Raw genomic sequence first — 72089 nt, 5'->3', positions numbered from 1 at the left:
GTAATGACTTGATTAACCATAGGAGTAATATGTTGGTGGGCGGTAATAGGGCCCAAATAAGAAACTGGTGCTAAATAGGGGGGCGTCAGGGAAAGCAAAGGAAAGGTCAAGATGGGAGCAAGGGCCGGGGTGTGGCTGCTCCAAAGAAGTTCTTCCTTTTCTGCTTCCAGCAGCTCTGCCAAGGCCAGAGCTTGATCCAATAGAACTATCTCTTCATTGGCGAGTTTCTCCTCTGCGAACAGGCACTCCTAAATTTGGGTGTGGAGTTGACCAATATTATGTACATTATCCCTTTGTACCTGAAGTCGAGCATAAGGTTTCAAATAAACTTTTAGTATCCATTAAAACATTATGAAAAACCTTATCACTTCTTTGCGTCCATAATGACCAAAGATTTGAGCTTCTGATGATGTTCTAGTTATGCGCGACCCTGTATGGAGAATCCTCGAGTAGGATAACCGAGTAACTAAAAGGAAAAGGAGCAAGACCTCTATGAACCAGATCTCAAAGTTCCTTCTGTGCTTTGTGGCACATTTTACACCATCCATTTCCCATGACCAGCCTTCTTGGCCTTGGAAGCAGTCCATACCCCCCTGTAAAGAATAAGCCAAAGAAGACAAGATTGTTTCTCAAGAACGTTGCAGTCCCAGACTTTTGCAAACCTTAGGGCCCAAAATTTCTCACCATCTCTCTTGAACCACATTTTTTTGAGGCAAGTGATTCTCTCTTCTTGGCCCTTGTGGATCAAGGGAACAGGTGTTAGGTTTAGTTGACCCAACCACTTGAATTCCCTTGTAGTACGAGGGAGGTGCCCGCCTGGCTACGAAAGGTTTTCTCTAGCCCATAGCCCCTGATGTTCCTTGATTAATAGCAAGTTGAATCTAGTTACTCTGTACCTGTGCAGGAGAGTCTCATCATCATACCATCTGCCTTGACTATGATCCCACAAATCCCCCCATACTTTGATCCCTCTCTTATTTAGTCTAATGGCTGGTTTAATTTGGACTTCTCTCAGCGGGTTCAAGTTGTAAATAACAAAAAACCAAATCAAATCCTTACTGCTGAAAGTGCTTGTTTTTCTTGAAAATCCCTTCCATTTGATATACGGTCTCAAAACTTTCGAGGCTCTCCACATACCTTTCCATAGTTTAGAGTTCTTTGCTATGCAAGGTTCTCGACCAAAAAGGATGGAACCTGTGGGTAGATCCTTCCAATGTTTGCACTAGTCCAGTTTGACTTTCTCCAAATTCTTTAAAATCAGAGAAGCCCATACTGATTTGGGCTCTTGATAGGATTTTAGGATCCATTGTGCCATAGAGCACACTGAAGATTTTTCAATATCTACCACTCCTAGCCCCCCTTCAGATTTGGGTAGTGTGCAGAAGTTCCATCTTACCTTAGAGCTTTTATTCTAATCAAGGGAGCCTTCCCCCACAAGAAGGTCCAGAAAAACCTGTTAAGTTGGTTGAGATGGTTCTTTGACGAGAACTAGCACACTACAAAATACAAGGTGGAAGGGTAGATGTAGTGATTGAGGACAAATTTCCTCCTAGCTACGGATGGCTGAAGGCCTTACCACCTATTGATTTTGTCTCTTAACCTGTCCATGACCCAATCCCACCTAGCATTGATTGAACAGCTAAAGCCCATGGGAATCTCGAGAAGCTGAAAAACCTCTCCCTCTTTAATGACCTTACATCCCTTGTCAAGGCTGTGGGGGGAGCAGACTTAGTGCCAAAGACTCCTATTTTTTCATGATTGATTTTGGATCCTGAGGTTGTGCAAAAAGTGTTCAAACACTTTAGGATGATTTCAACCAATCTGTCATCGTGAGGTTAGTGTCATCGGCGGCGAACTGTTGGCAAACTATCTGCATCCATTACTAACCTAAGTCCCTCTTATGTTCCCATTGTCTTCTTCTCCTTGATAAGCCACCCTAGTGCATCGGCCATAATGGCAAAGAGGAGTGGGGCTAAGGGGCACCCCTACTTGATGGATCTTTAATGGAAAATGAGGGGGAGATTGTCCCATTTACCTCCACCTTAGCTCTAGCTTGGCAGAGGAGAATATCTATGAAAGATATAAAATCTGGATCTACTCCCATGTCTTGGAGAGACGATAGTACAAAGCCCCATTCCATTCTATCGTAAGCTTTGTCAAAGTCGATTTTAAAAAAATAGATGTCTTGGTTCGTCTCGTTTGCATGTTTTTAGCCTTCCCAAAGGGTGAAAATGGCCTCTAGAATGTGCCTACCTTGAATGAAGCCCTTCTATTCTTTCCTTCTCCAAAACTTTCACCTTTTCCTACCGACCATTCCCTTGTGTGTATTTTGGATTGCGCAGCCTCAATGACCGATTCTATTCTCAACCTATCCTTGAAAGCCTGAATCTTTTCCTAACCATGGGGTGACTTGTCCTCCTCCAAGTGCTTGATTTGTTCCTCAAGGCGGTTGCATCTTTCAAATCTAGCAATACCTGCATGCTTTTTAATGGCTTTAAGAAAAATGCATGTTCATTCTATAGCCCTGATCCATTTTTTTAGTGACACTGGCAGTACCCTCAAAAGCTTTATCCCAAATCTTGATTACCTTTTGCTGCACATAGGGTAAGCGAAAGAAAAATGGGTTAGCTTTGAACCAAGATTTCCTTCTCTTATGCTAACTCTTATCCAAAGAGGCCAAGATTGGTTTAACAAAGAGCTGAGTCCACAATGTCTCTTGAAAAGTAGGCCCTATCTATCCTTGCTTTTCTGTGGACATGACCAATTTGATTGTTAGACCAGGTGAAAGAGGTATCTGTCGAGATATCAACAAGCATTGCAGAGTCCTTAAGAGCATTCCATGAAGACAATTCAATACATCGGACAGTGTTTACTAGTCCATTCCATCTGTCTCTCTGGGACTCTACCATGTTGAAATCACCTACAAGTATAGTGTTGTTTTGAAGGAACTTGTCATCCCATAGAAGACCTTTCCCTTGTGGAGTTAGGGGCATAGACAGAGAAGATCTGAAAATTCAACTGAGGATGGCAAAATCAACTCCGATCCCAAAAGTGTCAAGTGTCAAGAGGACAAGTGATTGCTTGGGTGAGATGAGCTGCTACTCCCAGAATTGTGATGCCTCTCCCTTCTTCATGGTTAGTGCAATACCACTGTCATAAATTTGACTGAGCTATCAATGTAGCTTAGTCCCTAAGACTTTAACCTCACGTAAAGCTAGAAAATCTAGTCTAAAGCCTTTTGATCCTAACCATCTTTTAAGAATAGCAGGTTTGAGATCATTTGTTAGACCTTGGATATTGATACTAAGTGAATATGTCTTGCATCATTGGGTAGTATTTTTATTTTGCTGCTTCTTAAAATTGACTGGGTTGTTCCTTTGGAGATAAAACAAACCCTCTTGACATTGTTCTGTTTTCTCTTTCTATTGAGCTGATTTCCTTCCCTCTAGAATTTCCCTCCTCAAGTTGTGATTTAGCTTTTTCCAACCTGTTTTCTTTTCTACCTTTGACAATTGTCAAAGGAGGACCTTCCTTCTCAATTGTTTCATGTTCAGCCTATTCTAGTTGTGCCTAAAAATTTTCGGTAGCAATAACAAATTCTTCTTCTCTCGAGCTATCATCCATCTTATCTTTAGTGTCAATAGTGACCTCTTTATCCTTACCTTCTACTTCCCCTCCTCTATTCTTATTGGGCTTAGAGGTCTCTTTGCTTTGCTCACCAATACCTTCTCTAGGAGGGACGTCAACAGATTGTTTAGTTGGGGCCTGGGGTTCCTATGGTTCTTGTGGTTCCTGCATAATGGGCTCTGGTCTTTTCTTCTTTCAATTATTTCTAGCAAGGCAATCTTTGATAAAATGGCCTCCCATGCCACAAAGGAAACAAGAGTTGGGTATGTTTTTGGAGAAAAATTTTTGAATAAGTTCTGCACCATCTCCATCAAGGATTCAGATAGCACTAGGGGGGTCAGAGGCTAGGTCCATAAGGACACAAGCTTGGCGGTTATCTCTCAGACTAATAAACCTCTCCATTTCTACTCCAAGGAACTGACCCAAAGGTTGCAAAGGGTCTCAATTTGAGGGAAAAGGCTTTGTCTGCGAGATCTTCTCTTCATGGTTCCCTACTATGACAAGGTCATCCACATAAAGGACCAGTCGCAAAACTGATGTCCGCGTGTTGGACAAGTAAATCAAACTGTCCATAAGCCTTCTTTACTTCGCTTCATCCACCAGTGGTGATGAATCCTCATTTGAGAGCTTCACATCAACCTCCATAGGGGTGCTAACTGTCTTGCTAAATTACCATTCTTCCTTTCAGCTCTTGCTTTCTGCTGAGGAGTATCTGCACAGGTGAATTGTCTTTGAATGTTGTGACTTCTGCAAAAGTTCATCAATGCTGAAGACATGTATTCACCTCCTCTATCCGATCTCATGATTTTAATCTTTCTGCCTATTTGGTTTTCTACCATGGCTTTGAATTCTTGAAATCTAGAAAACACTTCAGATTTCTCTTTCAGAAAGTGGCATCATTATGTCTCAATCCAAGTATGTGCAAAAACTCTTCAACAGATTCAACATGCAGGATTGTAAGCCCATAGCTACTCCCATGGAGCCGGGGCTGAAGCTTACAATGCATGATGCAGGTGAATCAATTGATGTCACACTCTACAGTCAGGCTATTGGATGCCTCATTTATCTCTGCAATACACGACCTGATATTCAGTTTGTAGCTTCTCAGGTGAGCAGATATATGCATAGCCCAAAGACTATGCATTGGCAGGCTGCCACAGTAGCTCAGACGGTCTACTAGGGAAAGTAGACCTCTAGCCAGATTGACATATGCCCAAAAAGGCAAAGCAATTCAAGTTGAAACCACCAACTATGCTCTTATGACTACCATCATGGCTATAGAAGATCCAGTGTACTTTGAAGATGTAGTAGACAAGCCAGAATGGCAAACTGCTATAAATGAAGAAATGAATGCTTTGTATAAGAATAATACTTGGGAATTATGCGACCTTCCACTAGGAAAGAAGGCCATAGCAAACAAATGGGTATACAAAGTGAAGTACAATCCAGATGGAAGTATTCAAAGATATAAAGCCGGACTAGTTGCAAAAGGATTTGCACAGCAATATGGTCAAGAGTATGATGAGACTTATGCTCCAGTAGCAAAGATGGATTCCATACGGTTCTTGATATCACTAGCGACACTCAACAGATGGAATGTGTATTAGCTCAATGTTAAGATGCATTTCTCAATGGTTACCTAGATGAGGAAGTCCTCATGCAACAACTAGCAAGTTATGTTGAACCAAGAACGGAGAATAAGGTTTGCCATCTCAAGAAGAGTCTCTACGGCTTAAAGCAAGCACCTAGAAGTTGGTACAATAGAATCGACAAGTATTTTTTTGATCTGGGATACATGAAATCCAATGCAGATCATACTCTCTACTACAAAGTTAAAGGGGGAAGACATTACTATTGCACTTTTGTATGTAGATGATTTGATTGTGACTAGAAGCAAGAATAGCTTCATCAGAAAACTAAAATAAGACTTATCTGCAGAGTTCGACATGAAAGATCTTGGACTTATGCACTATTGTCTTGGAATTGAGTTCTGGAGAGATTCAGATAGCACATTTATGAGTCAGCTCAAGTATGTTTATAGTCTTTTGAAGAAGTTTCATACGGCAGATTGCAAGATTGCAGCCACTCCCATGGAACAAAGTTTGAAACTTACTAAAGATTAAGAAAAGCCTACAGTCAATGAGAGGCCTGGGGCACCATTTCAATATGTTATATGGTACTACCCTCATCCAAAATCCATGGTATAGGGGGACAAGGTCCATATATAATATGCATGGATTTCCTTTAAAATTTTCAAATATGCAAGGGAAAAATAGGAAAATTTCAATCCCCCCTCCCACAAAATATAAGGTATATACCTTGAAAAAGATGCAAGGTTTTAACATTTATACATATTTTTCATAATATGTGAGGCCCAAGGGGGGGGGTCTTTTGGATGGGGGGGGGTAAAACAAAAAATACTCTAAAATATGAAAACCCATCTCCTTTCAACTTATTGTAACTTTTTCATGTGTTACCCAAATTTCAAGCTGTAAAGACATATTTGAAGCTCTTTTAGTGTAGAACTCAACCATGTTAATTTGAATAATTTCTACTCATGGCATATTGTTAAATTCATCTCATACTCAAGATTTTGATAGGTTTTCTTACTAAAGGGAGTTGGCACCTTAGGTGACAGGTACTGCAGGCAGCTCATCGGATCTCTTATATATCTGACTATCACACAGCCAGATATTTGTTCTGCAGTTTGCTCACTAGCACAGTTTATGGCAAATCCAAAACAATCTCATTGGAATGCAGCCAAAAGAGTCTTGAGATGCATTAGAGGTACAAGACAGTTTGGGATAGTATACAGAGGAAGTCATCCAAGGTTGCATGGATACTGTGATAGTGACTATGCCGGAGATCATGAGACTAGGAGATCGACACAGGGATATGCATTTTTCCTTAGTCAAGGTGCTATATCATGGTTGTCAAACAAATAGCCAATTGTTTCTTTGTCTTTGAATAAAGCAAAATATAGGGCACTCACTACATGGTTCAAAAGACTATTGTCAGAAATAGATTACTTTGATGAGTCAAAGCCAACAACATTATATGGTGATAATCAATCGGCTCAAGCATTGGCCAAGAATCCATTATATCACTCCAGGACAAAGCACATTGATGTCAAAGAGCACTTCATCAGAGAAAGAGTGTTACTTGGTGACATCACACTGTAGCATTGTGATAGCAGAGAGAATGTTGTAGACATCTTTACCAAACCACTCGATAAAGAGCTTTTTGAGAAACACCAACTTGCACTTGGTTTGACATAGAGGAAGGACATTCGCATTAAAGGGGTGTGATGGAATGTAATCTTCAGTCCTTCTTCGATTCCCCAAAATCATCACCTTGAGGGAAAGCCTACTTCATGATGTTGATCTTGAGGGAAGGTATTGAGAGTTCACGCTCAACATCATGTGATCATATGTGCATATCACCATCATGTGATCATATGTGCATGGCACTAACCCAATAGAGTGCTATAAAGGAAAGGGTTAGATGCCCTAACCCTAAATGGCTTTGTATATATTCTACATTTTCAACTAAATCTAGTGTACAATTAGTCATTTGTGGTGTGCTCTCTAACTGTGCCCTCTCTCCTCATCTCCACTCTTCTCCTCTCCCCTCTTCATATTTTGTCTGTAAATGTTGTTGTCAGTCCATACAAAGGCTATATGGCATTAAAGGCTCCACGAACAGGTCTGTACAATGCTAGAACAATAGTAAATGGAAGTATCAAAATTTCATTCAGTCCATACAGGCTTTATGAAATTTCCTTACAACGGCTAATGCACAATAAATGAACTGTACAGCTAAACGTGTAGGGAAAAATTACTGCAGCAGAATGAAAATGAAAAAATGCTCCTCCAATGTAGCAACAGCTCCATAATGAAAGTTTTTCGCGATGAAAATGCCTAGAAAAGCTCTAAATGCTTACACGTGTGAAAATGCCCAGGGAAATGAGCCAACCAGCAGAAGAATGGGCTGCTAAATAGTTCCCAATGGCTCCAATAGGACTCCAGTGGTTGAAAATGGCTAGAGGATGAAACCCTGACCTGCTCTGATACCACTGTAGTCTAGGGCAGGCAAATGGAAGCTCGAAAATGGAGGTGAGAAGAGAAAAATGAGATGTAATAAATTGCTACAAAACTGAGAGTAAAGGCTCAAGAGAGAGCCAACATAACAAAACACTAGGGCTAAATACCCTAACTAAACTAAGTGTCCTAACTGTCGTAAGTGGTACATGTACTAACTATACCAACTGACTGTAACTAGGTCTACAAGGTAAGGAGGTAGTCAATAGAGCAAGCGAGCCCAAAAAAGCAAGCGACAATTAGTTGAAGTGGTTGGATAATCAAGCAAGCAAAGAAAGAATCTAATCTTTCTATAAAATAATTGCTTGAAGTAGAAAGTATTCAAAAGGGTGTCTATGTGTCACATTTCTTGAAATCGAGTAGTCTAAGGTTAAGGACTATTGTAACATGACCCCATTTGGGTTTGGCAATTACCCTGGTGGGTCACTCATAAACATGTAACATAGCACTTTAGTACATTGAGTGGTATTTTTTAGTGGGGGGGCTTACATGTTGTTTATGTGCATGAGGGGATTTATAAAATAGCTACTTAATGTAATTTATATATGTAGATTTATGAAGGCGTGTCATAATTTTCAAATTAAAGATGTAAACATGTACAGGGTTTAACCATTTATATGAGAATATAAAATTACAAGAATAGGGGTAATTTTTAACACAGGCTTGCTTGCAAATGCTTGATGCATTAATGAAGAGTGATTCTTAGAGTGCAATTAAAAGGTAGAGGATGTTAAATTTTATTTTATTTTTGGCCAAAACAGACAATGTCTTCTCGCTCCCTATTATGGAAAACCTTGCTTTAAATTTCGTGTAAGAAATTAGATAGAATTTCACAAAATTCATATTATGATGCACACATTTTTTTAAGATGGTGCAAAAAGGCATGATATTCATCTAAATCCTGCCTTGTCATTTGATTTGATATGTAACATTATGCCATTTATATTTGACAACCAAAAGATGCAGGGATGATAAAAACTCATCTTTTGGGCCAAAACAATCAAATATTGACATCTTGCAAAACTACAGGATGTGAAAATGTCCTCTTTTGGGCCAACGCGCTCCCTGTTTTAGCCCAAAAGATGACATTTTCACATCCCTGTATCTTTTGATTTACAAGTCCAAATGAGGTCATGTTACATATCAAATCAAATGGCAAGGCATACTTTATATGATTATCATGTCTTTGTGAACCACCTAGTAAACTTTAATGCACCAATATATGAATTTGTGGTCAATTTGTTGCATTGGTAAGATTAGTGGGAGGTAAGAGTAATCATTAGGGAAGGATATTTTTGCAGTAACAAAGAAACATGGGTTTTGTTCCAAGAGTCAATAGAGTTAAAAAAGCTAAGCATTTACAGGAATCTAAACTAATTCATGCAAGGAGTCCTTGGAAACACCCCACTTTGTGTGGAAGGTTGCAATGATGATCTCAATTACTCTAGTGGAAAGAGAGAACTTGATTGTAGTAGGGTTTGTCTTTGATACAAACAATGACTTGGAAATTAAACATACAAAGTGTCTTATGGATGATGTGAAATTAGTGTTAGGGGCTTTAAAGTTATATGCATATTTAAGCTTCTAGCATTGAGGAAACATATGGACTTTTGAATAAGCTTTTTTTTTTTTTGCTAGTGAAAATCCAAAGTAGATGCAGCACGGTCTCCTGGGAGGGTGGCGACAAGATGGGCAAGCCGATGATGCTATACGTTTGGCATCCAAGAAAGAGCGCAATGGTACCAAACAGAAACCCGAGCGAGTGCGACGCATGTATGTGTACATATACATTGCATATATATCCCACTGTATCAATGCATTCATTTATCGAGGCAGTGGGAGGAATGAGAGCCCTTGTTGAAGGAACAGCTCGAAACCTTTAGTATGGTCGAAGTTCGTCGATGGTCTTTCGCGGTGCTGGGACACGTCGTTCGAAATCGTGAGCATTCCTCTACATTTTTTAACTGATCGCATCACAGTTGACTTTTTGCATAGCTATGATAGGCGGAGCGTCTGACTGGTCACAGAATCTTAGACTGTCACGTGTCACGCAGAAAATTTATTCACTTTTGTTCTTTAAAAGATCGATAATCTTCGGATTCTCGCTGGGAAGAAGTAGAGGTGGCTATCTTGGGGCGACTCGAAATAAAGGGCCGTCGTGGTTTTCACAACTTGTCAGCGGACATTTTATCATCTACAGATCATCACGTAAAGGGGTCATTCCCTGTAAGGAGTTTGGTCAGGTGTTACACTCTAGCCGGATCGCAAGATTCCCTTTCAATGGCTCGTCTGTTCTTCCCTGATAGTCTCTTTGCAAACAGAACTCTGACGCTCTTTTGTGTTTAGGGTGGCCGCCAACGATGAGACTTTTGTAGATGCGGGTAACCTAAGCAAACTTTGTCACGGGGAACGGCTGGATGAGGCAATACATGCAGCAGACCTTCTGCGACGCCAAGGGAGGCCTGTATCCACCGATATTATCTACTCTCTTCTTCAGCTATGCATCAGAAAGAAGGACCTGACAGCGAGTAGAAGACTGCATTCTCTTGTTATCAGCCATGGATTGACTTCCATTACCTTTTGGGTGGACCATCTTATCCGCTTGTTTGCTTGCTGCGGGAACTTGCTGGAAGCAAATCAAGTATTTTCCAAAGTTTTGAAACCAAGTTTGTACACGTGGAATGCAATTATCTCAGCAAATGCCAAGTTTGGAAACAGTAGGCGGGCTGTAGAATTGTATCACAAAATGCAAGAGGATGGTATTAAGCCCGATAAGTATACCTTCTTGGGCATTTTGAAAGCGTGTAGCAGTGGAGGAGGTCTAGGGCAGGGCAGGTTGATACATGTCCAGATTGTGGCAAGTGGACTCGAATCAGATATCATAGTTGGGAATGCCCTTGTTGATCTGTATTACAAATGTGGAAGCGTAGATGAGGGACTCGAAGTGTTTGTGACATTGCCAAATCGAGATGTGGTGACATGGGGTGCAATGATTGCAGGGTATGTGCAGCATGGAAATGGCGTTTTTGCTCTTGAACTTTATCAGAAGATGCAGCAGGATGGGATCAAGCCAGACGTAGTTTTATTGTCATCCATTTTGAAAGCGTGTGGCAGCATAGGAAACCTCAGGCAAGGAAGGGTGATACATGAGCAAATTATAAAAAGTGGATATGAGACGGATGTGGTGGTTGGAAACACACTCGTTGACATGTATGTCAAGTGCGGGAGCCTAGAGGAGGGCCGCAGAGTGTTCGATGAATTCTCTCATCGGGATCTAGTATCATGGAATGCAATGATTGCAGGATATGCTCAATACGGGAATGGTCTTCATGCTCTTGACCTTTTTGAGAGAATGCATCTAGAGCAAGTAAAATTAGACAAAGTTACCTTTTCGTGTATCTTGAAAGCATGTGGAAGCATGGGAGCCCTAGGGCGTGGTAGATTTATACACCATAAGATAACGGTAATGACACTGGAATCAGATGTGATCCTTGGGATTGCCCTTGTTGACATGTATGCAAGGTGCGGGAGTTTTGAAGAGGCTCACCGAGTGCTCATTCAAGTACCAAATCAAAATGTTGAGTCATGGAATGCACTGATTTCAGGCTATGCACAGCGTGGGAACTTCGGAATGGCAAATGAATGCCTTGAGGTTATGCTGCAGCAAGGCTTGAAGCCAGATTGTAGGACTTATACTAGTATCCTTGTAGCTTGTAGTCATGCAGGCCGAGTGGAGGAAGGACGCCATTATTTTAAGTCTATGATAGAAAATCACGATATTACACCTGATGTTGAACACTTCAGCTGCATGATTGACCTTCTTGGCCGTGCAGGATACTTGCATGAGGCAGAAGAATTACTGCAAACTATGCCAGTCTATCCAAGTATATCTGGATGGAGGTCTCTATTGAATTCCTGCAGGGTACATGGCCACATGGAGCTGGGAAGAGAATGTTATGATCAAGCTGTCCATCTGGACCCTGAGAGTGCTGCTGGGTACATGCTCATGTCAAACATCTATGCTGATGCAAAAAAATGGAAGCGTGCACACAAAATCCAAGAGCTGAGAAAACATGCATGTGCATCAAAGAAGCCGGGGGCGGCCTGGATTGAGCTCGATAGCAATGTGCATGAGTTTATTGTGGGGAAGAAAACCCACTCACAAATTGTGAGGGTCTTTGCCAAATTGAAGAGGTTAAGAAGGCAAGCAAAGAAAGTAGGATATGTGCCACAAGTGGATGCAATGCTCGAGCTAATGACAGACGAGAATAAAAACTGTGTGTGAAAATTGGAGGAGATTGGCGGTACGTTTGGTGCTTCTTACCTAGGATCTGTAGGCACCGACTTCTGCAAGGCTATCGAGGTCACATCTGATATGTGGCAGGAGAAATTGCAAATTAGTCATGCACACAATTTTAATCATCTTGAGGTGGGTCCTTGTTTCTGTACTTGACATGTGTTGCAATTAACCCCTCCATAAATCTAATTACATAATTGGATTTCGTGCACAAGGGTGGATGAAGTGAATCATGATAAGTAGATGCAACAGATAGCCTTTGTCTAGTGAGTTGTTTTGGATATTTATTTCTGTAATCCTCTCCTGCTTCTGTGTCTATGTCCTTTTGGTTCTGTTTGCCAACCTAAAAATGTGAAACAGTCAGTGATCAACCAAAGTATCCCAATGAGTTGGAGGGGGATACCTATCCTCGAGAAGGCCCCATCCATCTAGTGATAGCATGCCACACGTGCCCTTCTAGCTGGTGGATGTGTTATAATTCTCTTGTTGGCTGTTGACCGTTGTTGTCCATGTCTTTTGTTTTATTAGCTTTTCCCTATTTTCGATTGTGGTTCCTCTTTTATCTGGCAGCATCATCTCCACCTTATTTTAGCTTTCTTCTTCTTCATCTCCCTTTATTGTGGCTCTCTGTTTTGCCCTGGTCTCTTGCTCTCTGCCAACTCTGCTTTTACAAGTTATGCCCCCTTTTCATGGGTTTATTCTCCTATTGGAACAGCTATTGAGTGCTTTGAAGAAAACAAGGACCCCTGAATGCTTTCCTCTCTCACTAAATAATATTTTCTTTTTCAAGGTTAATTATTGCACCTAAGGGAATTGTGCTGCCCTCGTGAAAAAAAATCTCTAATTGTCTCCATATGGGGGCACAGCTCAATCTTGGCCGTTGGCATATTTTGGATATGGGTTCTTACTAATGGGGTGCTTTCATCTTCACAGTGGGCCAGGTGATCATTAACATTAACAATATTGGCATAGGTGTTGACGGATTAGTTTTGGTTTCCTTTCCTTGCAATCTTCAGATTTCCGCAATAGAGGAAAGCTTGAAGAACATGCATATGGTTTGATGGTGGCTAGGGGGTCATGTTGTGTCATGAAAAATTGATGCATTTATTTTCTGAACGTGGTGGTTCAGTGTTAGTCAATAGAAAGATATTGATTATCACTAAAATGTACGTCCTCTCCTATTTGGAGTTCAATGGAAGAGGGCTTTCCCCTATCCACACAAATAACTCAAAGTCTCACTCTCACAAGGATGGAAGCTGACTTAATCTTTGTCTCACACAAAGAACACAATATTTCTCACTCCATGGCTCCAGTGTATGGGTAGTAAAAAGAAAAGATACACAAAGGTAGTAAGTGTGGAAGATGTTTGCTCTTGGATAGATTTTCTTTTAGATAATCTTTACATCACAATAGGTGATTCTTTGTTTCAACAAATTATAGGAATCCCCATGGGCACTAATTGTGCGGTCTTTTTAGCAAACTTTTATCTTTTCACTTATGAATTTGAGTTTATGCAATGTCTTATTTCTATCAATACCTGCCCTATCATTTTACATAAGCTTAGCCAAGTTAGGCGTTTTATAGATGATTTATTTGTACCAGATGTTCCTAACTTTCAAGACTTTATGTACAAAGATGCTAGTGCTTTTGGAGAAGGAATCTATCCTCGTGACTCTTGTGAACTGAACTGCACTTCAAGAGGGGATTCTTGTGTTTTCTTAGATCTTAGAATTTCTCAATCTACCATAGGATTAGAGGTTGATATATACGATAAACGTGAACAACCTGAATATAGTGGTTTACACATTATAAAAATGCCTCACATTGACTCAAAACATTTCTGATTTGGCAAAATATGGAGTCATTTCTCCCCAATTCCATAGATTTTTCTGCCTTTGTACAACTAAGGAGTCTTTTATCACTCAATGTAGTAATTTGATCACTTTACTATTACACAAGAGGTATAATCCAAGGAAAATAATGAAAAAAGTACGCACAATCTTAGATATGAAGTCTTTTATCTATGGTGTATCGGCCTTAGGTATGTTTAGAATGATTGAACATAAGCTAAAAACAAAAAGCGAGGAGCTGAATAGCCTGTTTTTCTTTTAGTTTCAAAAGAGAGTTTGTTTGAGTATGCTTGTGCTTTCTAAGTTAGAAATGTATTTTTGACTCTTTGTAGGAAACAATACATAAGTGTAAAGGACCATTTAGCTTTTTATGTTTTAAATAAGAGTGAGAGTGAGAGTGAGAGTGAGAGTGAGAGTGAGAGTGAGAGAGAGAGAGAGAGAGAGAGAGAGAGAGAGAGCGATATTCCAATTTTTTGGAAGATTTTGTTTCTTGACTTGCTTGTTTATTTTTGCTTAGTCACTTGCTTCCTTTCTTCTTTATTTCTTGTTTTCTTTCTCTTTTGTTTATTTGACGTATTTTAGTAAGCACTGGGTTTGCCCAAGAGACTCCGCGGGTCTTTAGAGACCCAGTATAGCTGCTTATGCTTGGGCACTGATGACGACATGAGTGTTGCTTTGCTTGCTAAGTATGTCTTCCTTTTGTTTTTCTTAAAAGTTTTTGTTTAGCTCTTTTTTCTTCTCTTTCATTTTCTCTTTTATTTTCTCTTTTATTTTCTGTGTAGATTTTTTATATTTAAAACAACAAAAAATCTAAATTTGTATGATTGGACTTATTCTAGTCTTACAAAGGTATATATAGTAAATTACCAGTGTAGGAGCACAATTCCCATACTTCTCCCACCACGAGATAGGCTGTATCTGAGTCTCTCGACCAAATCTCCCTGTATGGTTGCAGAAGGCCAAGAGATCATCCTCTATACGGCCTTGCATGTATACATCACCATGGGTCACTGCCGTGATGTATGTCATGAAGCCATCATCAAGCTCTGTGTTCTCATATTGCTCCTCATTTCGCCATAGAGGATGTAATACATGTGCTACTGCATGAATTGGTTTGTGAAACCAATCCCAAGCTTATTCCATATAGCCTTGATCTATGCAATTCTTTAGAGAACAAACCATGGACAAAAAACAAGAGTCAAGAGTCAAGACCAATGTAAAGCATGAAGACTCAAGAGTCAAGACTCGAGTGAAATAAAAATGTACATATAAGGAAAAAGTTAAAACATACGGAGACTTACTGCTCTCCTCTCAAGTATTGTTGCTTATTGAGAGACTCTCCAATCTTGTCCATGTACTCAAATAAAAGACCAAGAGTGCTCCCTGAGAGTGCTCTCAACGGAAGCAAGAATGGAAGAGGGAGAGAGAGAAACAGAGAGCTACACAAGTTTTGGTGGGTGCAGAACCCCCTAATCTTCTTTTTCATTCATTTATATATGTGTTTGAGTATTGTACATAACCGAGGTAAAGGCACAGTGACCTTTAACCCCCACAACCTCCCACTTAAAGGACAATGTGCTTTTAAGGGAGAACAACCAGTGAGCATACTATCGAATGCCCATCAATACACGAAAATACTCAAACCGCTGACTAGGTAGACTCTTCGTCAGCATATCTGCAGGGTTATCATCTGTATGAACCTTGACAAGCTCTATGCGCTTGTCCTCAAGTACCTCCCTGATGAAATGGTACCTAACCTCAATGTGTTTGGTCTTTGCAACATACTCAGCCTCTGTGGTAGACAAAGCAACGCGCTTCTGTGCGCGAGACATCCACGACACTGCACCACCTGCAAAGGTGAACACATAACCAGAAGTGGATCTCCTACTATCCACATGCCCTGCATAGATCTGCAAATATCTCTCTTCTGTCGGAACTCCAAATTCCCAACCGATGAGTGAGAAATGGGAGTCAACACTTATCCACTGCCATGTGGCATAAATCTAAGGTTTCAAAACCTTAGAATGAAAAATGCATAACAGAGAGACGAAATCGAATACACAGAGATCTATAACTCTGAAAATCCTCCACTGAATCATGTAAGAACTGACAGGTAGGGGTTTTTGGGCGTCCGGAACGCAATGGGACAGACGGTTTTGGAAACCGTGGTCTCAATCACTGGGTCCAACACACGGACTGAAAAAAACGTTTTTGGAAACAGAGCTATTTGTAAACTCCACCAGAGTGCGAATGATGAGCAACATAGAAGTTTTAGGACCTCCTGAGTCCATCGGAACTGACAGATCTGCAAATGGTTGCTCAAAACTTGAGTTCCAACACCCGGGCAGAAAAACGCAGAAATTGACTCAGTGAGTCAGAAATCCAATGAAATGATCTCAGATTCAAGAATGAAGGTGTTTCCAAGCTCCTGAAGTGAAGTGGACACCAAAAGCAAGCAATAGTTGCCTCTACAAGTCAATACGGAGTCTCTATCATCGAACGGAACAGGGAAAAGCTCAAAAAACGACTTTTTCTTTTAAAACACTTAACAGGCTCTCAAAACCCCTTCGCAAAGCCAAAGTGACTTTTCCAAAGGTTCCTCCAAGGTCTCTATACACTCAGATGCAAGTAAAGTCACCCACAAAGCTTCCCACAGAGCTTCTCCTTCCTCCCACAGAGTTGCTGAGCTTCCAAGCATTCACACACGCTCAGCTAGATCACCTGGGCTCTGATACCAATTGAGAGTGCTCTCAACGAAAGCAAGAATGGAAGAGAGAGAGAGAGAAACAGAGAGCTACACAAGTTTTGGTGGGTGCAGAACCCCCTATTCTTCTTTTTCATTCATTTATATATGTGTTTGAGTATTGTACATAACCGGGGTAAAGGCACAGTGACCTTTAACCCCCACACTCCCCTCCATGTCTGTAATGCGCAAGAATGTGTAGATCGGATTGAGAGTTTTGATCAAACCCTCAATCTCTACCCACTAGTCCTCTCTCATGATGACAGCACGCATAAAAGCTCTTGCCTTAGGGCCATCTACTCATTTGAGTACACAATGTGTACCAACTCCTTGCGAACTCGCAGGAGTCTCTCAAGCACAAAAAACATATATGCAAATCTGATGGTTGCAGGCTGCAGTAGCTCAAGATTGCTATAGGCCCGAAACATGCTCAAAACTTTTGGCCTCTTCACAAATTTACCTGCTCCGTGTAGTGCAAAAGATGGAATCAACCCATTGTATTTCACCTATGTTCTCGATCAATAAGTCAAGGCAATGTGATGCACAAGGGGTCCACACAACAAGTGGAAACTCATCCTCTAGCATAGAGCCCATAGACTTGCAATTGCTCCCATTGTCTGTTACTACCTGCATAACATTCTCAGGCCCTATTTGCATGATTGCCTCCTGTATATGACCCCAAAAAAATAAACTGGTAACTATGAGACCTGGAAGGGAGGCATCAATGGCTTTCAAATACATAGTGCCTTTGCAGCAAGACACTAAAATATTGTACACATTCCGCTTGCATACATCTGACCATCGGTCACGCAATATAGTGCAGCCATACTTCTTTCGTGTTTCCTTTAAGGGCTCTAGTTGCACTTCTATGCATGCTCTTTCCCGCTTGAGCTCACGTACTCGCAGACATAGTTGAATTCGTATGTGTACAGATGGTTTTTTCGTACATCCTTCCGTACAAGGTTTAAAATAAATAAATATAAATATAAAATAAAATTGTGTGTGTGTTGCGGGGTTTTGTTTTGTGAGGTGTGTTTTTTGGGTGTGGTTTGGTTTTTTTGGTGTGTGTGTGTGGGGGGGGGGGTTGTTTTGTTTGGGAGGGGGGATCGATTTTGTGCTTGGCCAAAACCTTGGAAAACACATTTTTAGCACTATTTTAATCCGTACGTTGCTAATCTGTTGGCTGACTTTAGCTATGGTTGGCCTCACAGATGGTCTCAAGGAGGAGGATGGCACTGATGATGATGATGATGATGAGGATGAGGATGAGGATGAGGATGAGCAAGAGAATGAGGATGAGGATGCAGGTTGCAGCTTGAGTGTTGAGCCTCATCGGTTGTGAATCATGATGCATTGCGTACCTACTTCCAAGTTTCTACTACCTACTACCTTTGATCATGATGTTTGGTGTAATATTGATCTATCATTGACACTTTGTATCAAAATCCAGATTCCAGATGACACTGGTCTCTGGAGGGCCGAGAATGGACTCTTTGAACTTTCATGAATCATGACTTTAATATTAATACAAGTTTGAAGTCTGAAAGTTCAATTTGAAAGTTTGTAGCTCTATGTCAATGTAATGTGTACAATGTATATCTTTCTATATGTTTTTGAGTAAAATTAGGGTCACGTATGTTTCAGCCCTGGGGGCTAAACCATACTGACGTATGCGTATGGTAACGTATGGAAAAAACTATGCTTGCAGAGCTTCAGATGAAGGGCCTTCCCACTCCCATTCAATGCGGCTGATGGCTCTCATGGTCTTCCTCCATTGGTTCGTCTTGGCCTTATGAAAGGGAATGGCACACCCGCCACCGTATGAACAATCGGGTGAGCTCTGCCATGAAAGGGAATGCCTCTACCATTGGTTCGTCTTGGCCACATGAAAGGGAATGCCTCTGCCATTGCTTGCTTTTGATACCTAGATTGGATGCTGGCCCTAAATAGAATTTCTAGGTAGTGGAGGAGTGGCTCGTGATACATCCTCTGGCAAAAGGAGTCCTCTTTGCATGCATAGCCGACATAGAGGAATGTCCACTCTGTGACTTTGTACCTTTGCTTCTCTTTGCTGCCCCCAGTGCTTGACTTGAACCACCAGACCCCTCATATCTCCCCAATTTCTCTACATGTTTCCAAAATGCATCGGGAGTCCGAGCCATGCTGAGGACTCAGGAGAGCAAGGAGGAGAGGGAAAGGGCTGAGGAGAGCAAGGAGGAGAGGAGAGGCTGAGAGGGATTGTTGAGAAAGGATATTGGTGTATTGCTGAGAAAAAAAAATGACTTGTAATTTATGTTTGGAAGGTAGGGCATTTTCTTTTTCTGAAGGTCCTTTTACTGCAGGATAAGTGACAAGTCCATCAAAGTATACTTCCTTTGGAAAGCCAAAGGTTGCTGTTTTTAGGAGTGTAGAGCTAGTTTTACAACAAAGAGTTGCAGATACATTACAACCCAGTCTCCATTTGACCGGGCAAGTATCGCCACCAATTCACAGGATTCTCAGGAAAAACTGGTTGAGTTTGAAAGCATCTACATGATAGGAGACAATCCAGCTACTGATATTCTAGGAGCAAGGCAAGTGTGAGTTTCTGTTTCTCCCAAAATTTACTAATACTTTTCCTCTCTTCTATCTTTTGCGCTTGTAGGGATTCTTGTGTCTGACAATTTCTTGGATACATTATCATCTTGCAAGGCACTAAATTTATATACAAGTGTGTGCAAGAGTTTGGAATCCAAGGCAAGCTTTTGTATTTACAAATTAGTAGGGCCAACAGCTAGTTGACTTTCATTTTAATCTCAGATAAGAAAGTGGAAGCCTAAAAAATTTTCATGAGGGGTGGCAGTTGATGTGACTGACATATTCAAGCCTAACTTTTACCAACTACTCTTCTTTGTAGTTCCATGAAATGTTATTGAATGTTCAAGATATTAATCTCACCAAAATTATCATATATCAATGTCTAGGCTGGAAGCCCTTGGTTTAGCATTCTCACAAGAACTGGTTGCTTTAAAGGCAAGGACAATGATGCATTGTACCCAACAGACCTGGTAAGATTTGAGCTATTCTGATAATTTTCATTTACTTCCAAGGACATCATCCAAACGTAAATAGTTTGGGCTGCAACTTTTCCTCGATTGCTACATAATTTTCGTGTAGACTGCCTATACTTGGGAAGTGTCACAGGCATGCAACTGAAAGTATACAAAATTAATTGGGATATGGTACTTCCGTCTGTTGATGAATGCAGGTTGTTCAAAATGTCCGTGATGCAGGAGACCTCATTCTGTAGAAGCATGGGTTGGAGGTCCAATAGGTTTGATATTGGCAACTGCAATCACTGGTTTTGGGCTACGTGGCCTCTTGCTTGATTAAAGGCAGCCAAAGTTTTCAAAGTATTTGTAAACATATCAAATGTATGGGTAGTAGCACGTTGTGAAGATCCACACTTTTCGAAAATGCTAACGTGTGCAATGCATGCAGAATTTGAATGCCGATTGGCCCTCCAATGGGAAAGAGCACTCTCGTGAGAGTACTTGTTTCTTTTTCGACCTACATGCAAGGTGGGAGAGAGATGACAGATGAATGCAATGTGGTAGAGAGAATGCAACGTGAGATTCACAATGAAAGGGTGATACCCTTTCATTAATGTCCCTTGAGATCACTCAAGTTCCATCTTCCCATTTACACCTACCCTTAGCCTATGACCCATGCATCTACCATTCAATGCATCTTAATGCACCCTTCCCTTCCTATTGCCCCTAGGACCTAGACACGTGTGTGCACATTTTTATTAATAGAATAAGTGTCACATGTCCAAATTCGATGTTGTCTGAAGCAGTGGCTCCAACTCGACTAGTCCTATCTACTCAGATGATCCACCGCCATAACAAATCGGTCGGTGTCCATCATAAATACAAATACATGTTACACCATTGGCGTATAACATAATAATAATGTTTTAATGTCTACTAATCACAGATTAGTGATTTCTCTTGTCATGACACTCCCTCCTGCTTGAATGGACAGAAGTCCTCTTTTGGATCCTCTCTTGTCTCTTTCTCTTGCGTACGCTTCTCTTTTACTTCTGCATTTGCATCTCCTCTTCATAATCTGCAAATAATCTTCTCCTGGTAGTACACGATCTCTTCTCTTTCTCTTGCGTACGCTTCTCTTTTACTTCTGCATTTACATCTCCTCTTCATAATCTGCAAATAATCTTCTCCTGGTAGTACACGATCTCTTGTGAATCCGAACTTAAATCTCATCTTCAAGTTCTGGTTCCTCTTGATGCTGAATATTCAAAATGCAGAAGTACCACTGCAGTGCCTCTTCAGTATCCCTTCATGCTCAGAATCCTCTTATGAATACTTAGCTGCTGAAATCTCTTTACAGTAACCTGCTCAATAAGCTTAAACACATTCTCAACAGATTGGTCAGTATTAAAACGATTCTCTCACCCAAATGTTTTCATTGAACTAGGTAGACCTTGGCTCTGGATGATTTTGCGATGGAGAGCTACTTAGTCTATAGAAACTATAGACCTTCAATCTCTTTTTCCAACTCTTCTATTTCAGTCCTATTTCTCTTATCAGACGCTCTACACGGAGGAGAAAAATATTTATTCTCTGTCCATACTCTACAATGAATATGCCTACTCTCTATTCAGTTCACACATCCATACACCAATGTTGGCTGAATGGATAGCATTTACTCTTGGTTCTATGTTCATCACAGAGTCTTGGGATGAGGAGGTAGAAGCCTCACCCTCCTGCTTGGATGCTTTGCCTTTCCCTTTTACAGAATTGGTTTTGATAATTTTGGCTAATAGAGTAGAACATTTATGCCATGGATGCCCTAGCTTATGTTTCTTACATCCGAAATATTTTCCCTCCTTAATTAGCTTTTTCTTCTCATTGTCAGTCATGGAAGGAAATGGTATCCATCCAAGACGTGATTGGTTGTTAACATTTTGTATAATAGCTTTCTCATTTCCTTTGTTGAAGGGTTTACACGGATTCAATTTCCTCTCAGCTATTTCAGCCAGCTTAGTGAGGATTCAATTTCTTCTCAGCTATTTCAGCCAGCTTAGTGAGGTCCTTATTAAGCGTGATCGAGTTAAACATTTCAACCTCATACCTTACTTTTGGGCTTAAGGCTTCTAAATACTTCTTTCTCCTATCTTCCTCACTCTTTTTCCGTAACTCTAGAGACAGTTTTCAAAATCTGGCTGTAAAATCTGCATTACTCTCATTATCGAACTGCCTAAACCTCTCCCAACGAAAGGTTAGGTTCTCTTCATGCCTCGATGGCATGAAAGTGGCATTCAGTTGCTCCGCGAACTTAGCCCATTCATGAATAGGCTCTTTTCCTGTTTGTGACAAGGACCACCATATTAGAGCATCCTTCTGCAGATGCAATGTGGCAAGAGCAAGCTTCTCTTGCTCGGTCTTGTCTTGATGGGCAAAGTATAGCTCAAAATGACGAATCCAATTGAGGATTTTGTCAGCCTCCCTTGCCCCATCATATTTGGGGAACTCAATTCTCTCTCGTGGTTGGAATTTGGACCTCTTAGAAGGGGTACTCAACTCTTCATCCCCGAAGTTTAAAGTCCTCTTAGTCCCTAATCTTGTCATAATGGACTCTTAGTCCATAATCTTGTCATAATGGACTGCTAAGCTGGAAAATCAGCTTATCAACAGGAGTCTCCTCTCTTCCTCTTGCACTTGGATTATAATCCATGTGTACTGGGCTTTGAGTTGAAGGTGTGAACTCATCACCTTGTTCTTGGCTGGTCTGATTTCTTCTTTCATTACAAAAGGAGAACTCCCTATCAAGAAGGAGAGACTGTTGTAAATCTATTTGTGGGTTATCATACTCAAGATGTGTATAACTCTCACCTAATCCATCCTCTTCAAGAGGGGGTGAAGGTGTTCTTTCTCTCTCTCCTTGGGGTAATGGGGGAAAAGAAACAACTTGCAATAGCAATACAAGTGACATACGTTACTATGGATGACATGATTGATAAGAAAGAATGAAATAATGTTGGACTATATTGGAATCAAGGCTTTTTCTTTTTAGTGCATGTAGTCATTCTATTAGGTGATGTTTAGGGGTGGCGGGGGGGGAAATTTATTATGGAATATTATTGCCTACCACTAAGAGGAACTTTCAATGTGTGTAGCATTCTACTATGAATTTTTTAGGGCCAAGGGAAATTCATCATTGAATATTATTGCCTACTAATTAGGGGAGCTTTCCTCTACTCAATGTTGTCAAATGAGACTTTTAACCTTCATAAATGCCATCATCAACATATGCTTATATAAGGGATACACAACAATATAATTGACATATGTTATTGTGAAAATAAGGATTGATTAAAAAACATAAAACAACATTGCCATGGTATCTATTCTACCTATAACCCATGGGCCAAAAAAAAACAAGGATGGTTTCTTTACACATGGTAGCTTGGAGGAGAAGAGCTTACCATGTGCCAATAGTTCAATATTTTGTTCAATTATGATGTTTGTAATTACAACATTTTACGTTTAAACATTCAACCAATAGACAATTACCATGTTTGGCATTTGGATGTTCAATGTTTAGATTCAAATGACCAACAGGATGATGGAGACCAAGCAGCCACAACACATTAGCAAGCAACCCAATCAACAAGCAAGACTATGACTACAAAGCAAGCACAGATACATAAGGCAACTGATGGGCAATAGCTACTAGCTCAGGTAGGCAACCATCGGATGACAAACAAGCCCACAACTACAAGGCAAGCACACACATTTCACAAAAGGTGACCAACTAGCTAAAAGCTCAAGCAAGCAACTAGCAGATGGGTGACCATAAGACACAGTAAGATAATTAAACTTGTGGTTCTTTGTAACCCAAACCGATGAAGAGGAGTCGTGTTACTTTTTGGCCCAAATTTATGAAGAGGAGTTGCTCCTTTACACTCACCAAGAATATCAATTCCAAGTGAAGTAGGATGGTATAGAACAAGGGAGAGAGAATTTACACTAGGTAGGCGGATGCTACCGCTTTGATTGATTCTACCAAATCTAGTCAAGATCTTGCCAAGGATGAGGTTAAAATGACAATTCAAGCATAAAGCTTCAACTGGACATTGTCTCAACTTTCAAGCAATGAGGATAGAGAAATATGGATGATTTGTCAACAACTATATGAGAAGGACCATATATAGTGCAATGCAATTATGAAGTACAAGATCAACAAATACCACAAATCTAGACCAATTCAAATATTGATTTTGCAACCACACATTGGAGGTCGAAAAACTAGCAACTTGAATTTGTTCATAGCATCCTATTATGAAATCCATTGGCTATGACTCTTGAGCAATTGTGTTAATCACATTATAAAATAAAGTTCTCTTCTAAGGTGATCGAGTGTTTGAGGCGATTGTTTGTTGCCTAAAGAAGGTGATCAATAGAACAACTGGAGGTGATTGCTACAAAAGGTAATCATTGGAATGTTTGTTGTATGCTGTGGATGGAGACATGAGATAGTAAAAGGGCAAGCATTTTATATTCACCTCTCTTAGCAATGTACCTCATATTGCCAAAACAATGATTACAAGGTGGAGATTGCTGCAAGTTTCTAAAGTAGCAAAGAAAATTACTTGGTGAAGCTCTTTGAGTAATAGTGTCTTTGAGTTTAACGATATTGAGGAGTGATTGTTAGTGCTTAGCGATTATAATCAACTTTACACCTTATGCATAGTATGGAAAGAGAAATTGTCACAAGTACAATTGAAGTAGAGATTAAGCCCATTGAAGAATAAAATATCCTACCTCAAGATGAACCAGAGATGAGATTTGAAAACTATAAAGGGGAATGAATATCATCTTAAAGCAAAATACAGTAGAGATAAAATTGCACAAGATTTTCTAAAATGTAGAAGAAAAGCAAGCAGGCTAGTTTTTTGCAAATGGGGTTGTTTGAGACAAAAAAAAGCAATGTTATTTTCCAAAAAGCCATAAAACATTGAATGGGACAATCTCTCACATCATGCAAGTTGAAGACATTGTAAGAGAATTGGCCTCTCATTTAACTTACGAGTCTGATCCTTGTCTGATCATGCCATTCAATGTAACGACATTGAAATCAAGAACATAGTAGAAGAGATCTATGTTTGGGCCATGGAGGGAGGGCAAGAAAAACTATGTGCAATGGGTTGGCGTTGTCAAAAGAGAATGACTGCTATAACCAAACAATAAGAGAAAATCCAAAGTCATGTTGATGGTCTTGGATTGCAAATAACTTCTTTGTTAAAATAGATTTGGAGTGCTTGTTACTAGAATGCAATGAGCTCTAGGACAAGATAAAATATGAACCGTGTTTATTACAATGTTTGGAATAAAAGTGTATTAAATGTGCTAGAAAATATACATGATCGTTTGTTTAATTGCTCGTGTGTGTTAACATTCTAGATGAAGAAAAATGCTTTCATGTTCTTCTTTAATTATATTGAGTCTTATCTAGGAGTGTAGGTGAAAGAAAAAGAAAGATGCATTAGGGGCATCCTCCAAAACAACGTTTCATCCAAAACATCTACTCTTCAAATTTGTAAGAGATGAGTTCAACATTTGTTGTCACTCTTAGACAAGCCCTGATCCATACGCCATGAGAGTGCTAGGAGAAAAACAATTTGTATAAGAGGCAATAATTGCATGTCAAGATATCAAATTCGGTAAGCATTTCATAATTCCTAACTCAAATAAATTATAAAAATATGTGTTTTGATTCAACCTTGAGTTTATAGAATTTTGGGAATTACCACTAAGAGATATCTTTATATTACAAATATAACATTAACGAAGAATCAACCACTTGGAATGTATGGCATTTGTGTCATGTGATACAACAAGGTATTTATCTTTGTAAAAAAGATCCCACTACAGTAAGCATTAACGAAGAATCAACCACTTAGAATGTATGGAATTTGTGTCATGTGATAGAACAAGGTATTTATCTTTGTAAAAAAGATCCCACCACAGTAAGCATTAATGAAGAATCAACCACTTGGAATGTATCATTTTGGAAATCGTGTAAAGAATCAATACAATATGATAAGAGAACACATAGCTATTATATTAGTTTCTTCACATCACACCTTGAGACAAGAGCTGAAAAATCACTACGTTGGTGAGTTGCTATCTTTATGCATTTATGTACTTTTTAAATCTTAGCTCTCCTAATTTATTATGCTTTTTTCTTCAAGTACGACGCCACAAAAAATGGAAAAATTAGATCTCAAACAACTCAATATGTGCTACCTGATGCTCCTTCCATTTTGATTGGAAATAATAGAATTTCCAATGTTAAAAATTTTTTTTTGCAATGAAAAAAATATACATGCTTTTAATTTTGATGTGTGAAGATAAAGAATTATCAATGATTCCTAAAACATATTGATATTATGCTTATCTCTAGATCGTCACTCATACGCACAATCCTCAACACACACAACATTTCCTGTTTCAATGCAATTAGCTTATATGTGTAATAGGAAATAGCATGAGTGACGAGCGTGATATATATGCTAATCCAAACAATATCGTAACTCACGTGAGCTCCCTAGGAGTATAGATCTAAGGGGGGACATAATCACTTCCTATGGCAAAGCTATAGCATTCGTTCACGTAAGGAAAGGTTAAAGTGATTTTATGACGTTTGTTTACCTCCCCCAAATAGAAGTATGCCATGCATGATAGAATGACTAATGGGCTAAAAAGAATGTGCTTAGATTATAACTAAGTGGGGAACCAATGCGATGCGAAGGTATTGTTTGGATTAGCATATACAACACGCTCACAGTATTTGTTTTTACACACACAAGCTTGTTGCATTCAAAATAGGAGATGCAATGTGTGTTGAGGGTGACTATGAGCAAGAGATATAAAGATAGGATAGTACCAATAATTTGGAATCATTACTACTTTATTTTTGCACATCCAAAGTAAATGCAATAGTATATTTTTGCATTGCAAAAAGCTTTTTTTTTACATTGGAAATTCCATTTTTGCCAATCAAAATTTTAGACATCAATGTTTTGTGGAAGGAGCATCTGGTGGCACATATTGAGTTGTTTGAGATCTAATTTTCCCATTTTTTGTGGCGTAGTACCTAAAGAAAAAAGTACTATAATTTAAGAGAGATTAAATTCAAAAATTATATACATAACATAAAGGTAGTAACTGACTTACTCTCAGTCTTGTCTCGAGAGGTGGTATGAAGAAATTAGTACAGTAGTTACATATTCTCTCATGGTATTGTACCCATTCTTTTAGAACACGATCTCCCAAAATGATACTTTCCAAATGGCTGATACTTCATTGGTGCTTAGTGAAGTGGCATCTTTTTGAAATAGATAAATACCTTGTTGTATCACAAGGACACATACTTCATTGGTGCTTAGTGAAGTGGCATCTTTTTGAAATAGATAAATACCTTGTTGTATCACAACGACACAGATGCCATACATTTCTATGGAATCCTCATATATTTGTTATATGAAGATATCCCCTCGTGGCAATTTCCTAAACTCAATGAAGTCAAGATTGAATCAAAACAGATCTTTTTAGTATAAATGAGAAAATTATAGAATGTTTACCTATCTTGATATCTTGATGTGGAATTATTGCCTCTTATACATAAAACAAGGTCCTTAAGTATGAGATTTAGACAGAGACAAAAGTGTGAAATGGTTACCCATCTTAAAAGGCATATATTGCTTGGTTAACATAGAAAAAAGGGTCATAAAGAGTAGACCATAATGGTGGTGCTGTACATAACGAAGGTATGTCATCTTGGATAAATAAGAATAAAACTTTTGAAAAACATTAAGAAAAATGTTATTTACATAAAAGTTCATTATTTCTCTCCATGGTATCCCCATAATGAATATTGCGTGTGACATTACTCTTATTTTTGTAAATATGCAAAAAAAGTGCAACTTGCTCTTGCTAATAGTGAGGCACATAGATGCCATGAAAGTGATCATAAAAATCTTGTAGTTGTTGGAGCTTTGGGCTGTGGAGATAGAGGTTGCAGGTTTGATCCTCCATGAGCGAGCTAAGGTAATTTTTTGCTCCATAGTTGGCTACCATGTGTCGAGTGTCTACATAGCCCCGTCTCTACATCTCAGTGATCTAGGCATCACACTTTCATCTCGTGACTCTACTTTTCCTTTACTTCTCTCAATCAACCTCTGTGATTTCATTGCCTTTAACTTTTACTCGTTGGTTTCTTTGAATAATACATCGAACCTGTGTGTTTGTGGTGTGCCATGATGCCCTCGAACGGGACTCAAAAAAGCCTTTCTACCTTTTTCTTCTAACATTGAACTTTGTATTTGGACCTCGATTAAAAGTTGTGTTCAAGCTTTGGTTTTCAATCAAGCATCATGTTTAATAAATCGATACCATTTGATTTACCTCAATGTAGCTTTGAACTGCTGCTTCAATCTTCAACAATTGAACCTCTATGTTTGCTATCAAATCAACCCTCTAGCTCTATTTTGAACCTCAACACTCGACCTTGCTTCAATTCAGCTTTGGGTTGCTTGCAATATTTCAACAGTTTCAATACCTCAATGCATCAAGTTTGCCATTGAACCTCTTGCTTTTGTGTTCGGCTCTCCATGCTTGATTTGCTTCATTACCTTTGACCTTTGCGTTGAATTGGTTGCAGACAAGCCTTTGTGTTTGTTGTGCTCCATCATGAGCTCTTCCTAGATCCTTTGTTTGAGCCTTCTTAGCAAAGCAGCAATTTAGTAGAACTCTTGAGCATCAAGGCATTGGTTAGCAATGAATTCCCATAGCTAATTGATCAAGAGATTTGAGGGTGCATTGGATCTTTTTAGAGAGAGAGAGAGAGAGATGTGGTTTGCTCACCTGCCAAAATTTTTTGACCTTCTAGGCATTGTCCTCCAAGGTCACACAATTGGGGAGGATTTCTTGAAGACGGTGAGCATTTAAATCTACTAGGTGTAAAAAAAAACTGTTGTCTTTTTTTGGGTGTGAGGGTAATATGCATAATACATAGATTGATTTCGTCCGGTATGGGTATGGCAGCTCTAGATCGAGCACTCGTCGGCTTATGGAGATGAGCTAGAGGCGTGGGGGTCGAAGGCAAGTCACGCATGCCTGGGTCTGTCAAGGTCGTGGTAGCTTCGCCGCTTCCATGTAATACGGAGGGTGGACAAGTGAGGTGGCGGAGAAAAAATAAGGTGGGGGGAAAGAGTTCTGAATGAGACGTCTAGTGGGTGTAAGAGTGCACTACGCCTGACTCTGGCGTTTCAAAGCCCCGCTAGAGATGGGTTTTTCCCCTCTCCAGCCGGGCATTACGGTGCTAGGCTTCAAAGCTACCTTCCCAGCCGGTGGATTTGTGGCTTTAATGTAATAAGCAATCTCAGAAATGCGAATGAGCAGGGTGGTGGAGAGACAGACAACTTGGGATTGCAGGTCCGTCCCCAGTGGTCTTCTGACAATGGAAGACCATAGCGGGCATTGTTGGGCACGTTGGAACGTGATTTATGCTCTGGTGGGGAATGCGCTCTAAGTGCCTCACAAAGCAAAGCCGGCTCTCAATTAAATTCGTCCGATAGGAAATATATTAGGCCGGCAATGAAAAAGGTATTGACGAGGCAAATAGAAAAGGAAAGGTTGAAATGGCAGCCTTCCGTCACCTGTCATGAGTTGTATTTAGAAAGCGAACGACGATAAATTTTTGTTTCCCTCCCCGGTCGACGACACAGTCAGTCATTCACTATGATCATCATCCTCTGCCTCGCTTCCTCTCCTCTGCTTCCTTCATACACACGCCAATCCCAATTCATTCCTTAGTTGCCCATCGATTGCAGTTTGAATAACTCTGATCCGCCGGCTCTCTCTTTGTCCATCTCCGTATCCGTCAATTCAGCTTTCCCAGCTAGCCCCGGCTTTCGGGATCCTGCGAACACCGGTCAGGTACGTTGCCCTTCGCCCCAATTGGACACCCCGGCTCTGTTTCCCTTGGAAATGCGGATAGCTAGGCCCCCTTTCCATGCCTAAGAACAAATCTTTTCGTCCGTCGTGTGCAGAGTATATCGGCCCAGATGCTAGGAGTGGAATTACCGGCCGCAGTCTTACTTGCGCAGTCGCTGGTAAACAAAATTTCAGAGGTTGCAAACTCTGCACGGAATGCTTTGGTGGAGGAAGATTTTTTCATTCAATTGGCATGTTATTTGGAACGGATTGTCCCGATTTGCATTGAGCTGCAGAGGGGAAGGGATAGCTCGCCTATGATACGCGAGATTTTGGAGGCATTGGTGCGCGATGTCGATTGTGCAAATCATCTCATTGACATATGCAGTAATAAGAGCCGGATTTATTTACTCACTCACTGCAGGTCTGTCGCACAGCAGCTAGAGAGCGTGGTTCATGACATCGGAAGGAGTTTGAGCCTCATTCCCTTGTCATCTGTCCAGGGCCATGAAGATACAAAAGCAGTCATTGATTCACTCTCCCGAGACATGCAACAGGCCCATTTTGAAGTGAAACAGCTGGACGATCGGATTTGTCAATTATTGAGCGAGGACAGCGTTCACCTCCAAAATGACCCAGATCTGCAAACAGGGTTGTTGCTCGACATTGCTCGCTCTGTGGGGATTGAGGACGCTCCACGTAATCTTAGTGCATTGAAACTCCAGGTGGAGCTCCTGAGGAACGATTTACAGGGTACAACAGAGGCATATGATCTGCAAATGATGGATATGTTAGGAAACATGGTGGACAACTGGGTGCAGAATAACGACTCGGCAAGCCTCTCAGATGACAGTAGTCGTCACCGTGAGCAGAAGCGTGTAGAGCCGCTTTATGAGGCATTTGTATGCCCTTTGACCAAGACAGTCATGCGGGATCCTGTCACATTAGAGAATGGGCAGACCTACGAAAGGATTGCCATTGAGCGATGGTTCAGGGAGTGTAAAGACAATGGCAGGCCACCTGTTTGTCCTATGACAGGAAAGGCACTAGAGAGTACAACCTTGAAACCCAGCATAGCCCTCCGGCATACCATTGAAGAATGGACTGCAAGAAACGAGACTGCTCGAATTGAAAACGCAAGCATCTTTCTTACTTCCAAGAGCTCCCAGCAGGACATGCTGCATGGTTTGAAGGATATACAAGTTCTATCCATGAAAAATAATCTCAATAAACACAAAGTTCGAACTGCTGGCTTGATACCTATCATCGTTGACTGTCTGAAACAGGGAGAGCAGGTGCGTTGCACTGCTCTTGCGACCCTGTGCATTCTTGCAGAAGATGACGATGATAACAAGGTATGTAAAACTCGAATGATCTCAAGTCGTATTTCTACCTGATTGGAATGTGTGTGTGTCTGAAATTATGATAGAATGAAAAACACAGGACTTGGAATGGAAAGAAGTTTTGAACGTTGCCCAGCAGTACAAAAATGCTACATGTATGGAGAGCGGGCATCCTACTCTTTAAATGTTCAAGTCTTCTATTACCTGCCTCATCCTGTTATATTTAAAACAATCCCTGATCCATAAGGCTTTTACAAGGTTTCATGAAGTTTTTCCCGGACTTTATGCCAGATGTTGCACAGGTCAATTCCTTGCTGTGGCTCTAAATAGCTGCTCATTGTAGTGCAGATTACATGTCAAAGAGAACATAATCGTATATATACACTCTCTCAATTTCAAAAATCCTTTACGGATTTTCTACTCTGCATATCAAGATCTCCACTAGGCAGCTGTTGAAGTGGCTATAGAGGTAAAGGATCAAGTGTGATTGATGCTGAAGCCTTGCGTGATATCCATTACATTAGACCCATATGTGAGCTACATCTTCCGCGCTTGCCATATTCAAAGATTACGACTCTTTTCCCAACTTGTGTTTCCATGTCCATCTCTTCGTATAGATATTTTTCTTTCATTTCTTATACATATGATCGAATGTGGTACCGTTGGAAGCCACTTTCCCTCTTAGGCTGTGCTCAAAGGCTGTCTAATACATTCTGGATTAATTTTTCAATCGTTGTACTTTTGTTTAGGTGGTCTTCTTCCCATTGTGTTAATTATTGCTCCCCTGTTTAGACCAGCAGCTCTCTTATGCTTCCAAAGGTCTGTGTGGGAGCCTATTAAAAGTTGACCATATTTATCTTGCAATGTACTTTTCTCTGGAAAAAATAAAAATAAAATCGTGCAATGTAGTGGATGAATATGCCTCACTCTGAAGAGGAGCCATGAGCGCTGTTCCTTCCAGGAATCATACCTGTTTAAGAATCTGCCTCAAATGGTTCACTCTTTCTTTCACTAGATCTGGAGCCTATGCTTCACAATAATAGAGGAAGATTGGCAGTACCAACCGATTAAAGTACGCCCTTGCATTTGTTTTTCTGTGTTGTAAAGTCTGTGAGATTTTTAAGGGGCTGTTTGCCCCTGAGTTTGGCATTCAGTTCTGCAGCCTCCAGCCACAGTTCCAGCCCTTGTGCCCCGTCTCTGCCTGCTCCAGCAACGGCCGCACTGCGTACAGGCGCCGTACCAGATGGCAGTTGAAGGCGAAGGTCCCACGTTGCACACAGCTCAGGATGGACAGCATATGATTGAGGTTGGACAGTCTGCTTCAGCAATATAGCTCATGCTCCCGCAGTCACAGTTAAGGGGAGACTAGGAGTTTTCTGAGCTCAGTTTTGTATGCTGATTTGGCACTCATGTACAACAGTAGTCAGGGCATTTATGCCTGCATCATAAATAAAGCAGTGTACTATCGTCAGGAAGACTTCTGGACTCTCTCATGCTGGAGTTTTCCTGTTGCATCTCATCTATTTCTGAACAGCAAGTCCCTGCATGTTACATTGGTGTCAGAGCAGCATGGTTCCTTATGATCTGAAGATGTTTGGAGGGAATGTTAGAAGACACTGACCTCCCTGTGAGCCCCCATATGAGGAGGACATCGGGGTTAGATGACAGTAGGGGGTAGGAATACCTAGACATGATGCTGATCTCTGTTTGGAGGCTGTATGGCTAGGTCCCAGAATCCATGAACCATCTGTGGAGTAGAGGGCTGGCTTGCAAAGGATTTGGCGCAGCTACACTAAGAAGCCCTGACTGCGTGGCAGAAGGTGCCCCAGGGCAGCAGTAGCATATGACCCTGGCATGCTCTATTTATAGAGCCTGGCCAAGGCTGGTCGGCTATCCAGTCGATGGTGGAGGGGGCTACCAGGCCCCCTATAAATAGGGGCCTGTTCCATCCATGACTGGACTAACTAGGGTATAGGCTTATCAAAGCCTAGGCCTGAGTAACCTGGGATCTAGGAATAGATCTAAGTTTAGAACATGGTCTAACACGGGGTTAGAAATAATCTAGGGTTGAGACTAGAGCTAGCAAAGGTGAGGTCTAGATCCTATGGATAGAGCTAGCCTGCTAAAGGCAAGGCATGGCTGAGCTATACTTGGCAAAGGGTGACCACAAAGTAAAGTGAAGTTACTTTATGCATGCATGCTAAAGTATAGGCTCACAGCTAAAGATATATATATATATATACACACACACACATGTAACATATGTATGTATGTATATGCATACACACAAAGATGTTCATACAAACATCGTGCGTGTGTGCGTACGTACACACACACACACACACACCAAACAACATCATGCAATGTATGAAAAGGAGGACTCTTTTGGGTGACAGGGTCTAAAGGATACAAGTTTCCATCAACCCAAAGGTCAAGATGCTTCTTCCCTTGCAATCGAAGACTATGGAGCACACTTTGAGGAGTTCCACTATATCCCAAAGAGCGTGTGCCTGCATATTCTACCTCCAGTTGTAGGTTCACATGGTACTTGTTGGATATGTCCTCAAATGGTGCCATGAGTATGTTGGGGTAAAGGCACATTGCCACCCTTTAATTAAAGATATGACACCTATGATTGTCTTAAGACAGTCATAGGGTGAAAGCCTAATCCTAATAAAACCTATGAGTTTGTGGTGTGGCTCAACACTTCACACCCACATCTTTTGTGTCACCCCTCTCTCACACTCTCTCCCCGTTGTACTTCTCCCTCTTTCTTTCCCTCTCAACTGGTATCAGAGCCTTCATCTCTCCCTCTCCCTCTCCACTCCTGCCTACCACTCTCTCCCCGTTGTACTTCTCCCTCTTTCTTCGCTGCTGAGGGCACGAGGCCCGAGGGGATAGGGAGGGGTAGAGAGGCGGTGCGCAGGTGCACGCGCAGGCAGCACGGGCTGCAGCGGGGCAGCCTCAGGGCATCGAGCAGGGCGGTGTGCAGGCAGCGCGGGGGAAGCTCGTGTACGGACGTACGGCCGTCCGTACCGTTGTACGGACACCGTACATGCGCCCGTACTGTACGGACGCCGCCGTACGGACTGCGTCAGGAGAAGTAGCATTTCGAAAATTTTTTTTGGGATCTATATCCTGCACAGGTACAGCAGGTACAACAAGTACACAGGTACAGCCGGTACAGCAGGTACAGCAGGCATTTTTCTTTTGGGGGAAGAAGAAAAAGAGAGAGCACTCTGCTCTACATTCCCGCTTGTTCAGTTCTCAAAACTGTGTGTTGAAGGTACAGCAAGTACCCTCGTGTCCCTCGTGCTTGAGGTGACTAGTACCACAGTGTGTGGTGGTTGCACAGTTATCTTGTTTCGGGAAGGTAATGCCTTGATTTTGCAGAGGGCTTTTATGCTTTTGCTGAGTGCAAATCTCAGCTTTTGGGTGACATTTTCAAAGGGCTTTTGCCTGGAAGTTTATGCAGTGTATGCCTTGAGGCAGTGTGGAGCCAGGGAGCTCACATTGGTCTTGTTTCCGCAGTGTATACAGTGACATTTCTGCAGGTCACATTTTGTGTACGACACCTTGAAAAATCTCAGTTGAGCCACGCTTGGCCAGGGTGCATCGAGTTTACTCGGTCCCTAACTGTCCATCGTTGACAGTGCTCAAAAGATTTTCTCTTCAGTGTTTGTACGTTGGGATCTGTGTTGTTATTGTGTACACAGGGCTGTTTATGCATTGCATTGTCAGGTGAAAGTGCCAGGAGAGCGCTGTATTTTGTATGCTACCTCAGTGTTGAGGTGTTTTTCACTTGGTACAGGTGTCAAATCAAGGGGCTTTTGCCCAGATTTTGCTTAAGAGCACTTGAGTTACTGTTTGAGACCTTCAGATGCCTTTTATCCCCTTGTCAGAAGGGAGATTGCTTGGGATTTGTCCCATTTTCTGTTACAGGTTTGTGACAGGCTGAAGTGTCTGGAGCCTCTTTTTTTTTTCAGTGAACAAAACAGTGTATGACAAGTGGTTTATGCATATAAAATCAGTGCAATACCTCATCTGAGGTGGGAGAAGTGTCCAGGACAGCAGTGTTTTGTGCTTTGTCATCTGATGATGCACTGATAAAGCACTTGTGGAACAGCTGCAGCATTCTGAAGTTACTGTTTTATGCCTATTTGAGCACGGTACAGTGTGTCAGAAGGTACAGTGACTGGAGGGAAAATTTTCTGTTTTGCTACAGATTTTTTGACAGTAAAAACAGCACTATTGTGAGTGCTCCTGGCTCTTGATAGAGCAGGTTTTCTGAGAAATCAGAATTTTATTTAGTCATTTTTTTGACTTACAGGGAGTCAGGTACTTTCCTTATCTGATATGGCATCAGGGGGAAGTGAATCTTCAATTCTGAACATAAAGAAATTGGAAGGGGCACACAATTATGCATTATGGGCAGAACAGTGTTTGAATGTACTTCTGCTAAAGAAGATTTCTAAGCCCATAAGGGTGAAGGGTGTCAAGCCATCTGGGATGTCAGATGATGAGTGGGAGGAGCTTGATTTGTCCGCTAGGGCTGCTATCATGCTTACTCTCAGTGATTCTCTTGTGTTCAATGTTCAGGCTGAAAAGACCTCTTATGGCCTATGGCAGAGGCTAGAAGAGTTGTATGCCCAAAAGAGTTTAGCCAGTAAGGTTTATTGGTTGAAAAAGCTTGTAGACCTTCGCATGAAGGAAGGTACAGCTATGACCTCACACTTGAGTGAGTTCAATGCCATCTTTACACAGCTTATTGCACAGGGATTGAACCTTGATGAGGAGTTCAAGGCTACTTTCTTGTTGTGTACCCTCCCTAAGAGTTGGGACACTTTCAAGACGACCCTGTCTAATTCAAATGTCACTCTTATGTATGCTGATGTGGAGAGCTCTCTCCTTATGGAGGAGATGAGCAGGAAGAATAATGCGGGCAGCAAGTCTTCAAATGCTTTGCAGGTACAGGAAAGAGGCAGGTTCAGCAGAAGGGGAGATCTGCTAGTAAGTCCAAATCCCGCAGTCAGTCCTGTGGCAAAAAGGATATTGAATGCTTTTATTGTGGCAAGAAGGGACATGTGAAGTCTAAGTGCTTCAAGTTTATACGGGATCAGAAAGCCAAGAAGGCTGAGGCAAAGGATGCAGGCAGTGGAAGCAAAGGCAAAGGCAAGGCCAAGGCAGATGACTTGGATGCAGTGAATGTTGCAGTAGAAGACAGTGAAAGTGACAGGCATGATGTTTTATGCTCTTCTGCTGTAATTGCACATACTTTGGTTATTGATGGCCATGACATGCACACCTGGCTCTTGGATTCAGGTGCTTCTTTTCATGTTACTCCTCATAGGGAGTGGTTTACTTCCTACACAGGTACTCATGGAGTTGTTCACCTTGGGAACAACTATGCATGTCAGATTGCAGGGATTGGCAGTATACAGATAGTATTCCCTGATGGACGCATATTTATGCTTGATGGTGTTCGCCATGTGCCGCAAATCAAGAAAAATCTGATTAGCACTGGCTTGTTGGATGACAGTGGTTACCACACCACATTTGGGGATTCCAAATGGGTGATTACTGATGGCCAGGTTGTAGTGGCTGAGGGTTATAAGAGTGATACCTTGTACCCTCTTTATGTTTCCAGTGTAGGTAATCATGTTGTTGCCATAACCGAGCTGCCAAAGGTTTCATTGTGGCATAGCCGGTTGGGACACGTCCGTTAAAGGAATGCAAGAACTGTCACGATTGGGTTATCTGCCGTCTCTTTCATTTTCAGATTTGCCTACTTGTGATCATTGCATATTTGGCAAGCATTCTATGACTCCTCATAAGAGGAGAACTCCACAAAATAGAGCACCGCTTGATCTAGTGCACACTGATTTGTGTGAAATGCCACAGCTATCACTAGGGGGTGCAAAGTATTTCATTACTTTTATTGATGATGCCACACGCAAAGTGTGGGTCTATTTCTTGAAGCATAAGAGCGATGCCTTAGATGCTTTCAAGAAGTTTGTCGCTCAGGTTGAGAATCGGACAGGTCGCAGGCTGAAATGCCTCAGATCCGATAATGGGGGTGAGTATGTGTCACATGCTTTTGTACAGTTTTGCGAAGCTAAGGGCATTAAACAGGAACTCACAGCCCCTCATAATGCATCTCAAAATGGTGTGAGTGAGCGGATGAATCGAACTATTCAGGAGAAGGTTCGATGTATGTTGTCTTATGCTGCATTGCCCCATGGCTTTTGGGCAGAAGCCGTGCAAACAGCAGTTCACATAATTAACAGGTCGCCGAACAAGGCTTTGGAGTTGAAAGTGCCAGAGGAGGTGTGGTCTGGCAAGCCACCTTCATATAAGCACTTACGTGTGTTTGGCTGCGAGTGTTTTGCTCATATACGCAAAGAACTGCACACCAAACTGGAGCCAAAGTCTTCTAGATGCATCTTTATGGGTTATGGTGACGAAGGTGAAATGGGGTACAGGTTATGGGATCCCGTTAAACGGAAGATTATACGCAGCAATGATGTCATCTTTAAAGAGGATAGTGTACACAAAGAACCCGTGCAACCTATGGAATACAGGAGGGTTATTTATGATGATGTCGGACAGCAAAGAATGCCCATTTATATGCAGCAGCAGGATGCTGCAGATAACCCTGTTCAAGAGGGTATACAGGCTGAAAATCAGCCAGATAATTTTGCCAATGATGCACCACTGGATATGCCAGCAAATGGGGCTGTAGAACAGCCAGATATGGTGGTACAGCCACCCGTCATGCATGACGAACAGGCTAGACAGCAGCCTAATTCGGAACATTTTGTTAGGAGGAGCACCCGTGTACAACGGCCTCCTGACAGGTTTGTTCCAGGAGCCAATAATGTGGCTGATTTTATCATGCTGACAGATTGTGGTGAGCCTTCCAGCTTCAAGGAAGCTATGGGAAGAACAGAGAAAAGGAAGTGGGAGAAAGCCATGCAGTCAGAAATGGACTCCCTACTTCAAAATGATACATGGGACTTGGTGCAGCTACCTGCAGGCAGAAAGGTCTTGCCATGCAAGTGGGTTTACAAAGTCAAAGTGGATTCAAATGCTTTACCGAGGTATAAGGCCAGATTGGTTGCCAAGGAATTTAAGCAGGAGAAGGGCATTGACTTTGATGAGATCTTTTCCCCTGTAGTCAAGATGACTACTTTGAGAGCAGTGTTAGCTCTTGTTGCTCATGAGGACATGGATTTATGTCAGATGGATGTGAAGACTGCTTTTCTTCACGGAGATCTCCATGATGAGATCTATATGAGTCAGCCAGAGGGATATGCTGTTAAAGGGAAAGAGCAGCTTGTGTGTAAGCTCATGAGGAGCTTGTATGGACTCAAGCAGGCGCCAAGAGAATGGTACAAGAAGTTTGATGCCTTCATGCAGTCCCAAGGGTATCATAGGTGTGAGACCGATCACTGCTTGTACACCAAACGGGCAAAGGATGGCAGTTTGATGCTACTCATTCTATATGTGGATGACATGCTGATTGCCAGCAAATCTCAGCAGGAGATTAGTGCTTTGAAGAAACAACTGCATAAGTCTTTTGACATGAAAGACTTGGGTGATGCAAATCATATTCTTGGTATGCAGATTATTCGTGACAGGTCCAAGGGACTTTTGTTTCTGTCACAGAAGGAGTACATTGACAAAGTACTGCAGAGGTTTAAAATGGAGGGGGGGAAGTCTATTAGTACCCCGTTGCCTCCACATTTAAAACTCAGCAGTAAGGACAGCCCCAGATCAGATGATGATAAGGCTGAAATGGCCAAGGTTCCGTATGCATCTGCAGTTGGTTCTTTGATGTATGCCATGGTTGCCACTCGTCCGGATATTGCTTTTGCGGTGGGAGTCATCAGCAGGTATATGGCAAATCCAGGCAAGCGGCACTGGGAAGCTGTGAAAGGTGTCTTGAGGTATCTCAAGGGTACCAAAGACTTGTGCATATGCTATGGTAGGCAGGATGCATTGGTGCATGGTTTTACAGATTCAGACTATGCAGGGAATGCAGATAACCGGAAGTCTACTACTGGTTATATTTTCACATTTGCAGGAGGTGCTATATCATGGGTGTCTCGGTTGTAGAAATGCGTTGCACTGTCAACCACTGAAGCTGAATATGTTGCAGCCACTGAGGCTTGCAAGGAAGCAATATGGCTTACTCGGCTGGTGGGAGATTTGGGCATTACAGGAGATATGCCAGTTTTGCATTGTGATAGTCAGAGTGCTATCATGTTGGCAAAGAATCCGGTCTTTCATCAAAAGACCAAGCACATAGATGGGAAATACCATTTCATCAGGGAGGTACTGGAAGACAAGCGACTTGAGCTTGTGAAGGTGCATACTGATGATAATCTTGCAGATTTGCTCACTAAGAGCTTGCCTACAGAGCGGTTTGCACATTGCCGCCACATCATGGGATTAGGATGAGACCATTCTTATTTTATGGTCTTGTATACAGTAACTGTATATTGCTGTAATTTTTATTCTTTTCTCCCCTTTAGGCACATTGGCCTTTAGGTGGGAGGTTGTTGGGGTAAAGGCACATTGCCACCCTTTTATTAAAGATATGACACCTATGACTGTCTTAAGACAGTCATAGGGTGAAAGCCTAATCCTAATAAAACCTATGAGTTTGTGGTGTGGCTCAACACTTCACACCCACATCTTTTGTGTCACCCCTCTCTCACACTCTCTCCCCGTTGTACTTCTCCCTCTTTCTTTTCCTCTCAGAGTACTCAAAGAGAGGTATCAGTGATGCAGGCTAGGATGTAGGGGAGAGCTGGCAAAGATGGAGCAGTGAGAGGAAGAGAGTAGCAAGGAAGAGGGAGGAGGAGAAGCAGATGAGGGCAAGAGGAAGAGGAGGAGAAGAGTAGGGTGACAGGTGTAGAAGGGAGGGAAGGAGCTGCTGTAGAAGGGAGGAGGAGGGGAGAGATGCTATAGGAGGGAGGAGGGGAGAGATGCTATAGGAGGGAGGAGGAGGGTTCAAGAGATTCTGCAGGAGGGAGGAGTAGAGGAGAGGGATCTTGGGCGGCTGGAGAAGGAGGGGAGAGGAAGGAGGGAGGAGGAGCCAGAAGGAGGAGGAGGAGGAGGGGAGAGGGAGGAGGGAGGAGGAGGAGCGAGATGGAGGAGGGGAGAGAAGGAGGGAGGGGGAGGGAGGGAGAGGGAGAGGGAGGAGGAGGAGGGAGGGGCAGAGGGAGAGAGGGAGAGAGAGAGGGAGGGAGGGAGGGAGGGAGGGAGGGAGAGAGAGAGGGAGGGAGGGAGGGAGATTCGAAATTTGAAATTCAAGGCTTTATGCCTCAATTCTGCTACTGTTCTACAACCATATGTATCTTGAAGCATAACCATAGTTGGAACATACAGGGCCTAGGTGGCGTCCCACATCACCGCCATAGACAGCTGATCTCCATGCAACCCTTTATTTATGCTCACTTTAATGAGTTTAAAGGAACATTGGGCAGACCAAAATGGTCTAAAGTTGTAAAAAATGAGCACGCTTCTATTTGCCTTGTGACCACAAACTTGTCTTTTCACGCATTGTTTTAACTCAATAGACTGTGTCTCAATAATAAAAGAATCCCGTTGAAGGTCATTTCCAACCAAAGAGGACCCTTCAGCTGAAGAAGGCTCTTGAGAATCAAAAGCATTGACACCAGAAGATTGAGGAGTTTCAGGCATAAGTGTATCCGGCATTGACAAGGCCTGGAAAGAATTTGACAAAGGAACCGAAGGAGACGGTGAGATGATCTCTTTTCCGGGAGGGTGTACCCATCTCCATTCTTTTCTTGTGGTCTTCAACTGTTGCATCTTGTCTAACTGAAGAGGAGTAGAAGCATAAGGAATAGAGAAAGAGATGTTTACATTAGCAGATTGACATGATTGCAAAGGGCAGCTCCGAGCAAAATGACCAATTTGTCTAAACGTGTAACAAGCATTTGGGAAGGAAGAAAAAGATAAGGGAGTGCGAAGTGGATATGCAAGACCATAATCAATATCCAAGCATGAAGGATCAGAGAAAGAGATGTTTACATTAGCAGATTGACATGATTGCAAAGGGCAGCTCCGAGCAAAATGACCAATTTGTTTAAACGTGTAACAAGCATTTGGGAAGGAAGAAAAAGATAAGGGAGTGCGAAGTGGATATGCAAGACCATAATCAATATCCAAGCATGAAGGAACCGGCTGCTCCATATCCCATAAAATGCAAATTTGGATATCTCTGCGCAGCACCAAAAATCCAACTTGGGAAGATAAAGTACTCTCCCTAGAAGAGCTGCAAGAGATGAAATAAGTGGGAGAAGAAGTACCGGCAAGGCCTTCAAAGTGACCCAGACAGGACAAAAGCGTAGAAGATTTTTGGCAGGGTCAAAAAGAGGATCCCATGGCATAATATAAAAGCAAAGAAGCCAGCACCATGGACCCCCACCTTGCTGACCAAATCATAAACTGTATCTGGATTAACACAACGAGCAAAATATAAACCCTTGCCAAGGAAAATAAAGGAGTCGATTTTATCCATTCCCACAGCCGCTGTCAACCAAGCTTAAAGCATGGAGGCTGTCATTATTCGCCCCATGAGATAAAGGCAAATGCCATGCTTTTGAGTCTGAGAGATACTTTGAAGGAGGGAATCCGAAGGCACAACCCGATGCAATGAAGATGTAGAATCCTGAGAGTGAGCGACATAATCTTCACAGAGACGAGCAAGGAGGTCTAATTCCACGGACGAAGAAGGAAAACTTCCAAAAGCTAATTTCTGCGTCTTATCAGGCTGAGTAGAATCGGAAAAGTGAGCAAGGCGCTTGCTTTTGCTGGAACAAGGCAAAAGGCCAGATGAATGCGAAACAGCAGATTGGAAGACAAAAGGAGAAGCCGTGGCGGGAGAGGACGGAAAAGAAAACGGAGGTACGGACAAATGTACATCAGCAGGCGAGGAATTGGGAGACGGGACAAACGAGGAGCTGAGAGACGGGACAGACGAGGAACTGGGAAACGAAACAGATTAGGGAGCCGTAACAGGAAAGGAGGCGCCATGCGCCATTGCGAAGCTCCACATACACCTCACTCACACACACACACACACTTTTTGTTGTTTATAGTGAAAACTTAGTGCGCGCACGCGCGCGCACACACACACACATGCGGGTGTGTGCCCGCCATGGGATAAGGGTTACGCACACACGCACACACACACACACGCACACGCATACACACGTGTGCATCCACACACAGAGAAACACGACCTTTGGAGTATTTTCATATGAAATTATGAATAAGAGGGAAATAATAAAAGAGAAATAATGATTCAAAAAAAGACTTCAAATAGATGATCGCATAAGCTAGTGGAGGCTGCCCTTACAATTTCCAGCTGTCCGGGAGTGCTGTAGTTGCAGTTCATCATTTGTAATCAACCCGTAACATGTGGGCTGCTCTTGCTCATGCTCTCTGGCTGCTAGGAATCCTCAACATCTGGTAGGCTTTGCAGTTGATGAGTAACTCGATGCACACTTTGTGCAAAGGACTTTATCCTCAAAACTCATGGCTTGTTATTTGGTGGCAGCCTGAGAAAGCTGGTACATTAAACCCACATGTGGCTTGAGCAGAGACACAGGGAAGCCATTATGGAATCTTGATGTGTGTGGCAACTTCGACTGGTATGCATGGTCTCCAACTTTTGGGATGGTTGTGTAGGGAACTATAATATCTGTCAGCAGCCTTGGCGTTAGTGTTTCTAGGGGCAAGTTATTGTGCTCATTTGCATATTTATTTTGTTAAGCCTGGGCATCTTGTGTATTCTTTTTGGCCAAAGTGCAAGGGAAAAGTTAGAACATAAACATGAAACACGAGATGAATACACAAAGGTATAAATCTTAAAGATGTTGGAATAATCAACACCGGAGTCCAAAATTTGTGGAAGCATGACAATGTACATGCGCTTTTGTGTCATACATTATATTCCTGATGTGTTGATTAACCCAACCCCGCTCCTTGACTTTCACTGCTTTCCTAACTTCTCCTGGGTGAAGAAACTATATTGAATATTCCACCAAATAGCACTGTTTGTAGATATAAACATCTATTTCACCGAAGCATGCAACTCCAACACATATTTGGAGGTTAGAACACCAAAAAGAGAGTAATTGTTTGCCTCTCTGCAGTTTTCATGTCTTGGATGAAGTGTCATATTCCCTTGCTCAATCCTTCCATGTCTGCAAGCAAATTGCACTTTAATCTCTTTTTCTCTATTGTGAATCAGAGATGAAAGGTCCAGGGTGAATTCCCTTACTGTCAGGATTTTGCATGGTCTCATTCTTTTCTAATATCCCTTGCCAAGTTTATGGATGGATCCTGATTCCCTTTAGAGGTCCCCATTTGTTGTAGCATCCATAGGATGTACGTAGATCTTGGGCAAATTCCCTTGCTAGCATGATTTTGGGTGGGCTCATCATTTCCGAACATTTCTTCCAAGTGTATGAATGCAATGAATCCCTAGCATCCATACGACACCAAGTGCATACATGTATTCTTTTTTAGGTTCCCATACTCAAAAGCATCCATGGGCTCAAGTCTCCATTGTTATTCTCACACTGTTATTTTGTCGGCAAAAATTGCCCTATTAGGTCATGCTATGTTTGCCTATCCCATGCTTTTAGATGTACTCCTTAGACGTTTGAGAGTGACTTCTGAAGCCACAAGGAAAATGAGATACATATGTTGTACTGAAGCTGTAAAACAAACGATTGAATGCATTCATCTTAGTATAAAGGGGAATTTTCTTTCTTCCAAGCCATATCTGAGGCCATCCATATACCAAAGATAGATTCAGAGGGTCGTCTTTAGTTAGTGAACTCTTTTGTCGTCTTTTCTCAAGTATTCCTCCTTTCAAAACTTCCTTCCTTTCAAAATTTCACACACAGAGAGAGAGAGAGAGAGAGAGAGAGAGAGAGAGAGAGAGAGATCTAATATGGTGATTTCAAATCTTCCAGATGGTTATTGGAGAAACAGATGCAATTAGAAATTGTGTCAAATGTTTGTCTCGTGACCTCTTAAAGGAGAGACAGGAAGCTGTGTCTCTTTTGTATGAGCTTTCCAAGTTCTATCCCTTATGTGAGAAGATTGGTTCAGTAAGTGGAGCGATTTTAATGCTCGTTGGAACCACCAGTAGCAAGTCAGAAAACTTGCTTACAGTCCAGAAAGCAGAGCAAACTCTTGAGAACCTAGAAAATTGTGATCAAAATGTGAGACAAATGGCAGAGAATGGGAGGTTGCAACCACTTTTGCAACGCCTAGTGGAAGGTAATACTTTCTTTTTAGAGATTCTCGTCACACTAAAAAGCTCATTGGACTAGGGTATTGATGGCTTGGACGTACAAGTTCTATGTCTCGTTTTCTTACAATTTGGCATTTCAAAAGAGTTGACGAACTCACATCAAAAGGTGGCCTTGAAATGTTTTCTGATCGAGTAAAAGTTCTTTTTTTGCATTTTTATTAGAATTGATAAGGTATCGTTTGTAGGCTTGTGCCTTCAACTTGTTACAGGTGTGGGACCAAAGAGCTTGGAAATTTTGGCTATGATTGTATGTATTTGTTTTCCTGCATTGTGTTCACCCTCTCAGCATCTCCCTAAATCCATGCAGCACATTGTTGAACTAGCTACATGTGGATTTGTCATGGATGTCCCTACATTAACTCACACTGATCGAGATATGATCATCAGCAGTACTCTGTTTGTCTTATTGCGTTGTTGGTTGCCACTTTTGAAGGTGCTTTTATTTGCTGTTGGTTTTATGTTGCTATTGTCAGCTGATGCCTGCTCCTGTTCATGGAGCCTTCTTGTTCATCTTTCTCGTCTGTCAGGAGTATAGTTCGTATTTGATGCTTGTTTATGTCAAACCCAGTTGCAACGCATGTAAGCTGATTGATGTTGACTTTTGTAAGCAAGTTGATGTTTGGATGGTTGGTGTATGTGTGCAAAACTTGAGGTCAAGAGAACTTTAATCAATGGGAAGTGACGTAGCAGGATGCAGCATGCCAAACATACATGCAAGTCAGGAGGTGAATAAATTTGATTTAGAAGACAATTTATGGGGAGGGGCAGCCGAGCTCTGGCCTTGAAGGGAGCTAGAGATATATGTGTTGGTGGTGACCCGAAATGCTTCAAGTGGAATCTTGCAGAGTTCATGTTCTTGTATGCTTTAAGGTTCACTATACAATGTCAAATATGCGGTTTCTTCTTCATGCGTTGGCAATAGCAGTAGTTGAGATATAGACCTTCAAGCTTGTTGCTATACTTGTCATGATTATGATGTTGATTGCTCATCTTGTACAATCCACCTCATGCATTTTCTTATGTTAGATCTATTGCAATGAGCAGTGCAAGGTAGTTAGTGTTGTATTACATGCATGCAAGTTAAATTCAACTGATAGTCCTCATTTGATCCCCCATCAAGAGGCTTTGAGTCTGTTTGTGTGTGTTTTGGGGGGGGGGGGGGTGGTGGTTAAGTAGGTCTCTCTTGAGCTTGTATGGATAGGGACATGTTGTCACGTGGGCGTGAAATTCTAATCACTTCAATGTGTTACGAGTTTGTGACAAATTTGACTTTAAAAGTCCAAGTGTGGGCTTAATAACGTGAATTTAAATGTGGCATGGTACCTAGCACATAATTGTAATTAATCCCTAGGCCCTAAGGCATTCAAAGTAATTAAAGAGTGGTTTGATGGAAATGATGACACTTGCCATGTGGAACTTCAGTGGCCACCCTAGAGGGCCAGGCGGTTTGGCCTCTCCCAAAACCACTCTAGGCCATTCTAGAGCATTCAAGAGGTGGTTTTTGACTTTTCTAGATGGGTTTGGTTATTTCTAGTGTTTTGGAGGCTTCTCTTCCAAGAACTGGAATTTCTTCATGCTTTTGCAACCCTCACACAGCTGAGTGACGAATTTTGCCATAGCTCCTCACCCGCTTGGATTCCGCGATCTTTGTTTGTCCCAATGGCTTCCCTTTGCCTCCCCTACGCATTGATACCCTTTTCTTGAAAGGCATTTTGTAGATTTGGCTGCTCTGAGCACTTTTCCTGCTGGTTGATTTTTCTGAGCAGCACTTTCTGCTCCCTCAGCCTCCTGGACCCTTCCTCTTGCTGGGCGCCTACTTTTTCCTGCATTTGGAGCATTCCTTCTTGCTGGTTGACTGGTTTTTCTTGGTTTTGGGGCACTTTCCGGCAATGAAATTCTCCCAAAAGCTGCTCAACGCATTCCTCTCTGAAGCACCTTTCATTTGAGCCCAAGATCTCCAACTTCTTCGCGACAGAAGTGTTCCAATTTGGCTTTTTCGACTGAATTCTTGCTGGTCGACTCTTGTGAATGCTCCCTCTTCATGTATTTGCACTTCTCTGGCTGAGAGTGCAAATGGGCATTGGCTACAACATCCTTTTCATGTTTGAAGATTTGGTTCAAGCTTTCAGTGCTTGGTGAGAGGTATTTTGGTTATTGCAATCTCTTTCTATTGCAATCTTTTGGCTGGCCTTGTGTGCAGCCCTTTCTTTGGCTCACAGGTACCCTGGCAGTGTCACAATGGTCACTCCATGATTGGGTACTGTGCTGGTTTTTCTCTCTTGATGCTTTGGTGAGCACTATTGGTTGCCTATGGATGCCACCTAGTTAGTGTAGCTGGGGTGCAGAGTTTTTATGCATCTAGATAGCTATTGGAATGCACTCAGAGACAAGAATGCCTTTGTATATGCCTATGGATTAAGTGCACTTATGTGATGGTATTGGATGTTTGAAAGCATTGTGAAGGCTTAGTGAATCAAACTGCGGTTTCAGTGTTGCAGGGAAGGTCTCCCAGATGCAACTTGTAAAAGATTCACTGTGAAATATAAAGAAATACCGAAAGGGGCGCCACAAGATTTGGGGCCAATCGTGTGCACTTGTGTATGCTTTGCTGAGTAGGGGCATTCTAGCCTCCATCAATTTCAGTTATCTCTTTTATTATCGAATGGGTGAATGTTGAACAATGGTGATGCAGCGGATAGTGGCTGTAATAAATGCTATGTGAGCTGTAATTAATTGCAAAAGTGGTCTAAAGATTGGTTTCACTGTCCTTAGAGTGTTTGGAGGCCGGTTACCTTGTTTTCTCTCCAACTCCCTCTACAATGAGTTTCCTTTAATCCTTTGATTTTAGTTGGAAGCAATATTGCCCTACTCAGTTCAGTAACTCAAGAGCCACTTTGATGGTAGATACTACTATTTTGGAAATGAGAGCAACTTGGTCTAAGAGAAACTACGATACTAAGACCACAGTGCTTGAAAGAACACGACATAGAGCATCTACGACACCCTCGATCCACTCTAGTGAAGAGCCATTCCTTCTCATCTTGTTTCCTCCTCCTATTTTTCATGCCTCCCCTCTTCCCTCTTGTGGTTCTCTTCTCACCTCTTATCTTTTCGACCTCCCTATGCATGCTTTCCCTAGTTAGCATCGGTGCACACTTAATAGCAAAGTGGAGAAAGGCTCTAAAGGAAAATTAGGAGAAGAAGCGCAAGCGCAAGCAAAGAAGCTGTGTCCAGAGTCAAAGCTACAATGTCTAAAGAAGAGGTAGCCCTGTTGGAATGGATAGTTGATAGTCTTTTTCTTTTCCGGGTGAACACACGGATAGTGGTGAAAAGTTTGACACAGATAGCAGTGAGAGGGTCACTGAGGTAGCTGAGATTATATCAGGGCTAAAGCTTGAACTACCTGACAGCTCTGATGGAGAGCAAATGGAGGATGACACAGTACTAGGTAGCCTTCTCCCTGCGGGGACAAAGAAGAGGAAATTTAGTCAAATAGTTACTAAGTCGTATTTGATTGATCCTAGCAAATGCCCAACCCCAAATGTTAGGATCAGATCGTCTATGAAATGACATTATATGAGAGCTGGTCTTGCAAGTTTTAAATGAAACTCTTTTTGCAATTTATCTTCTTGTTTTTTTTACAATTTATCTTCTTGTTTTTTGAAGGAAATTATTTTTGCAATTTATCTTTCTTGTTTTTTTAATGAAATTCTTTTTGCAATTTATCTTCTTGTAAGTTGATATGAAATTCTTTTTGCAATTCATCAACTCAAGTATGATGATTTGTATATGTGTTATTGTTGCTTCTAGGTGACTCCGGAGATGTTCTTCCTCAAAAAAAGTTGTTAATCTTTTATTTGAATGGAATATTGTTAAAGAGGTGGTGGCAGACTGCTCTTGAAATGGCCCAAGGTGGTGATGTTCATAAATTAAATGTCAGTCCCATAGTGTCTTTGATAGAAAGCAAATTGGGATATGATGAGTTTAGGGAGTTCAAGTTCGTGTTCAACTTTGCACAGGAGGATTGTTGTACAAGGGAAGAATTCCGACACGTTTCTTGGCAGGAAGGCACACAAACGTGTTTCTTGGTAGGAAGGCTCGCTTCTTCACCCCATTTTCTTGTTCTTCTTCTGGAGTAAGCTCATTCAAACTCTTCACATCTTTGAATTCACAACTGTATGTACAACCCATAATCACACATACACAGATCGTGTCTTGTGCACCAAATCCATAGCCTTTTCAAGATCCATCTATGCTTATTTTGCCATTTACGCTTGAATGCAAGAACTCCCAACATGATGGATCGACTTCATATCTGGCAAAGCAAGACATGGGAAATGGGGCAGCTGAACCTTCCCTTCATGTCATAGTAAGTTGGGCATAGGAAGATCCAGTATTTCATCTTCTTCGCCTCATGCATGCTATATATCAAGGTCCCTCGGTATCTTGAATGATGGGATGAAACTGAAGTGGCCTATGGCAATCCCCTCAAGGCATGAGGCAAGAGCATGCCCAGATTTCTCAACGCCTTTGAAAGATACCATTGGCAAGGTACTGGAGCTGTTTAAGGCAGCAACATGGGGTGATAGCTTTTGAAAGCAGCAAGTTTGATGGGAAGAGTTCACTTACCATGTGTATGATCAGGAAATGTTGGCAATCGTACGCACTGTCCCTAGTTTAAACAAATCTTCTATTGGGAGGTATTTGGAGAGCCAGCAGGACAAAATGGGTAACAAGATTCCAGCTGCTTGTTGCAGCCTTTATCCATTCCGAAAGGCAAGTGGACACACATTTGCCATGGATTCCATTGCAGGTTGCCTCTTGTGGATTTGCCATCAGGAAAGAATGCCATAGGTACCAAATGGGTTTTCAAAGTAAAGAAAGTCAGATGGGTCCATTGGCAGGTACAAGGCATGGCTGGTTATTGATTATGAGGAGACATTTGCTCCTATTTCGAGGATGACCACCATCAGATAAGTTATTGCTATGGCTGCACATTTTGATTGGAATGCTCATCAGTTGGATATAAAACAGCTTTTCTTAATGGAGACTTGTTAGAAGAGGTTTATGTCAAACAACCTCTTGGCTTTGAAATTTCGGGTAATGCAAATAAAGTTTGCAAGCTGAATAAAGCTTTGTATGGGCTGAAACAATCCCCACTTGCATGGTACCCCAAGATTGATGCCTTTCTGACCAGCAAGGGGCTTCACAGTTCAACTAAAAGTACTCTCTACACATCAAGAAGGATGGGGGAGATATTTTGGTCATCATTCTTTATGTAGATGACATGCTGCTCACAGGGTCACATGAATAAAAAAGTGCAGATTTCAAAGTTGAAGTGAAGGCTACATTTGACATGCTAGATTTGGGCATGTTACATTTTTATTTGGGGATCCAGTTTGTACAAGAGAGATGTGGCATTATTATGTCTCAATCCAAGTATGTGCAAAATCTCTTGGATTGGTTCAACATGGATTGCAAGCCTACAACCACTCCCATGGAGCCAGGGTTGAAGAGTAAGCAAGCCTATTTTATCCCATGCAAGAAGGCTTTAACAGCTCAACAAGCTGCACACTTGCAGCAAGAGTACATCCTACTAAGTATACTTGGCATATTGTATCAGAACATAGGCATTTGCAATATTATCAGTGATGTGTCTGGGAGGGATAAAGCCATATTGGGTAGGATGTAGACCATCTTGCAGAAAACCTTTTATTCTATCAACCACCATTTTGGCAACCACCTTATAAATGACTGGCATGAGTGTAATAGGCTTCCAATTAGCAAATGATTCACAAAGATTCTTTTTGGGAATCAACTTAACCAGCCCTTTCTTCCAAGCATCTGGCATTTACTGATTTTGCCAGGCACTATTAAGAGCATCCCAGTAAGTCAGAAAGAACTCCACCATAAGACCATCCCAATCTCTTGTGGACAACCTCCTCTCGGAATGAACATCAAAGACCAAGGTCAACCATGGAGGCATATTGGAGATTGTGAGTACCACTAGCTACGTGGACCATGATGTGGATTGTCTCCCTAATGGATCATCTCCGTCTGATCCATGCATAGTCACAAGAAACGTTTGGTTTGTTTTGTAGTTTCGTCGTTTCGCCACGCTTTGTTTCGTTCCGTTTCATCTTTTCAGACAAAACGGATAGGTTTCGAATTGATACTTAGTATATACAAGGGTAGCGGCAAATAAGATATGCTAGTTTAAGAGTGAACAAAGAGAAATTAGAGTTAAGACACCTAAGAAGGAAATTCAAAACACATACAAATTCTTCAAATTTATTTAAACTCAAGCTTTCAATCTCCTTTCGCAAGTTCGGATAGGTTTCAAATAGACAGGAATAGGGACAAATAAGATATGTTTTATCCAACTTTAGAGTGAACAAGAGGAACACAAGTCAAGGCACCTAAAAAGGAAATTCATAACACAAATACATTCTTCAATTTATTTAAATTCAAGCTTTTAATCTCTTTTCTCAAGTTTTAACATTAGACCATTTAATGTTGATTTGGGCGAAACAGAGGTTTTGTTGTGATCGTTTCGTACTATTTCGAAACATTTTGTCCGTTTTGTCATTTCGAGGTTTCGACAAAGACGAAACGGGTTTTCATGTAACTATGGATCCACGTAGTCCTATAACTTGAAGTGGGATCCTTGATCTCGTAAAGACCCAAGCCAAGTAGGTCAAGAGCAAGGGTATTGCTTGTATCAATCTATTGGATTCTCTTTGCACTTGCTCTGAGGTGACTTGCTATTTGGAGTCTTGGATCATCTATTAGGTTTTTGAAATCCTTCTAAGAACCCACAGAGGAAACATGACTTCTCTCCCATCTAGAGTACTACATATAATGAGAAGTACCAAGTGGTCTACCATGATCATCAATTATGTTGTCATTCTGCATGATAGGTTGCTTATGAATCTCTTTCCGAGAGGAAAGGGGAATCCTCCGAAGAGTACTCCTGAAGTTGGGCCAAGCTTTCAAGATTGCAGCCAAAAAAGGGGAGGAGGAAGCCGTGAGATAGAGCGAGGTAAAGATCCACGTGGTGCTTCCATCCAATCTCCTCCTACGGAAGGAGAACATGACTATATACATCGAGCGAAAAAACCCCTCTAAGATTCCTATCCACCTTGCATAATAGGGATTTGCTCTATAAGTCTGGATCTATTATAGTGAGGCCTCCTTCTCTCAGGGGTAGGATCAAAGCCTCCCAAGCCACCTTGGCTTTGGTGTCTACTGAACCATCTGGTCCACTCCAAAGAAAATTCCTTATCTGCCGTTTGATTGAGTGATGGAATCCCTAGAACGGCACCAACAAGAGCAAACAATGCCGTGGCCAGCAGTACCTGGTTGACCACCACGACCTTGGAAGTAAGGTCAAGTTTGGCTGAACTCTAAAAGAGAAGTTTCTTCCTGATACTCTCCAACACAAAGGCAAATTGTTGCTGCGGAGAGATGCCCACACCGACCTAGCAGCCCAATTATTCGACAAAAACACCCCTTTGAATCCAAGGAAAGCTGAAATCAGCCCCTGATTGGAGTGTCCTGGTCAATAATCCAAAAGCCATTGGATTTATTTCTATTTATATGTGCACCTACTGCCAAGCAAGCCCTAAAAGAGCTTAGATTTTGTGGAGTGGTATCCCAAAACACGGCAATATCATCAGCCCTCTCACTATCCGAAAGCTGAAGTCTCAGCCCAAGAACATCTGCATGGGATCTTAGAGAGATATTCATTGCTTCACCTCTAGATTGCCGACAGAAATTCAGCACAAAGACTTTGTATAAATGGATGCTCAAGTATGTGTGGGGTGTGTGTGGATTTGAATGCGTGAGAGCCTATGTCTATACTATGGTCTACACCCACTGTTGGGCGCTAATGACATCATTTCAACCTTACAAGTGACTATCACGAGATTGAAACTGCACTATGTTGTGTTTTTAGAGGATGGGCATGTTCCTGTATTCATCTAGATATATGCTCATTGCTTCAGCCTTAAATAAGTACAAGGAAGTTAATGTGCTAGATGACTAGTGATCTGCAAGACTTAGCACGCTGAAAAGTGAACAATTGGAGGAGGCAATCACTGGTGTACATATGGGTGAAAATGTTGTGCAGCTATGTGAGTTATTTGTTTGTTGAACATTGCGTTTGGGGCTGTTTAGGCTGGGTTGGACTTTTGGTTTTTAGAGGATGAGTTTGGGCATGTTCCTGGATTCTTCTAGATATATGCTCATTGCTTCAGCCTTAATAAGTACGAGAAAGGTAGTGTGCTAGGTGACTAGTGATTTGCAACACTCAGCATGTTGAATTGGAGGAGGCAATCACTGGCGTACATATGGGTGAAAATGTTGTGCAGCTATGTGAGTTGTTGAACATTGCGTCTGGGGCTGTTTAGGCTGGGTTGGACTGTTGGTTTTTAGAGGATGAGTTTGGGCATGTTCCTGGATTCATCTAGATATATGCTTGAAGAAGTACAAGAAAGTTAGTGTGCTAGATGACTAGTGATTTGCAACACTCAGCATGCTGGAGAGTCAACAATTGGAGGAGGCAATCACTAGCGTACATATGGGTGAAAATGTTGTGCAGCTATGTGAGTTATTTGTCTGTTGACCATCGCGTCTGGGTTTGTTTAGACTGGGTTAGACTTTTCGTTTTGAAGGTCTAAAGCTAGAGAATCCCACCATGCATGGTGCATGCATGTTTGAGATCTTTCCTTTCGAAGCACATGAAAGTACCATTGGAGAAACATGCAAGAGTTGCATCATGTGTGCCCATGCAATGCATGAATAGCATTTGTGAGTCTTGTACACTTGCATGAGAGCATGCAGGTCTATCTGGTAATTCATGCGTATGCAAGCTTTTATGGTTAACAAACAAGCGTGTGCATAAAAAAGTCAAGGCCTTTCCCACTTTTGTGCAAAGTGTGATACTTTTACAAGCAAACTACTATTTTTCTTTTTGCATGGGTGAAAAAAAGGATTTATGTATTTGTTCTTGTGCATAATTGTACTTGTTCAAAATTTACTTTAATAATAGTTCTTTTTGGCAAAAAGAGCTTGTGGTCTAATTGTGCATCATTTTTAAGTGTTCATGTGTTTCCTTGTAAGTTGATTCTCCTTTAATGAAATTCTATGTATGAGAAGGGCAGTTTAACATACTATTGAGTTGTAAGCTCATACACAGCTGTACGATAGGTCAGCAACAGAGCAAAGTCTTCAAGTGGTTTGGATTTAAGTATTTTATGGGTTCCCTCTTTAGGGTATTGACTAACTTGAATAAGCTGTAACTCAGGAGTGATGATCAATGGAATCTCAACTAAGTCAAGAGATTCAAATGTTACTATGGAGAAACCAACCTGTTGGAAACTTTGTATGTGTCACCAAGATGACTCACTTGAAGAAGCTATAACTCGAGAGTCATAATCAAATCCAGTCTCAACTAAGTCGAGAGATTCAAAAGCTAAGGCATTGAATGAAAGAGTGATTGTTTACCTCTAATGGACTCCATGCTTGGGGTGGCTCGACATACTGAGCCTGCAGTTGGTAGTTGAGCTGCTAGCTCAACTCTTATGGTTTTCTACTCCGTGACTTGATTAGTAAAGATTCTAGCTCAAGGGCGACACCCTACCAAGGTTAGAAGGGGCTTAGCCTGGTTGGGGGTGTCTTGACATGGGCAGATCGAGAGGGACTGAGAGAAGCTGCCACATGGGCAGCGGCAACAGATCCTTCTTAGGTTTATTGGGCCAGCATCATTGGAAACAGGCCATCCATGGGCCTATATGTAGGGCCAAAGAGCTGGGAAAAGGCCACCACAAGCAGCAACAGAGTGAGAAGACTTAGCTATTTATAGGCCTTGCCCCAGGTCATCCGCAGCAGCAGATGGAGCAGAAGACATGCCGAGACCAGGCAGAAGTGGGACAGACCAGGTCAGCAGATTTGTCAGCGAGAGGTTCCATCCCCTATAAATAGGCCCATTCATCGGAAGTTCAGTAGCAGCAGATCTCATCCATTTGGGGCACCCCCTAGGTGCATACCTACTGCAGGTAGGAGTGAGTATGCAGGATGGAGCAGCCTGAGGGCTCAACCCAAAGTACTTGAGAAGGTCACTGGAGCTCACTGAGGAGTACACAACTTGGGGAGTTCCAGAGCAGAGTTAGGAGCCAAATCTTGTGCTTTCCACAGAGCATCCAGGGCAGCACACTGCTGCATGGTGACGGATCTTTGTGGGAGCTATCTGTTAAGAGATTTTTTGACTCTTTTTGGTCAATATATCTTGGCTGTCCTATTGTTGTCTATTACTCCAGACCTACGTGCTTGTGACTTGTTTCTTGTGCACACATATGTCTAAAGTTGGATCACAGTGTTTCCTTTGGTTTTCCATTGCATACACCATACACATTACATTTTTTGCTGTGTTGTTTATATAACATGGTATCAGAGCCAGTGTTCTGAGCTAATGATAAATGTTGACATTCCCTGACATTGTATCAGAGCCTGGTTGTCTATTTCTATAGACACGGTCGTCAGAGACATGGTGGTGTGCCTAGAAGAAGGATTGAAGAGCTGGGTTTCCAAAGAAAGGAGCCGTGAACCCAGGAGGTGTATGAAATCCAGCGAGAGATTGAGTGAAAGAGGAAGGTGACGTCTGTTGAGTGAAGGTGTGACAGGAAGGTCAGTGTTTTGTAAATGGGAATCTCTTGCAGGTTATCTCACAGGTACGACATGGTGGCCCGCATGCCAATTCTAAATTTTGGCTTGGTGAGAATGTTAGATGGTGACAACTATCTGATCTGGAAGAGCAAGATCCAGAGTCACCTGATTGCAGGTGCATTGTGGGAGATAACTAAAGGAATAGAGGTGAAGCTTGTGGACCAAAAGGATGCAACAGGTGCTGTAAACAAAGATGGCACTGTAATCAAAGGAATCGAGGCGAAGCTTGCAGACCAAAAGGATGCAACGGCGCTCTATCAGAGATTGGGTGCTCAGGGATGCTGAGACACTTTCAATGATTTTACTGCAAATTCAGTGCTTCCAGACATTCAATTGGTGGCAACTGCATCTAAGGAATCGATGATTCTGTGATACTCTTACAGATGGCTAATACGGGGCACATTTTGATACTTCAAAATCAGCTATTCAAGCTGAAGATGAGGAAGGTGACCTGGTAAGCCAGCATCTGGTCAAAGTAAGAGCCTTGAAAGATAAATTGGCTACTGTAGGTCAGAAGGAGGACAGCAATCAGTTGGCCACTCTCATGCTCAATAAGCTGTCTAGGAGCTTCAATGGGTTAGAGAAAACCCTAACAACTGGAGATAGATCGAAGCCATTGACTTTAGAGGAGCTTGGTCCCTTGTTACTCCAAGAAGAAGCAAGGCAGAAACTGTATGAGGATGTTGGTGATGATAAGGCATCAAATGCCACCAAAAGGTAAGGGCGAGCCCAAGAAGAAAAGCAAGAGCACTTCCGAGGACGGATACTCTTTTGAGTTCCTATAAAGAGTATGAACAACTAGTTAATCATGCTTCTCCCTAATTGCTACTCTTATAATTACCGCATCTAGCCATGAACTTCAGAGCTACAACAGAAACTTAGACCAAAGAAATTTATATAATGAACAATAGTGTGTGGTTCTAATAGCTAGTCTCTTCTATGCATGATGGAGTTGATGGTTTTTAACCTTGTGGGTGACTATTATGAAGTTGAGAACTGCACTTTGGGGTTGAAGGTTTTGGGCCGCTTTTAGATTTGTCTAGATGTATATGTGTAATTCTGACATTCTAAGCTAAGACTTCTCATGATCTGTAGACCACTAGGGGTTGATGGCATTTCTGTGTGCCCTTATGCTCACGTTCCCAGAGTTGAGGTCTATTATGCACAATTCTATGTCTGGTTCAGTATCGATTGTTGCTAATTTTTACAGGCTGCTGTATTTCATGTTGCATGTACAAAGGCTGCTCATAGACATACAGATCTGGTCATGAGTCGATATTTCCATAAGCCTTATTTGTCAAGGAATCTGGGCTTGGGACTCACCCCAACTGGATGGAAAAAGATGAGACCTTAAACTTTATTGTGGTCAGGTCAAAGTGAGACATATTGCCAATATGTCAGCTTGCTCGCTAAATTAAATTCACATCTATCCGGCAACTGGCCATTTGGTTTATGCTTTTTAAACTAATTAGAGCACTTCATTTCTGTTTCCTTGAGCAAGGCAAGCCAAATTTTACTGATGTAAGCAAAGCACGCATTAACAAGAAAGTACGACACTTATTCCTGCAGACTTCTTTAAAATCCACAAGAATGTGGTTACATTGACCCAACAGGATGGGAAAAAATCAGATTTTCACTGTCAATTGAAAGCTTGGTTATTGCACTATTAAATTTTTCGCATGTGGTCATGCATGTGTGTATGAAGTGGGGAATATGTAACCCCAGAAAGTACGTTCAACATGAGGAATTTCTTTAATACCAACTTTCACAGAAAGTTTACATAAAGGTTTAAATTACTCCCTTTCAAAATCCAGTGTGTATAAGAATCGGAAAAACTATTTCTTAATAGGTTTTTTTAATTAGGCCTCAAACACATGTGCTATATAGAGTCTTTCTGCAAGGTGAACAATACCCCCGCCCTCCTCCTCCTTTTCCTTGAGAGTACATGAGTGAGTGCATGTGCGCCTGTCGTGCTTGCGTGCGCGCACGTGCTAGATTACATGTGAAATGTTGGATGATTCCAATCAGTAATGATGCAATTTATTGTTTGTAGTGTGGTTTGAAAGGCTAAATAGATAATACGGATCTTATTAGAGCTCCATTGTGTTCATCATTTACTCAAAGCATCTAATCAGTAGATTGATCAGAATTGCTATGACAAAGTTGTCTTTAAGCTATGCTCTGCCAAGGAGTATGAAATCTTATTTACATTTTTGCCACTTGCTATTACATTGATATACATTGCTATGCAGCTACATGATTTGAGGACAGGGTCTGGATTGTCAAATAGCGACACTACTGCTTCTCTTTCATGTTAAAGGCCATGCTCTCTGAATAGTGAATCTCCCCTCTTGGCTGCCATTTTGAGCTCTGAAGTGAGTGTGTGGCATGTGGTCCAAGATCCACGTGCATAGCCATTTTTTATTTTTCAGTACTAAGAGCCTTGCACTTAGTGATTGTCTTAGTGATTGCATGTCTTTTTGGTATGGGTCTAATGGTTCTATGCTCAAGTTCAATGGTAAAGTTTGGAGAGCAGGAAACTCAAGCCTGGAATTAACGTATGACCCTCAATCCTTTCTTTGTTGGCTTGTCTCTCGGAACTCCCAATGATATAAACAGCTTTTTATCTTAGATGGATTTGAAGCCATTCTTAAGTCAGCATTGTGAGTTTTCTTTACCTTTTCTGCGTGCAGTGCATTTGAAGCTGATTTTTTTCAATAGCACGGCTACAGGATAGTCCAACCTTTGACATTGGAGGGAAACTGTCGTTGGTTGTATGCTTTGTATGGGTTTTTTGTTCACAGGAAGGGCTACTGATTGCTGATATATATTTTCTTATTTGACGTAGGAGGTGAAGAAGTTAAACTAGAAATGGCCACCTTACTTGCAGAGGTGGTACTCAGTACAGAAGGGAAGATCAAAGTTGCAGAAATGGGAGGGAAGACACTGGTGGAGATGCTTGAAAGTGGCTTCTTGGCAGGCAGGGAGGCAGCATTAAAAGGCCTATGTCAACTCTCTAATCTCGAAAGCAATGGAAAAGTTTTGGTTGAAGCAGGCATTTTTCGTCCTTTGATAAGAGGTCTCTTTGTGGTAGGTGTAAATCAATTGCCCATGAAATTAAAAGAAGTGTCTGCTACAACCCTTGCCAATGTTGTGAACTCAGGTGTTGACTTAGAGCAAACTCCTATAGATGCTGATGGGAACACTCTTACTTCAGAGAGTATTATCCATAATTTGCTACATTTAGTCAGCAATACTGGTCCTGCCATTGAGGCTAAGCTTCTTCAGGTGCTCGTCGGGCTTGCTTCCTCTCCGTGTGCAGTTGGGAAGGTGGTCATTGCAATAAAAAGTGCAGGTGCAACTATCAGTCTCATACAGTTTTTGGAGGCACCACAAAGGGAACTGCGTGCCAATTCAGTTAAGCTGCTTTATCATCTCTGTGCTTATATGGGTCAGGAGCTTGCAGATGGCCTTCGTGTTACTACTGGTCAGTTGGGCACTCTAGTGAAGCTACTTGGAACAAGTGGAATAACAGAAGAGCAAGCAGCTGCAGCAAGGCTTCTGGCCAATCTGCCTATTGAGGATGTCCAACTCACACACGCTTTACTAGAAGAGGGTGCATTGCCTATAGTAGTGAAGCAACTTGAGGAGTTGCGTCAAGGGGTCGTTCGAATAGGTGCTGGCCGATTTGTAGGTGCCTATAAAGAAGGCTTAGTGGGTATTTTGTCAAGGTTTACATATGTGTTGGGTGATGCAGAGATGCTGACTTTTGCTCAAGAATACAGTCTGACATCTTTGTTTACAAATCTGCTGAACACAGGGGGTCAAGATGAGGTCCAGCGCTTATCCGCCTTGGCATTGGCAAATCTTTCTTCTCATTCCAAGCAGTTGTCTATGTTACCTGATATGATCAAAGGCAATGCTTGCTTTGGTTTATTTAGATGTTTAAAGGCACCCTCCAAGCCAGTGGGATTATGCCCAGTGCATGGTGGACAATGCTCCACAATTCAAACTTTTTGCCTTCTTGAGGCTCGAGCTGTAGTCCCCTTGGTTGCATGTCTGGACCATAGGAATCTGGGTGTAGTGGAGGCGGCTTTAAGGGCGCTGTCCACCCTGCTACTGGACTCTGTAAATTGTGAGGAAGGCATCCAAGTCTTGAGTACTGCAGATGCTATCCAGCCCATTCTGGATATTTTGAGGGAGCATAAAACAGAGCAGATCAGGCAGCAAGCAGTAACAATGGTGGAGTGCATCCTACGCAATAATGACATTGCGCGAGCTATTGCTACAGATGCAAATGTACACACTGCATTGGTGGAAGCTTTCAAATATGGTAACAGCAGTACTAAGCAAACAGCGGAGAAGGCATTAAAGCATCTAAACAAGATTCCTAACTTTTCTGGCGTTTTTCACAAGGTTAAGTAGCTTCTGAAAAACAAGGTTAAGTAGCTTCTAAGCCAAACCGCTCTCATTGGTAGAGGAATGTTTGCAAGGCTTGTAATCTAATTTTGAGAGTGTTTTTGGACTCATTTCCTTCAAGTTATTGGTTCTAAGGCGTCTAATAACCACAGATTAAATTTCGATTGTTTTACATGCATCGATGTGATTCTATCGAGTTTTCAACCTGATGCAGATTGTAGAAGCCATAAATTGGCCTTCTGTCAAGTTGGGAAAGGCCTCTCTCTCTCTCTCTCTCTCTCTCTTTCTCTCTCTCTCTCTACTTGTCAGTTTATATTTCTACCTCAGATAGACATCCAGGCTCTCCCTTGTGGCATACGTACCGGATCAAGGGCTTGTCTCATTAACAAATTTGATCCCTTGTTCTCTCTCTCTCTCTCTCTCTCTCTCTCTCTCGTGTACAAATCTTATAACAATGTAAGATTATCCGTGGAAGTTTCTCAATTACCCATATCTCTATGCCTCGTGATTATAATTTGTGTTTGTGAAAGTTAGCTTGTAGATGAAGGCATCCAATATTCCATATATGGATGGGATTATCTTGGTTTACATCAAATCATCTTTGGAGCACAAATGATAGAACTCTCTACCTGAGCATGGGAGAATTCTCAAGGCTCGTAAAGTTTTCCCTCAGTACAGGATGTTGAGTAGTGTCAAGCTTGTTTGTTCTCACCCTAACATGGAGAGTTATCAGCATGGGGTGTGAGGTGGAACAGAGCATGAATAAATCAGGATGATCTCATTGAGATGAGAAACTTGAAATTCAAGCACGCTTGGAGCTCCTCCATGATACGTTTGTAAATAAGAGAGGATGTTACTTGGTGAGTGTAGCTTTGCTTGGTTAAGCACAGATACGTTTTTACAAACTCGTTTGTAAGTCATACTCTGTGCTGTCTCTCAAAAATAGAAAAATGATATGGCACAATCTTCGAACGATGGAAATTGTGCAAGCTAAACAAAGAGGAGAATAAGTGGGAGTGGGTTTTTTTTTTTTTTTTCCTGGTGCATGCATGCACAAAAGAAAACTTTAAGCTTTTCATTGATTGGGTTAGAAGCATGCCCGATTGAGGAAGGCATGTATGAAGCCAGTAGATAATTTCGTTTGTGTCTTCACCCAAAGGGTCTTGACCCCACCCTAAAATATCTCATGTGCCTATCAAAGACTTACGGATCTTTAGAGCAAGCATGCGCAAAAAGATAGAAACATACTATTTTCCTCCTAGTCTTTTTCTTCTCCAAGGAGTTTGCTAGTGAATGGATACCTTGAGGCAACTAATTCATCGATTTGGAGATTACTAGCCATTGATGATTGTAGAGCTCGACATCCATGGTTATGTTTGTAAATGACCTCATTTTTGGCCTGCCCTCTGGGTAGCCTTAGCAATCGTTCTCATTTTGTAAAGTAGAAATTCGAAAGTTATAGGATTAATTTGCTTCTAAAATAGGTGTGATGCTTTGATTGGCTACCATCAAGTGGGAGTTAAAGTATACTAATGGCTTTGAGACGAGCTTGGCAGTGAGCATTCAAGACTTAGGGCTCCTCATTTTTATTGTCATTCCGTCTCTCTCTCCATTCACTACCTCCTTTGTTTTACATTTTGGGCAGGCCTTTTGAATGACAAAAGTCATTCATTTCTTTCACTTGTTATCATCCAGATGATGTGCGGCAAAGCTCCTTTGACATATGGCCAGAACAACTTTCAAGAAGAGAAACCTGCAGTATCACTTAGCAACGCTTGCATTCGCCATAGTTTTTTCCATATGTTTCCATAAGGCAAACGCATATGGGTACGAAAGTATGATTGGAGTATGGTTCAGCCTTTATGGTTGAATCATACGTGACTCTAATTTTACAAAAACAAAAACCAAAAAATATACATTGTACACATTTAATTGTCAGAGACTTAAAGACTTTCAACTTCAAGCTTGAAACTTCAAACTACTATTAATTTTAAGGTCATAAAAGAGTGCAAAATCATGATTTTTTAAAGGTTGGGAGCTCGAATTTCCCCCCATAGAAAGTCGAGTATGTTTGTCCCTTTCCATATGCGTATGGAAAAGGGGATTTCATACACCCTTTTTTTTTGGGGTGAAAACTAACCCCCAAAAGAACTCTCCAAAAAAAGACCTGTTGTTGAAGAAGAACTTTATATGCCCAAAGTTGCCTTAGTCTCTTTTGCCACCACTTAGTTGATCGATGCATTCGCCAAATAGAATTAGCCTTATCTTAAACCCAAGGCGGAGGCAAAAGGATTTTATATAATGCAGGCACTGTAATTTGAGATAGCCTCAAAGGACGAAAGGAGGACTCTCGGGAAGTTGAAATCCAATCCTCTAGCCTATCTTGAAGTTCCAAAGGAGAAATTGGGACAAAAGGTAAAAGCCTATGTCAAGTAATTTTTTGCCATAGAGGACGGTAATGAGATCCCAAGCCATACTGTGGCTGCGAGAGAAAAATGTAAAATAGTTCCATCATCATGAATGACATCCGTAACAGAAGTAATTCCTTTGAAAGTAATAAAATAGGAACATCTAGGTTCTTGTAAAGTCAGCGGAGGCTGAAAAGCTTTTGACCAGTGAATGCTTTCAGCCCTCAAGGAATTTCCTATTAGAGAATCGCGGCCATGCCATTCCAAGTGAGAAAGGACGTGCTTCCAATCAAGAAGCAAGTTGGAGACCAAAGGGCAACCATGCAATGTACCATCAAAGCAACTAAGTAAGAAGTTCCACTGAGTGGGTTGCCAGTGACCAAAGGCAGAAGTATTGATTTGTTGTATCAAAGAGCGAATCACAATGGCCCAAGGCTGATCACCTTGCATAAATTGCAGCAACATTTTCCCTTGTGAGCAAGGATGTGCACTTGGATATCAATGATATTAAGACCTCCGTGCATTTTTGGTGAACATAGTCGATGCACTAAAAGCAGTCTTAGACTTTTCCGGCCATGCTTGGATCGCCAAAAGAGTTCCATGATTATAGAAATGAAAGAAGCAAGATCCACTTTAGTGAACATGATCAGAGGCAAATATAATTGAATATAGGCCACTAGAATGGACTGCACTATTCGAAGTTGAACATGCAATGGCCAGGTTGCTAGTTTCCAATATTCAATCTTTTTTCTGAGCTTGACAAGCACCCAATCAATCTTCTGACGACCGGTGATCCCCCAACCCAAAGGGTAACCAAGATGATGAATAATCTGAGTGGGTGGAATTATTTCCCCTGGCCATAAGAGACCATGTCAATCTTCAGAATGCAAGGGGAGCAACTTAGCCTTTTGAAAATTCACATGAAAACCATCTGCCAAATCATAGAGCGAAAGAGCTTGCATCAAAGCGAAAAGATCATTTTGAGTATTCTTTGGGGTAAAAAAGGAATCATCAGCGTAGGCTTGAGCAACCATGCTGCGATTTTCTGCCATTTTCAAGCTATGAAGGATTCCTATATCCACTAGATGGTCTATATATTGCAACATAGGATGCGTAGCAATGGCATACAGCAAAGCAATAAGGGGACATCCTTGACGGACCGAACAAAGAAGAGTCAATTCTTCAGAAATGTCTCCAAAGAGAATACAGGTAGCTTTGCTGTCCTCATAGAGCCAGTAGATAACCTGTTGAATTTTTATTCCAAACCCCAAAGCTCGCATGGTTTGCGAGATAAATTCCCATTGAACTGTATCAAAAGCTTTTGCAATATCCACCTGCAAGAGTAGAACATCCTACTGCATGTATTTTGCATATTCCATCCCAACATAAGCATTTGCAAAATTGTACGTGATATGCCTACGAGGGATAAACCCATATTGAGAAGGATGCAGCCCCTCATGCAAATAACCTTTGATATGGTCTGCAAGCATTTTGGCTATGATTTTGTAAATGACCGGCATAAGCGTGATTGGTCTCCAATTAGAGAGTGCATCACATAATTGCTTCTTAGGAAGGAGCTTTACAAGTCCTTTATTCCATGACATTGGCATGTGCTGATTTTTCCAAGCTGAATTAACCATGCGCAACAGAGTAGATTTCAGAAGATCCTAAAAAGCTAGGAAAAATTCAACAGTGAGACCATCCCATCTTGGGGATTTCCATCTACCAAAGGATTTAACTGCATCAAACAATTCAATTTCTGTGAAGGGGCTTTCCAGTTCCAAAGCTTGTGTAACAGAAAGGATAGGATGAACATGCTGTAAAAGAAGTTGCCGTGTGTAGACGCAATCTGAGGAGGAGGAGGATCCACATGCCCAAAATAAAAGGAGAAGTGTTGCACACAAGCAGCAGCAGCAAGTTCTGAGCGAGATGAAGACGAGGCACCATGAGGCATCCGTATTCGACAAATATTTGCTGCCTGTCGCTTGTAATGCAAGCTTTTAAAATTTTGCTTTGAGGAGCAACCTTTATCAAGAAAATCTTTCTGTCAAGAGCGTGTTTCCCATTTGATGAGCTTTCTTTTATCATTAGATTGGAGACAAAATCTGGCATGGTATAGCAACATGTTTTCTTCCGAAGACAAAGGCCTAAGATGACCAAGCTTTGTTAAATCCTAGCAAGTGTATTTGGCATGAGTAACAGTCTCCCGTATTACTCGCATATGAGATTTTCCATAATCCCGTATAGCAGCTTGCATTCTAGCAACAAACGCCTGCCATGCATAATCAAGATCTATCTGTGTCTATTGAGAAAGTGGCTGAATGGCATCACAAACCAATGCTTTAAAATCAGCATGCTCCAAATAACTATTATTTATCAACAATAGCCTTCTGCAAGGCAATCTGTCATCTGGAAAAGCATGTAGGGAGAGCCTTCGCATGATCCAAATGTGTGAAGGCATGGTTAATCCATAGCTTACGAGTAAAATTATCACAATTCTGCAGATCAACCCGATACCATCAATCCAAGCATGCCTGATAAGAAGATTGGGCATTATATTGAAAGGTGTAGCCCGATAACATGGGTTGTAATTCCTTCCAGAGATCAACCAAGCTAAGCTGAAGCAAAAATTGAGACCAGGCCTGCTTTTCAGAGGCTAACATATGAGTGTTACCTGAGGTATTATCTCCCTGTTGTGGAGCATTATTAAAGTCACCACAGATGAAAGCGTAATGTCTCCATGGATAAGTTTGCATAGTATTCCAAATCAAAGCCCTTTCGCGCGAAGATTGCGGAGCATAAACTGAGGCATATTTAAAAATCTCTCCTTGAATGAGGCATTGTATGATAATCCATCTGCCTTGATGATCATTGAGGCCCACAAGCGGCTGACGATCATGCCAAGAATGCCACCTCTGAGAAAGAGTGTTCCCTAGCATCATAACCAGCAAAGTGTCCAATCTGACCTGTATACATGTGTTGGTTATGCTCTCGTAATGTGACTACGTCTCGCTGTAATTTGTTGAGATACATCCACACATATTTCCATTTTCTGCCATCATACATACCCTATACATTGAGATTAACATATTTGATATGATCAAACATATTTATAGATATAAGACAAGTATGTACAATAGCTAAAAAGCTGTCTATGATTGCATTTCCACCTCAATATCCGGGCCTCTCCCTTGAGAGGAAGAATCAGCTTGAGGAGAAGCCAAGAGGGCAACAACTTCCTTTTCTGGAAATAGAGTACAATTCGCAGTCTCGTCATTGCAGCCCAAGTAATACCAATTCCAAAATTCTCTTCAAGAGTTTTTCCCTTGGAAGATGCACCCTTCCAAGTCCTAGAAGGCAAGGGTCTCCTAGGTGAGAACCTTTCTAGGAGTTTGTCATGCTTCAGTCAAAGTTTTTCCCTTCACCTGTGATTGAGAAGTAAAGGGAACAGAAAGAGGAGCATTAGGCTCAATGAAGAGAGGAGCAACGTTGTAGGTGACGGTGCTATGCAGAGAGAGAGAGAGAGAGAGAGAGAGAGAGAGAGAGAGAGAGAGAGAGAGAGAGAGAGAGAGAGAGAGAGAGAGATTTTAAAAGTCTTCAGAGGACTGATGGGTCTATTGAGGCTATGAGAAACTTGATACAAACAAGCTGAAAGGGTGAAGCTACTAAACGAGCATCAACACCCATACTACATGCTACATAGGCATAAGGACATCAGTATAGAGCCATAGCATAACATCCATATGACCCTTCCCATCATCACTATCATCATATGTCATCAAATCTCAAAGAAAAATATAGCCCAATAAAGTAAAAAATAGAGTGCTATTGACTATCTATGCATGCTGCTCGGCGTGATCTCTTGGCAGAGGCTCTGTGTTGGACAAGAGATATAGTAACCTCTGTCGGTTGTGTCCCACCCCTAAACATGGAGGGGATGTCTCCAAGTATAATCCGCATGTCCATCCTTTGTCGGGCATGTCACACCGTCAGCTTTGGGTATCTCACCCATGTCGCGTGCTTGCAGGGTATAACCTGTGTGGTTTGGTTTGGAAAAACTTTGTGATCATGCTTTGAGAAGAGTTTGTCAGTGCATCCCATCCTCATCTTTGTGGTCTGTGTAGGCGCTCTCGATGTCTAACTACCTCATGGATGAAGGCGGCCAGGCATCTCTAGTCTTGGAAGGCAAGGAAGTAGGAGAGCAGCCTGAAGCTATCTCTGAAGAGTTAGTAAAAGTGGCCTCGGATCTCATAGTATATTGGGCATCTAAAGATGAAATGCTCCTGTGACTCGATCTCTTGTAGCTCACACAAGGTATATAGGCGCCTCTCCCTGGTTACTCCCTCAGCTCGTCTAGACTCAATGCAACATCGTTGTGAAGAAACTCAGAACTACCCATTAGAGATCCTCAGTGAAGGGGGGAGGTGAATGTGAATAAATTTAGGAGGATCAATAAAACCCTAGTCAAAGGTACATAGGCAGTGATCTCTGTAGAAGCCAAGCTTAATCAAGAGCTCACTCTATTCCAACCAAGTCTTGAATGTGTGTAGTTGTAGTAGGTCCATGCATATGACCTGGATGACCTCATGGTACCTAAGTGGGAGGAACGATGCATCAATGTTGTACTGGAAGGGGGAGGTCTATTTATATGGAGCCCCAATCTCTCGAAACACCCGCTTGTGTGGGCATACTAGCATCTCTGGTCACTCTTAGCTGCTAGGGCCATAGAGGACACTGCTAGCCATGGTAGTCTGCGGCATCTTAAAGTGGACTCCCCGTACCTCTAACACGGTATAGATACGTGATGGCCTATAGTGGAGACGATCCGAACTTGGCTTGAATGATCTGGCAGGGAAACGACGGCTTATTGCGAATTATCAGTGATAACATGAGAGCCTAGAGACGCTCCACCCAAGCCCACTCAAGGTCCGCCATACATCCCAGCTAGCCAGACTAAGGAGCCGAATTAGAGGGCCTTGGTCTTGTGCTCCTGAAAGTGCGAGTGAAAGCACTGCCTGTCTAGCCTAGCTAAAGAGGTATATCCTCTACTGAGATGCGGGCCTGGATCGCTAGTCTCATCATAAAAATAGGGCATGAAAAGAGAACCCCTAAGTATGTGTAAGATGAGACAATCTTAATGGGAGATCCATCAAAGGTAAAGTGACCTTTATACATGGCTTCTCGGGAAGTGTTGAATATCATAACCTTGTTTTTTCCAAGGTTGACCTTCAAATCATGTGACCTTGCAAAAAGATTGCAATGCATCTAAATGCCTCTGAAGGCTCTCTACAAAGGAGGATAAAAGCACTGTTAAGGATGGTGTAAATTGCACCATCTAGATAGGGCATTAGGGGAAAACCCTAAACCTACGAGGTTCTCATGTATATATTCATGATTATGTTCAATACAAGATAGTGTATAAGTAGTTATATTGTGTGCACTCCTCTCTCTCTCTCTCTCACCCCCACACACACACTCCCCACTTTATTAGAGTCGATGGTGATCACACTCTGTCATGACTGATAAGCCCTCCTTGCGGGGCATCCTCCATCTTCGAGTGAGAGATACGAGGTTCATTTCTTAGTATGAGAGTTTCTGTGAGAGTGAAAGCCCTTGCTTTCGTCAAGGCGAAAAGCCCTCCCTTTGAGGCATCTTCTTTTGTTGTAGAGTTCTCTTTGGATATCTGGAAATTAAGATATGGTGTTGAGAAGTTCTATGGGATTTTTTGAGCGATTTTATGAGTTAAGAGTTAAGTTTTTTGTAAGGTTCAGTCTCCTAAAGCTTTGAGAGTCTTTTGAGTTCCTCTCTGCTTCCACCTCCTTTGCTTTTCTGGAGCAGTTAGACTCAAACAGCTACTACTGGTGCATTCTAGCGATACTCAAGAAGCTTCAATTCGATTTAGTGAACACCACAATCAAAACAACAATTAGACAAGCAACTACACCAAAACAAGCGAGCTAAGCAGCAAGCAAATGTGACTTCTTTAACCAAAGCCAGCAGCAGCTACTACGACCATACGTTGCAACTTCAATTCAGCAAACAACTCACAAGCAAACGAAAGACTGGCTAAGGCATCTAAACAGCAAAGAAAAAGCTCCAACGAAAGCTTCATCGACTTTAATAATAAGCGCATTAAATCTTAGCAGGTACAACAACACTCCAAGCCTCCGTCTTCAATGCTCACACACGAACTCATCTCAGACGGCCCAGACTCCTTCAACGACGACCATCTCTAGTGTGGGCTGCCCTAGAAACCTATTGCTCTCTACTCTTAGCAGCCTTCTCCTGGGTCGCTTGAGATTCACCAGCAGCACTTAAGCAAACTCCACGCCTCTAGCACAACGATTGCTTCGGCAAACAAGCAACGACCTACTCTTGCTCCAAAATCTTCAACCGCTACTGAGCCCTGACACCCTGCTTCAATCAGTTCAACGCTCCAACATGCTACACCATTTCTGGGCTCCTTGAGCTCCTCTAAGATGGATGACTCAGCCGGCAAGAAGACTACGAGCCAACCTTCGACAGCTGTAGACGGACGACGCAGCTGACCAACACGGTTCAACGTCCAGCTACTTCAACGACATAGAAGATCCTGACGATCGGCCTTCTCCAGGCAGAACTAGCAACACACGACCACACGAATCACAGGCGAGTCTCCCTCTTCATGCGACTTTGCCATCGCCTCAAAACTTTCATCTTCACAAAAGGTTAGACCTTAGGCCACGTGGCAGACATGATTGTGGGTTAAGGACTAGGTTAGATGGCCAAACCCTAGGGTCCATTAGTACCATCTGGCAACTATGCCACATCAGCAATCTTATCCAAATTGCCACATCATCAGTGGCCACCTTAAGTAGTGCCACATAAGCAACATGCCCAATCATCATGTCACGTCACCAAGTGCCACCTAAGCACACAATGTGCCACACATGCACTTTTTTGTAATTGGCATGTCAAGATGCACTACCATGTCATCACTTACTACCACATCATCACATGTGCCACATCATCATTTTGACCACTCCCTTGGACAAAGTTTGACACATATTTAGAATGGCCATAACTTTTGATCCAAGAAGGAATTTTGGAGTGGTCCAAAATGCAAAAATGATTAGTAGATCATGCTCTATGCAATGAGCACCTCATATTTGAACTTTGACTTATGCATAGGTCAAAAGAATGTGATCCTCATCATTAGAACCTTCTCCTAATCCATTGTTGCAACCATCTAGCACCTAAGATGAATGAACTAAAATTCATTTTGTTACATTTTTCCACTTCAATGTGTAGTCTAGATTTTGACTAGCACATCCATATATGGGCTTGAATTTCTTCACCTAAGACAAGTACGCCATTGCCATATCACCCGATTAGTTCCCACCATGTCAGTCCCTTCGAATCTATCATCGATGTACACATTTATACATATGATGCCAGTTCAGTACTCTTGGCATTTGGTAGTTCATTACACTTTTTGACACTTGGCAGTCATCTTCGTCTCAGATTTGGGATTTTTTGCACACATCTTGCACACACATATGCCACCCATGTAAAGTAACACATTGTTGACTATTTTTTGGCATTGGTTCCTACACATATCCATCAACCTTGTATAGCCTCTTGGCTACTCTCGACACATAGTTGTCATCTTTATTTTACAGGCTTGATATTTGGCACACATGTTCTTGATGGTATTGATCAGCTCCAGTGACACCATAGCTATTGGTCGACTTGATGGAGATGGCATCTTACCTTGGGTGAATAAACTATCTTTTTTTATGCTTTATTCTTTTTGCAACAATAAGTGAGACTTATTTCAGCTACGTATTAGTGCATAGATCGATATTATTTTTTCTATAGACTCATTCTTGATTCAAGTTTTTTGTTGGAACTCCAAGTTTGTTTTTTGGGGATACATGCACCAAGGATATTATCATATTGTTCGTTCGATGAGTTGCAAGCACCTATGGACCAAAAAGGATCTTCATGTTCTTCTTGGGATATGAAGAGCACGTAGGATGGCATGCATTTTCTCATGGGAAAAATGGCGATTACATCTATCAATTTTTGCATCTTATCCATGCTCTTATGTGTAAGTATTCTAACTAATGAGTTGTAAAAGTATTTTGATTTGACAATTGTAATTCTTGACTTGATTTATTTTCCTTGCATAGGTACAATATGGAGTTTTGAGAGTCCATAGTACAATCATGGCTGACACCTACATGGGACTTCAATAAATAGATGTAGGCTTCTTCTTTTTTTCCCAAAAATGCGAGTTTATATTAATAAAAATTTGTCAAGTTATACATCTTTTCAGAACATACCCCTAGAAACTACAAAAGGAGGTACAATTAACAAAATATCTGTAGCAAGTGGACCAACTGAACTATAGTATAGCACTATCTGAATACGAAAATATTGTAGCAAGAGCACTGAAGGAGGGATATTGTAGCAGGACCATTATATCAGAGGTAAAGTAGCAGGAACACTGTAGCAAGAAAATTGTAGCAAGGATACTGTAGTAGGAGCATCTGAAGCAAGACATCTATAGTAGCGGGAACACTCTTTTAGTAACATATGAAGTAGTACATTTGTAGCAAAAGAGAAGTGGTAGAAAAATCTGAGTAGACGAAGACTTCGAATATTGCCTCTTCTTGGAACTCCTCTTTTGGCACAAAGCATGATGTAACCTTGAGTACAACTATACCCGGGATGAGTGGGCAGGGGCAAGGGTTCTTTGTCCTGCACTTAGGAATGGGTTCGCAAGTCATCTCTTCATATCGAACCTTGAAAGTGGTGCTTGATGGGTCAGACCTGGACACAGGTCTTTTGAAGGTTGGCTAACCAGGTGCTAGGGATATAGGATTGCGAGTTGGCACGACGGGGGCTTCTAGAGAGCAACTATACACCAAATCACTAGGAGGGATTGGAATTGAAGTAGGCGAGGGGGAAGTAGCCAAGGGATACATATGAGAGGAGCTGGTGGGGAGTGGGTAGGGAAAATTAGCTGTGGGCGATTGAAAAGTGACTGCTTGAAAGTTTTGTTGGAGAGCACGGGTAGCACACTATCCTCAGGTGTCTCCTTCTCCACCAAGGATTGCACCTGCGCCAGTAAAGTAGCTTCATCTTTAGCCAAAATTTCCTCCTTCTTACAGCACTCTTGAACCTACAAGTGGAGTTGTTTGATCTTCTATAGCTTATCTCCTCATTCCTGTGTTCATCCATAGATTTAGTAAAATCTCATTATTGTCCAAATGACTTAGGATTTTTTGATTAGGATAGTTCATTTTTGCTTCTAGAGAGCAACTATACACCAAATCACTAGGAGGGATTGGAATTGAAGTAGGCGAGGGGGAAGAGCCAAGGGATACATATGAGAGGAGCTGGTGGGGAGTGGGTAGAGAAAATTAGCTGTGGGCGATTGAAAAGTGACTGCTTGAAAGTTTTGTTGGAGAGCACGAGGTAGCACACTATCCTCAGGTGTCTCCTTCTCCACCAAGGATTGCACCTGCGCTAGTAAAGTAGCTTCATCTTTAGCCAAAATTTCCTCCTTCTTACAGCACTCTTGAACCTACAAGTGGAGTTGTTTGATCTTCTGTAGGTTATCTCCTCATTCCTGTGTTCATCCATAGATTCAGTAAAATCTCATTATTGTCCAAATGACTTAAGCTTTTTTGATTAGGATAGTTCATTTTTGCATGATTAGGATGCAAGAGCTATAGTTAAAGGTGTTTATTAACACCACCAAGGTTCATGAGATGATTCTCACTCCATAAATTTCAAGGTGTTTTAAAGACTATGACTTTAGAACCATTCTCCCTACATAGAATTATGGAGAAATGCTAGTGGTTTGATTCTCCCTAGAAATACTACAAAGTGAGAATTTAATGATGTTTGATTTCACAATGATGTTCAAGTTTTTAGCACAATATTGCATGATTTGTCTTAAGATGCAATTATCAAGGGAGAACATAGTTAATATTTCATGATTTTGTGAATGATAATGTAGTTGCTTTTGCCTATTTCTCTAGTTTTTCATGGAGAAAGGCTACAATTTCTCAAAATCCTACCAAGCTAGGAATTATCTAATACGGACTTGTCTCATTATCTAATATGGACAAGCTAGGAATATAATAATGAGACAAATCCGTTAGAAAGCACTCCCGAATTTATCTAAATACAGACTTGTCTCATTATAGCTCATACA

The 72089-nt window shown here is 41.7% G+C and overlaps 2 protein-coding genes and 1 pseudogene across 6 annotated transcripts; 2 read left to right on the top strand and 1 right to left on the bottom strand.

Annotated features, from left to right (window-relative positions):
* Nucleotides 1-9393: 9393 nt before the first annotated feature.
* Nucleotides 9394-12194, top strand: LOC147905156 (pentatricopeptide repeat-containing protein At3g12770-like). 2 transcript variants are annotated; one of them, XM_087390622.1, is made up of 3 exons: nt 9394-9666; nt 9928-9970; nt 10074-12194. In XM_087390622.1, exons 1-3 carry the CDS (start codon nt 9612-9614, stop codon nt 12010-12012), a joined length of 2037 nt encoding a protein of 678 aa, XP_087246748.1. In that variant the 5' UTR covers nt 9394-9611; the 3' UTR covers nt 12013-12194. The 2 variants fall into 2 exon arrangements, 1 of the variants encoding a protein (XP_087246748.1); XR_015542730.1 differs by lacking the exon at nt 10074-12194 and having other exon boundaries at nt 9755-9949.
* A 2490-nt stretch (nt 12195-14684) lies between these two features.
* LOC147905155 (uncharacterized) lies at nt 14685-18379 on the bottom strand (annotated as a pseudogene).
* An 11032-nt stretch (nt 18380-29411) lies between these two features.
* LOC147905154 (U-box domain-containing protein 44-like) lies at nt 29412-59691 on the top strand. Of its 4 annotated transcripts, XM_087390589.1 has the most exons (5): nt 29412-29624; nt 29738-29965; nt 30059-30976; nt 43984-44293; nt 57901-59691. In XM_087390589.1, the coding sequence occupies exons 2-5, from the start codon at nt 29753-29755 to the stop codon at nt 59475-59477; spliced, it is 3018 nt and encodes a 1005-aa protein (XP_087246715.1). In that variant the 5' UTR covers nt 29412-29624; nt 29738-29752; the 3' UTR covers nt 59478-59691. The 4 variants fall into 4 exon arrangements, with proteins under 4 accessions (XP_087246715.1, XP_087246706.1, XP_087246724.1 ...); XM_087390580.1 differs by having other exon boundaries at nt 29738-30976; XM_087390598.1 differs by lacking the exon at nt 29412-29624 and having other exon boundaries at nt 29738-29800; nt 30046-30976.
* Nucleotides 59692-72089: the final 12398 nt, after the last annotated feature.

The sequence above is a fragment of the Dipteris shenzhenensis genome, chromosome 2 (genome assembly GCF_047967505.1).
Source record: "Dipteris shenzhenensis isolate YYH24624 ecotype China chromosome 2, Dip_SZ_1.0, whole genome shotgun sequence".
In the NCBI taxonomy this organism is placed as follows: Eukaryota; Viridiplantae; Streptophyta; class Polypodiopsida; order Gleicheniales; family Dipteridaceae; genus Dipteris; species Dipteris shenzhenensis.
Note: the sequence above shows the minus strand (reverse complement) of the source record. Positions and strands in the feature narration are given on the sequence as shown.

What these genes read in the sequence shown, in the direction of transcription:
- LOC147905156 (XM_087390622.1), top strand. Translation starts at nt 9,612, where the DNA reads ATGGTCGAAGTTCGTCGATGGTCTTTCGCGGTGCTGGGACACGTCGTT. An exon ending in GGGACACGTCGTTCGAAATC is followed by an intron (nt 9,667 to 9,927) that starts GTGAGCATTCCT and finishes TATCATCTACAG; the next exon opens with ATCATCACGTAAAGGGGTCA. An exon ending in CCTGTAAGGAGTTTGGTCAG is followed by an intron (nt 9,971 to 10,073) that starts GTGTTACACTCT and finishes TTTTGTGTTTAG; the next exon opens with GGTGGCCGCCAACGATGAGA.
- LOC147905154 (XM_087390580.1), top strand. Translation starts at nt 29,753, where the DNA reads ATGCTAGGAGTGGAATTACCGGCCGCAGTCTTACTTGCGCAGTCGCTG. An exon ending in AAGATGACGATGATAACAAG is followed by an intron (nt 30,977 to 43,983) that starts GTATGTAAAACT and finishes CAAATCTTCCAG; the next exon opens with ATGGTTATTGGAGAAACAGA. An exon ending in TTTGCAACGCCTAGTGGAAG is followed by an intron (nt 44,294 to 57,900) that starts GTAATACTTTCT and finishes TATTTGACGTAG; the next exon opens with GAGGTGAAGAAGTTAAACTA.